Source organism: Vicia villosa, linkage group LG1 (genome assembly GCF_029867415.1).
Source record: "Vicia villosa cultivar HV-30 ecotype Madison, WI linkage group LG1, Vvil1.0, whole genome shotgun sequence".
NCBI lineage: Eukaryota > Viridiplantae > Streptophyta > Magnoliopsida > Fabales > Fabaceae > Vicia > Vicia villosa.
This window is the reverse complement of record NC_081180.1, coordinates 39707936-39780024: the sequence shown is the minus strand read 5'-3', so window position 1 is coordinate 39780024 and position 72089 is coordinate 39707936. Positions and strand designations below refer to the sequence as shown.

The window sequence follows — 72089 nt, the reverse complement described above, 5'->3', positions numbered from 1 at the left end:
TCAATAGGATTGAACTCCATATTTTTCCTGGACTGAATTTGATTTAGTGTGGAGAAATTATGACGCGAGAAAGCGTTTGGTTTTAAAGACCGGCCAAAATCCTCAATATCTCTAGGAGTCGCTGGTTGGCTAGATTGAGATGCATCAGGTATGCTTTTCACAATATGTTCCTTCACACATGAAGCACTTGCAGTCCCGTCAGCAGCATCAACAACTTCAAGCAACATCTGTTTCCCAGAGCGGTCGTTAGCATCACTCTCGGAATCTTCAATATGTGGCTTTTGTGGCCTTGTTGCAGTTTCAAAGATACTATTTGGTTGGGGATGGGATGGAGCCTTCAAAGCATTAGGCTGTTGCATGCCAGAAACATTTGTCCATACATTGTGTAAACCTTTTGACTGGGTACCATGTAGAGATGGATTAAATGTTACAGAAGGGTGCGGAGCTGTGCCAGAGTCCAATGCTGAAATTTGCATGGCAGGATCTCCAGGATGGATTTGATTTATACCACTCAGCACGGGAAGATCCTGAGCAGATGACACTGCAGATTGACTAGTTTGAGCTCTTTCACAATATTCATCTATCTGATTAGCTGAAGCTATTTGGGCAACATGGCTTGCACTGTCACATTGATTATTAGCTACTTGTCCTCCAAGACTAACCATATTCTGATTTTGTGCATGAATCCTGGAGAAAGGAAAGCCAGATGTGAAAAACTGCTGAGTATTACTCAGAGGAATATACTGTGAAGCTTTATCAAAAACTTGCCTTGGGGAACCAGCAATGTTATTTCTAATTTCATGAGATGACTCTCGAGAAGGAATAGTCTGAGCATCAGCCAACCAAGTACCCTTATCTATCATCTCAGCTGCAACATGTGATGTAGCATGAGAAGACGCCGCAGGAAGCCTTTGAGTAGGAGGAGCCAATTGTAAACCAAAGCCCTGAGATGAAGAGCTTTGATTTCGTTGAGGATGTACAATAGACCCGTTAGAAGATTCTGTATCCATCACCCTGGAAGATAAATGGCAGTTAGAAGTGCTCGTATTTGTTGCAAAGCCATGCTCCCTTGACTGATCCACTTTATGAAGAAGCTCAAGAATATTATGACTACAATAATTTTAACAAACCAAGGCAAACAGTTGAGCTAATGTCACCGTGCACATTATGAAGAGAAAAATAACCGGAAAAGGAAAGAGATAGGTAAACCAAGTTGCAGCCCCATTTAGAATATAATTTAGCAAATGAAAACGTAAAACGAGCAGTTACAGTTATTTCCACTTAAATGAATAATCGAAGAAACAATAATTTAGAAGGGACTATCACATGATGAAATAGTAGATTTGTTTGCAAGCATAAAACAGAAGCAAGAAGAAGATTTACAATTCAATTACCTGGGTGAAGCAGTCTTGTTTGAGGCATAATTACCAACATTTCTATCAAATGGCATCAACGTTTTCGGTACATGACTAGACAGTTCAGCTTTTGAAGCATTATCAACAAAGCTTTTTTTGTCACCCTGAAAAATAAGTTCCCACCTCTGTCAAATATTAAGGAATTTATTCTGATTCTCTGCAACTGGAAAAGAAAAGAACACTATAAGCAATTACTGTAGTGGTTCATATATAACAAGAGTTTACCTTCTCTGTTTCAGTATAATTCCCATCAGAATGACCATATTTTGACTGCCCTGGGTAGCTCTGGTCCCGGCCTTTAAGGCCTCCAAAGGGTTGATGGGTAATAGGCTGTGAATTTACATGTTTGTTTCCATAAGATTCTGTCTCAACACCAACATCCCCCATTGGGTGATACTGAAATTTACGAGTTACAGGAGGCCTTCTATTTCCCTGACCAGGTAACTTTGGGCTGTGCATATCACTTCCGTCAAAACTGGGATTTTCTCTCACACCACTAACTCGATGATGGGTGGGATTAGACTCCATACCATCAGCAGATTTATCCTTTTTATTGGAGTTGTCAATTTCATATGCTTCTCCTTCTGACTTCTCACTCTGTAATGACTCCAAAACTAAAGGATTCTTCTCCATTTGATGCCTATATTTCCCTGCGCCTTCATTTCTTCCATAGCTCCCCACAGAATCTGCATTCCTCCATGTGTCAACATTAGAATGTTGATGGTTGCTTGGTCGGCTCACCCATGTAGCACCAGAATTTGGGATGGCAGACATACCATTCATATCAGAATCTTCCTCACAAACCTGCATATTCCCTGCAGACTTTACATGTTCCAGTGCAACAGATGAATTATTATCAGAATCAGGCTCCCACATTGTAGGAGCCTGGCCCATATCTCGATGGGGCTGAAACACATTTTCATTTTCACGAATTTTAGGAGTAGGATTATTATCGGGTGGGGCTGATTTGACATAATTCCATCCATTAGATCTATTCAATGGCTCACTGATTTGAATATTTTCATTTATTTCTAAACCTGAGGAATTAGCAGCATTTCCATAAATATGACTTCCTTCTGCCCCTGGTTTATGCTGAGGGCTGCAATCTAGCCATTTACCTCTTTCTAAAGTTTGGGGAATTGGTCTTTGAGAAGAATCTGCATGTAACCTGTTATGCTGTTCCTGTGCAGTATCAGCACCTGGCTGATGAAATCCAGGAAGACCAGAATAGTTTACAGTAGAATTGGGCCTGCTAAGATCATCTTGACGAATTATAGGCCTTGAGTTTATATTGGGGGCTGACTGCAAATTATTATCAGGCCAAACTGATTGTTGTTTGCTGCTATCAATGGGCGAAGGTCCTTCGTTTGGTAATGAACGTTCAGTATTCCGGGAACTTAGACCACTCCATTCCTCTTGTATACCCACTTCACTGCTAGAAGTTTCAGCTACAGCAGACTGCATCAGTGCACTCCAACTCCCACTCTGAAGAGATGGAAATCCACTAAAACCATCTGAACCATCCAGCATATTGAAAGCAGAATTCCTACCAAATCCATCCCAAGGGTTGTCATCAGAACCAAACAAAATTTTTTCTTCTGTTGGATCTAGTGTAGCCACATTATGTGGAGGAGCCGGTACTAACAACTTGTCCTGTGAAGTCTCAGAAGATCCAGCCAGTTCTTGCCTCGCATGAAAGTCTTCCATTTGTACATCTCTTTGCTCAGAATTCACTTGCTGCAAGTTCTCCATATTTAGTCCACTATTAATACCAGGAGCAACTGAACCAAACATATTTTTTCCTTGAATATCTTGTCTAGAAACTGAAGTTCCATCATTTAGGTTAGTTTGATCTGACATTGCAGCATAGTGGTGAGCTGGAAATGCATTAACGCTAGTTGATATGGATGGTAATGATTGTTTGTCGCCTTGAACGTGAGAATACTGGTTTTGGATAGAAACCTGAGACATTGCAGACTTGTCTGCTTGAACATGAGAGTACAGATTAGGGGCGCCTCTTGAGCCAGAAATTGGAAGCCCGTAAAGAGACTGATCTCCCTGATTAGGAATCAAGCCCATCAGGCGCAGTTGTTCTGGGGATAACACAAAACCATTCGCGGATCCTTGCATAACAGCAGATGCACCTCGCTGGAGCCAATTTGCATTAGCTGCCATAACTTCAGGCTGCCACATGAGGTTAGATGCTTCATTGATGGGAATGCCGTTAATAAGAGATGCAGAATGGCTTGCAACTGTCTGTTTTGAAATGGAGGAAGCTGGAATCATGGAATGTTGCCTCGCTTCTAGTTGATGAAATTGTTGCTGCCTTTGAAGTTCTTGCATCTGGTTGAGCATTGCTTGTTGTTGTAAAAGCTGCATGTCATTTATCCCTGACTGCTGTCTAGGAAAAGACTGAAGCATGCTTGATTGTCGACTGCTTATTTGCTGTTGACCTCCAAAAAAATCATAATTGACAGGAGACTCTGTAGCATCAGTCCTAGTCAAGCTTTTCTTATAGTGGTCAAGACCAGCCCCTTGCTGTGACTCAAGCACTGTTACTCCTCTAGATAGACTTGATATGCCATGCAAATCAGCTCCTGTATCCATTCCCAAAATGTTTGCTTCATTTTGCCTAGACTGGAAAACCTGATGTCCCTGCATATAGCCATTAACAGATGTTTGCTGGTTTGGGGTTTGATTTCTGCCAATATCAGGCCTCTGATTTGATTGTGCCAAGTTCAAACCATGTCGCAGATGCAGGGCACTTGTGTGTTGCTCAGAATCTTTGGACATGTAAAAGGAAGTACGATTAATAATTAAAAAAAATAAAAATAGGTAGATATATCAATCAAATATATAAATTATATATAAACTTCCACCTGATTGTTGTAGATTAAAATTCTTCAAATTGGAAAGAAAAGGTCCACCAGTTGGTCTCTGGCTGCCAGCCCACAAATTGTTGCTTAGCCCAGGCCAGTTCCCGTCAACTGCCTGTGAGTGATACTGACCCTGGGACAAGTTTTCTTGACCAAAAAAATTATGGACCCTGTCTCCTACCTCGTTTCCAGGCATAGGTGACCCAGCTTGCAATTTTTCAGCATACAGCTATTTATAAGAAGCCGTAATGAATCAAGGAAGATCAAGAAAAAGTTTCTCCAATTATTATGTCCAAAAACACTCCTCTGAGCAACTATCATTTACTCCTGGAAATTGTTTAAGAAAAAAAAATAGTCTGCTGGTAAAAGTCCATTTGGTTATGTTAAATTGTTAATAAACTAGTTGCCAAAACATGGGATAGGCTAAAAATAAATTGACGTCTCATGCCATGCAAGATACCATACACAACCATTGATCAAACACACCATGTATAATATGTGCACCTATGTTGTTAATCTTGGATAGCATTGCGTAGCACAGACCCCCTAAAATGCTATAGTGAGTTAGTTGCCATAGCAAATATTTAAAACCAGTGTTTAAAGTAAACATAAATCCTCAAAAATAGACTAATACACAATAAAAAAGATCATCATACTTAAAAGTTAAAGAACCTAAAATATAGGGTAGTAAAATTTAAGCATGATAAAACATAGCTAAACTAAAAGTAGGAAGAACAAAACAATTATTCGTGAGCAGGAACACAATATTACTCTTCAAAGGGTTCGGACTGAAATTTATACCCTAAAAAAGACAACGGTGTATAAAAAAGAATCAGGAATGCATCCCCGTGATTCCAAAAGCATGCACAATAGCAGCTATGATGGCAATTTGGGGCGCAATTTGCGGCCGCTACAACCGCTATTGTTGAAAGCGGCTCGGGGGCCAACAGTATCGCGCCAAATCTTACCACCGCTACACTAATTTGCTATAGCATGCTATTGACAACATAAATGTGCACAACAGTGAAATGCTAAGAGCCCACAGACAATAAGTTTTTCAAGATGCAAAATGAACATTTTATTATAAGCACAGTGTTGCCTAGCTAAAAGAAGCCCTAAAGCTTCTCTTTTTTTCTTGCAGACCAAATTTAAACTTTGGGCATAACTGCTTCACTGATAAAAAAAAGCACTCAAGTGAAATGTATCAATTATCTGTGGTGTAAGATAAAGCTAGAGTTTCTTCGCGTTATATATTCAACATTAAGGTTTTAAGTGTTCCTTCTTAAACATGGAAAAATGGGAGAAATGTAAGAGGAAAATAACGAATGAAGTTTGCGGTTTTATACTCGGGAATAACTCAAGTGTCACAAAGTTGAATCAAAGATATTGTTACACGCTCAACGCAAAAGCTGTAAATTTTCAGACACATTTTACATTCACACATCCAGGATTTTCTTTCTTACCTATACTTGACCTAACTTCCTCCTACGCCTAGCTCAGTACTGAAACTACAGAAGGTTCAAATAGAAGAGTATCTTCGCCATAAGCATCAACTTATAAAAAGAAGTTTGACATTGACGACCAAGTTTCACCATCATTAACTCACAAATATAAACTATGCTTTACTTCCCCTTCTAAGTTAAATGTAATTGAAATACAGGTATCAGATGCACATTAGGCATCAAAATGGGGAATACATAGAGGTTCCGGAAACTATTAAATCTACTACATCAATGAGTGTTATTCTAGTAATGGCATTCAACATATTTTCTATGCCAACCTCACACTCCTTTGTTTTAATTACCACCATAATTAATCATCCTCGGGACATTTGAAAAACGCATCACATTTATGGCAACTGACAGTAACTCCACAAAATTGTAAGCAAACTCCAATTTATTACAAAACCATAGCAAATAAACATCCCAAAGAGCAAACTTATCCAAAAAAACTACAATCTCAATCCGTCCCCTTTTAGGTTGTGTGGACACATTCACTTCAACTACAACTGTAAAAAGAGTTTCACCACAAGAATCCACCACCTCTGTTCATGACTTCCAGCTCTAGACTCATATTGCATTCACTGGGATAGAATTTTAACCAACCCATCTTCATTATCTAACATAATACTAACAGAGAAGTCCACAAGCATAAATAAATTATTCAAGTGACTCTATTTTCCAGTAGAAGAAACCCTTCTCCTTCATTTTTCATAGACTACAAGGTAGACCTACACAAGACTAAGCGCTCCTATTGGCATGCAAAGAATTCAGTCTCCTTCCCAATGCAGGAGAAACCAAAACCATGAAGAAACACATGGAATCAAACACTAGAAGCTATGCAATAGTAAAACGTTACCGAGATTGAAAATCCAACAAGAAATGTGCACAATTTACCTAAGCTGAAAAGTTTTCAGCTCCTAAAGTAATGAAAGAAAGCAACAAACACAAAACTCAATTACTATTTCTTTTCCCCTACTTTCTCATCAACTAAGCTCATCTCAAACCGAAAATCACTCCAAAATCTCAAAATCACCTCCAGAACACAAAAGATCGGAAACACCGAACAATTCAAGCTCAAAATCAGCATTCGTATGGATTCAGGGATACAAAATAACCACAGGAGTTCCAGAAATTGTGCCCAATATGGAAAGCCATAGACGCAAGCAGATTTATTTATTTTTCATTTCCTAGAGAGAGAACACTAGGGTTTTTAGAGATAGAAATGGAGTTGGAGAACTCACAGTGACATTGAGGAGGTTCCGTTGAAGCTGAAAATTGATCTTGCGAAAGTGTTGAAGATCAAAGCGTTAGGGTTCGAAGCGGTGGAAGATGGAAAAAACGAGTTTCTTAGCTCACACAGATAAAGTGATCGAAATAGTGCAAATTTTTCAACGAACAGAGGAACAACACCGAGGTTCGGTCCAAAGGTGAGGTTCGGAGACCGAAGCTGATTGCTTCGGGTCCGAGGCTGGGCCGGTTTTTCTTCCCTCGCGAAATGCGAAGCCTTTTTTTCGGTAGAAAGCCCAAGAAAATGGCATGTGAAGACGTAAAGGATAAATAAATGGATTGACCAATTGAAATTGTACACGTGGCACGGTGATGGCATGAAGACTTTTGGGAGGTGATTTGAGGAATTGTCTTGCTGGGCAGAAAAGCCCAATGACTTTTCAAAAACTACTTTATTTAAACAAAACAAGTGATTAAAATTTATTTTTGTTTGTGCATTTTCATCTTAGTAAAAAATTAATAATATTCCTAAAATTTGGAACTTAACTTTAGACGCACCCAAAAATCAATTACAACTAATTCTCAAACTCAAGCTAAAGAACAAAGCTAAAAAAATCTGGCAGTTAATGTTCATATTTTTGTAATGAAGTTAATGTACGTATTTAATATAGAGGTTAAGTTTCGGACCAGTTTAATTTATATAAGGCGTCAGATTTTTTCTCTTCCTTCTTCATTTCAGAAAGTTTACTCAAAACCCAAAATGTAACTCGTGAGTAAACTCCATTGTCGTCATTTTTCAAGCTTTCTCTCTACTTCAACTACATTGAATTCTAGCCTAGGACATCACTCATCCTCCACTCCACTTCATTCATTCGATGTTTCTCATTTTTCAAGTTTTCTCACAATTTGGTAAATTTTTCATTTTTGTCCTTTTTAGGGTTGATGATGAATGCATTGCCTAAATAAGTTGTTTATGGTTCATTAGGTTGTAGTTAAAAGCATAATGGATTGATTTCTGGTGCATGCATATATATTTTTTCATGTCGCCCTATGAGGCGATCAAAATGTTGGATCTCTAAATTGGATCTTTACTGACTTATGAGGCGATCAAAATGATGGATTCTTAATTGGATCCTTGTCACCCTATGAGACGACCAAAATGTTATATCCCTAAGTGGGATCCTTGCCTCCCTACGAGAGGATCAAAATGTTGGATCCCAAAGTGGAATCCTTGTCGCCTTACGGGGCGAACAAAATGTTGGATCCCTAAGTGGAATCCTTGTCACCTTGTAAGGCAGTCAAAATATTGGATCCCTAAGTGGGATCCTTGCCGCCCTATGAGGCGATCAAAATGTTAGATCCCTAAGTGAGATCCTTGTCGTCCTATGAGGTGATTGATGATTAAACTAGCAAGTGTACTAGTATAGTCAGAGTAATAAAATAATCCATCTCCACATGGACTGCAAATTTAAACAAGGTAATAACACGCGATTTAAAATAAATAAAGGGGGGTTTGATTATGATTTGGTACGAATATAAGATGAGAAAAACTTTCAGAGTAAAATTTGATAAGGAAAAGCAATTAGATATTTTTATCAAATTCCCTAATCGCACCAGTTGATGAATGTGTATCAAATGAATAACAATTATGCAATAATTATACAGGAAATTAACAAAAATGTTGCACCCAAATCTTTGGTAATTCAAAGTTAAACTAGACATTTCTAAGTTCGTTAATTTTGGAGCCACGACTTATAATTACCTATTCCTAGTTAATTTCTAAGTTGAACAATTAATTGCCATTATTCTGATCGGTAGATTTATGATCAATAATCCATACTCATCTAAAATTACTTTGCGCGCTCGTCAACACTCAAAGAACAATGAACACAAGAATAGTTAAATAATAATTATAACATAAAATGTCAAAAATTCATATGATCCAACAGAGTATAATTTGTAGGGAGAAAATAAAGCATGGAGAAAAAGAGGAACACAAGAACAGCACAAGAACATAACATGGAAAATCCAAACTAGAAAAAATACCACAGTCGTTGTCAAATGACAACCAGCGAATAACACTGTGTGAAAATTGTTATAGCACATAATATAATACACTCAACTACCCCAGACCCCAATACATCCGCACCCTCTAAAACAAATATTTAACTATATCTCACAACACTTTAATACCATAGTATAAGAGAACAAAGAAAGTCAATACAAGCTTAAAGTGCTTTTGACTAGTGCATCTTGTAACGAAGAACTTGTATCATATATATAGCATTGGACTCCCTATTCATTCACAAAACTAATCGATGTGAGACTTCTTCAACATATATATTTTCAACCAACCCCAAAAATCTCCTCCTTGATTGAAAATAATACATAAGCTTTAATTGTCTTCACCGACAATCATACTCCAGCATAAAGAGTATAGTCACTTGAAACTAGATCACTCCAAGCATTTTCACATTGTCTTCACCAACAATCGTAATTTTAAAAACTATCATGCTCTCTCATGAAGAATATATTTCACTTGAAGATAAACCACTTCAAAAATTTTACATTGTCATCACCGACAATCATATACTTTATCATGAAGAATAAATTTCACTTGAAGCTAAACCACTCAAAGAATTTCACATGTCAAAAACTAGGTTGAAAACTTATGGTGCTACCTTCTTGTTGGTAGAAAGCTCTTCAACCACCGACATAATCTTGCACCTTGTGTAATCTTGATTGTATCAACACATCATTGACTTGAATTTTCCACAAGTCAAAAAAAAATCTTCCATCAATTTTCTCTAGCCCAAACTGCACAGCAGAATTTGTGACTGCAACTCAACAACTCTTTCACAATACTGCCTTTCTTTTTTGATGTGGAAAATCAGACAAAGCTACAATCACAAAGCATACCATTAACTTATATCCCCAGATCGAACCAAAAAGCTCTGATACCAAATGTTGAAAAAAACATAAAGCATAGAGAAAGTAAAAGAATACAATAACAATACAAGAATAGAACGTGGAAACTCCAAAATCGGAGAAAAAACCATGGTTGTTGTCAAATGACAACCAAAGAATAACACTGTGAAAATTGTTACAACATATAATATACCTTTAACTATCCCAGACCTCCAGTACACCCACATCCACCAAAACAAATATTTAACTATATCTCACAATATTCCAATAGAAGAGTATAAGAGAACAAAGAAAGTCAAATACAAACTTAAAGTGTTTTTTACTGGTGCATATTGTAACGAAGAACTTGTATCCTATATATAATATTGGATTCCCTCTTCATTCATAAAACTAAGCGATGTGAGACTTCTTTAACATGTATATTTTCAACCAACCCTAACACAATTTTGTTCATCTTTAAATACCTAATCTAAAATAACGTAGATACTCATAGTGAAATTAACCATTACCATGAGTTGATAATAAATATTCATCAAAATCAATGGAAAATACGCTCTCTAGTGGCTCCAATGGTCTCCAAATTTGCTCAAAGAAGCTCTTGGCTGTCACTTTCTAAAATTCGTAACCCTAAAAAAATGTTGAAGTTCTTTTCTCAGGGGACATATGTCAAACATGATGTTCTGACAACTGGTTCGACAAGTTAAAATACATTATGTGCATGAAAAAGTTGTTCGCGGTCAAGTACGAATTTTACATGTTCCCCCATGTTATTAAATTGCTGACACATTATGTACATATCTCTATATTTAGAATAACAATTATTATGATATATTAGGAGAAAATGGGTGATACACTAATAATTTAATTTAATTTTACACTGTCAATCAATATGACCATGCATCCCACCACATCACACTTATATTTTAATTTTCTTTTAATGACATGACATATTGTTAATTTTCTATTGGTTAAGAATAGTTGCATATCTATTAAATTCATGGATTAGTCATGATTGAACATGAAATTATAATGAAATTTTTTATCTATCATATAAGAAAATTAATGGCTCTAAAAAAAACCATTCTACCCTTGCTTCTACTACAATGAGCCACGTCTACAAACTCATATTTTGAACCATCTTTCTCTTTCCATATGCACGCTTTTATTCTGACCCATCTTTCTCTTTATCTTTTTCAAAGATGCCAACCTCCAATCTTCTTCCTTCTTTCTCTTTTTCTTCTGCCTTCTACATCTTCTTCTGCTTTCAACTTTGAATCGCTTGATTTTGCGCTGATGATTTCTTGCTACTGGTTTTTTTGATGAGGAAGAACACGGTGATGTGTTGTTTAAGAGAGCTGACTTGCATCTCACGAGGAGACTTGACTCGTCGCATTTGTGAGTCGGCATCCACCGTTTGGGTTCTGAATAATCCACGACTGTTGATACAATAATGGTAGGTTTGAAAGTTATAAAAGTTTAACTTTAGGGTTTTCTTTCTTTTTGGTATTTGAATCAAGGGTTATTCCTAGGTTTTTGCGGAAAGTCTGTCCGAGGAAGAAATAGATGGTTTGAAAGAGTGGGTTCTGCACTATGTCGGTGTTGGTTCACGGCAGGCGACGATTACTATTCCGAAATAGATTCAGTTTCAACTTTCTCTTTATTTTCTTCTAATGTTGTTTATATGTCCTTTGGATTGATAACTCAAACATCGAGTAATGGTTAGTTTGGAGTGACTTTGTAATTTCTAATTTTAACCTATATTTGATTTTTGTAGATGAACACATTATTGGATATGTACTGCTATTAAGAATTTATAAGATACTCAAATAGAACTCACTATTTTGAACCCTGTTAATGTTGTAACTGATTCTCTCCGTTTGCAACTTCAATTTGTGTATGTAGTTTTATGATTCTTGTTGCTGCTACTTTACAACATAAAATAGTTTTATAGCGCGGTTTTGAATGTTGTGTTGAAGTAGATTTATCAACTCAAGAAAGACAGTGTTGTCAAGTATAGCCGTATGAATAATAATGTTAACCCCTTTAAATTGGTGATGAGACCAATTTGGCGTATTTCTCACTCATAACATATTGCAGTCTCTTTCTGGTAATTTCTCAATTTGGTTACATATGGATTGTAAATTAACAATGAATTGTTAATTTGAATCTAATCTGACCGTTATTGGAATAAAATTGTTTGCCATTTGATTTGATGTAATTTTGTGATGTTTATTTCGAACTGATAATCTACGAGCTACTTGAGAATCTATCACTTATCTTTACATATTTGTTTTCTCAGGTGTATTTGAATCATTCATGGGTGCAGGTTTACAGCGGCCTCTTTAGGAACATGTCCACCGTACGATCTTGAGACTCCACCGTAAATTAAATTGGTATGTTGAGATCGGTAATATTTCTGTTTAATTCTGTCGAGATCAATACTTGAATGAAATAAAGGATAATGAAATCAAGAATTTAATATTTTGAAGTTATTAATATAAGTTAATGTTTGTATTGGCTTCATGAAATAAATTTGCTTATAGTTTCAAAAATCCTTCAAATCATTGTGCTGGTCTGTTCTGATGTTTAGTGGTTTTCACTTTCCAGGTTCAATCTTTCTTTGCTGTTGTGAAGGTATTATTCCATCTACTTGGCGATCCTAGAACTCACGACGATACTTTAACTCGTATGAACATTATTGGACGTCACCCAATTCTGTTAGAGATATGATGCTCATAGTGCCGACGCTGTTCTCCTGTTGGCGGCGAAGTGAACGATACCGAACTTTGTTGGTGGTTCAGATGTTAATCGTTGCGGTTATGTTCTGATTATGCAGGATCGGTTTATTTGCAGCTGGGTGGTTTTATTTTGAACTGCAGTACCAGTTTATTTATGCATAGTTTTTGTGTGGATGCAGGGCTCGGTAACAGGTTCGATCCATGGCAAGTGTAGGTGGTGGCCTGATTGGTTTAAAGTTACAACAGATCCGATTTTTGTTGAGTTAGAGTGCAGAGCTGCGGTTATACGGGAACCAGTTTTGAATTGTTTTTTTTTTGCTACGAGTTGACATTCAATGTTTCTGCAGCTTCTGATTTTGCAGCAAGTGCATCTTGCTAGTCTTCAAACAAAATTGGAGACTCTATGATGTCTGTTGTGTATTTGTCTTCTTTTGGTATGTCCTATTTTATGGGAAGCCAATGTATCTTTCTTTTTAAAAAATGGAAAATGGATACAAATTTTTTTTTTTTTAAATTTGTGTTTTATCTAAATATTTAAATATATATCTTTCTTTTTAAATATATATATGAGACGTATCAAATGAGAACTTTGACTATAATGAAAACTGAGAACTTTTAATAATAACCATTAAATTTGAATTAATGACTCGGATTTATCTTATATTTTAAAGAGATAAATACGTTTTTAGTCCCTATAAATATGTGACCCTGCATTTTTAGTCCCTATAAAATTTTTCTTTAATGAATAGTCCTTATAAAATTATTATGCACCTAGTTTCAGTCCTTACTGTCAAACCAATGTGTATTTTAGAATGATTATTTTGCAAACATGTTCATAATGTTTTAAAAAGTTTCTGAAAAAAAAAACTCAAAATTTAATTTCTAAGTTGAGATTTTTATTACTTTTATTATTATTTTTTGAAATTTGAAAAATTCATATTTAATTTTTCTCGTTTTAAAAAATTCTAAAACTTGGTAAATAAATATTTTACAGTATTCTAAACATATATAAAAAAAATTATTCAAAAATTTAAAATTAAAGGGTAATTAAACAGTTTTTAAAATTTTAGAAAATAGCAGGGACTGAAATTGCATGCATAAAAATTTTAGAAGGACAATTTATTGAAGAAAAATTTTATAGGAACTAAAAATGCAGGGTCGCATATTTATAGGGACTAAAAACGTATTTAACCCTATTTTAAATACATATTACATAAATATTTTGGTCACTTAAACATTAATTAAATATTATAAAATATAAGGTAAATCTGAGCTATTAATTCAAATCTAATAATTATTATTAAAAGTTCTCAGTTCTCATTATGAGAAATGAGAACAATTAATCACAACCATTAAATTTAGATTTGTTGATTTTAATGGACATGATTTGTTTCTCTTTCTATGATTCTTATTATTTATTTTAAATCAACATAGAAAGAGAAACATATTCTGTCCATTAAAATCAACAAATGGTTGTGATTCATTGTTCTCATTTCTCATAATAACCAAGTGTTCTCAATTGAGTCGTCCTCTATATATATATATATATATATATATATATATATATATATATATATATATATATATATATATATATATATATATATATATATATATATATATATATATATATATATATATATATATATATATATATATATATATATATATATATATATATATATATATATATATATATATATATAATTTTAAAAATTATTGTAGGAGGAGTTCTTATTTCATTTATATATGCCAAAAAGAGTTGTTTTTTTATACATATATTACCATCAGCATTTGTCACATACATTTTGCTTCACGTTTTTAATTTAATTAGCATAAGTCAATAAATCCCATCGTTTTGCATGTGTTTACATGAATTTACAAAAGAGAAGAACCATTTGGTTTATAATACATGTTATGCTACATGCGTATAGGTATCAATATATTGTTACATTAGCTTCCCATAAAATAGGACATACCAGATAGGTACAAAACAAGACAATAGATTAATAAATACATTTAGAAATTTGTCCTCAGATAGGTACAATTAACTTTCTTCCAACATGTTAACGAATAAACTTGCAAAAGTAAATTATGTATTGATGACCAAAAAATCATTACAATGACAATGACTTTCATCTCTTAAGTAACACCACCAATTCAAACTGACAAAACTAAGTTAAAGAACATCACAAAGTTAAACATGAGTAACTATATCCACACAAAAAAACATCATAGCAGTTACACTAAAATTCACTCGTCCATTTCATCATCATCAATCTCCTCAATTTTCATTTTCTTAATAACCGCCTGAACAGCATCACTTTTTGGCCCATTTGGTATCTGAATCAAAATGTCTGACTTCACCCCAGTTTTAGCATTAACAATGCCTCCATTCTTTTCTACACGGTATGCCAAATCACTTCCCTTAGGCCCAGCATCTATGTAAACCGTTGTGTTCTCATCAATTTCTTCTTTTATAAGCATTCTAGAGAGTTCTGTCACCACCTTCTTTTCTAACCACCTCCTAATTGGTCTAGCACCATACACCTTCACAAGTCACAACAGCAAAAATAACTAGTTAGTACACCATTTTTTCTGCAGTATTCTGTAACTAAGTATAGAAATGAATATAACACTTACAGGATCATAGCTCTTGGCAAGAATTAAATCTAGTGCTGCATCGGTCACTGCCATTGCAATTCCTTTCTCAGCAAGACGACTAGCTACGTCCTTCATTTGCAATCTTGCAACCTTCCTCAATTGTTCATGTGAAAGAGGATCAAATACAACAACTTCGTCAAGTCGATTCAACAACTCTGGCCTAAAATGCCGTCTTACTTCCTGCATTACTCGGTCGTGAGCAGCTTGCATGGTGCACTTTCCTGAAAGTCCACTTAGAAGATGCTCAGCACCAAGATTTGAAGTCATGATAATGACTGTGTTTCTAAAATCCACAGTTCTGCCATGTCCATCAGTTAGCCTTCCATCATCCAAGACTTGGAGAAGAGTGTTGAATACAGATGTGTGTGCTTTCTCAACTTCATCAAAAAGTATCACACTAAATGGCCTTCTCCTTACAGCTTCAGTTAATTGACCACCTTCTTCGAATCCAACATACCTGAAAATTCAATTCAACAAATGAGCAATGAAATGCACATTGGATACCAAGTCTGCAATTTTATTCATAATAGACTAAATAGTTGTACGTTTAAACTCTATTTAGGCTTTTAGTCTGAATAAAATTCAGTACAGATCCAACAGCTTACCCTGGTGGTGCACCAATCAATCTTGATACGGAGTGTTTTTCCATGTATTCCGACATGTCAATTCTTACTAGCTGATTTTCATCATCAAAGAGTTGCTCTGCCAGAGCTTTTGCAAGTTCAGTTTTACCAACACCAGTTGGACCAAGGAATAGGAAGGAACCAGTTGGTTGTTGAGGTCTTCCTAAACCAGCTCTTGATCTCAATACAGCCTCAGCAACAGCATTAACTGCTTGGTCTTGACCCACAACTCTAGTGTGCAATCTGTCACCAAGTCCAACCAACCTTTCTTTGTCATTTTGACCTAGCCTAGTTACTGGAATACCGGTCCATCGGCTAACAACCTCGGCTATTTGGTCAGGTCCAACTGTTTCTGTCAACATCAGGTTCTCATTGGTGTTACTATCAGTGCTGCCTTCAAGGTTTTTAATTGCAGTCTCCACCTCTTCAATTGCACCATATCGTAGGTCTGCAGCCCTGGCTAGATCATACCGCCTCTCCGCCTCCTGTAGTGCAAATAGGAGCTCTTCACGTTTCTGCTTCAGCCTTCGAATCTCATCAATCCTCTCTTTTTCATTGCTATACTTCATCTTCAGAGGTTGAAGTTTGTCTCTTAAATCATCAAGTTCTCTCCGCACCTACAAATAACATCAACATTTAGAATCATTAAAGTATTACAAATACACAAAAGAAAATGAAAACTGTCCTGTAAAAAAAAATACAAAATTTGCAACATTGTCCAACACTAAGGTGTATTTAGTTAATTGAATCAAATTTGATTAACTAAGTTATTTATCAATCATTGAATAAACATATGTTCATTGTCTGATATATCATTTGACGCTACATGGCAAATTTGAATTTGGAAGTCCTAGTTAAGATCAAAACTCAGCATCTATACTTACATCTACAAGACGGGCTTTGCTAGCTTTGTCCTCCTCTCTCTCTAGAGCATGAAGCTCTACTTCTAGCTGCATTCTCTTCCTTTCAAGATTGTCAATTTCTTCTGGCTGACTATCAAGTTGAACTCTCACATTTGCACATGCCTCATCAACTAAATCAATTGCCTTGTCAGGAAGATGACGCCCTTAACAAATACAAAATACAAACATATACCATGTTAGCAAAGCCACGACCAAAATCGTGCCCATCCAATAAGTAATCAACATAAAAAATAAAAATAAAAACATTAAGAAAGTGCAACAGTGTACCAGTTATGTACCGACTAGACAACTGAGCTGCAACAACAATAGCACGGTCTTGAATTCTAACACCATGATGGCCCTCATATCTCTCTTTCAGCCCACGAAGGATGCTAATAGTATCAGGAACACTAGGTTCAGCAACATAAACCTGTTGAAACCTCCTTTCAAATGCTGCATCCTTTTCAACATACTTCCTGTATTCATCAAGTGTTGTAGCACCAATGCATCTGAGTTGGCCACGAGCAAGCATAGGTTTAAAAAGATTAGCAGCATCCATCGTTGATCCTTCCGTTCGACCAGCACCAAGAACAAGATGAATTTCATCAATGAATAGAATAACTTTCCCTTCAGCTTCTTCCACCTCCTTCAAAACAGACTTCAACCTCTCTTCAAATTCTCCCCTATACTTTGTGCCAGCAACTAATGCACCCATATCCAAAGCAATTAACCTAACATCAGCAAGATTACTAGGAATATCTCCTTTAACAATCCTCCGAGCCAACCCTTCAACAACAGCAGTTTTTCCAACACCCGGCTCTCCTATAAGAACAGGATTGTTCTTAGTCCTTCTCGACAAAATCCTAACAACCCTTCTTATCTCTTCATCGCGTCCAATAACAGGATCAAGCTTCCCTGCTTGTTCAACCAAATCTCTCCCATAAATTTTCAAAGCATGAAAATTAGTATCATCAGAAGCACTTTTAACTTTCTTCCCCTCTCTACCACGAAGCTTGTCAACCTCTATTCTAACCCTAGTAGCAGCAACACCAGCTTCTCTAAACAAATCTCCAATCTGAGAATCCTCAAGAATTGCCAATATCAACTGATCAACAGCTAAATGAGTGTCACCCAGTAACTTCTGTAGATCTTGTGCTCTCCTCAAGACTTTAACAAGAGAACTGCTTCCAGGTACTTGTTCCGGTGGAGGAGATTGTGAAGGAAGTTTCGTCAATGCTCGTTTTAAAACTCTTTGAACAGCACGTGCAGATTCTTGACCACAAAGATTTGAAACTGATTGGAAAAATATACCAGTGGGATCAGAAACTAGCACGGAAGCAAGGTGTACAGGAGTGAGTTGAGCATGTCCGGAACTTGATGCTAGTTCATGAGCAGCAACAAGTGTTTCATTTGTCTTGTGAGTAAACTTCTCTGGATCCATTTATCTACATTGCAAAAATAAAAATAAATATACGGACAATCTCATCCAAGAACCCTAGTTTTTGAAAAATCAAGACTCTGTTTTTCTTCATGACTCGTGATAAAGCTATGTTATAACACGTCGAGAACAACAAATAGACATATGAAAAGAGAGCGTGTTATTGGAAAAATCGGAAACGTTACGAGAGTTGAACATACCTTTGATTGCAAAAGACGAAGTAAAGTTCTGCTTTCTTCGAAAGCAAGGTAGAGTGAAGGATGATTTTTTGGAATGAAGTGGAAAAGAAAAGAGAATGTAGAATTGGGAATGGTTGTAGTTTGAGTTTGACTCAGTGAGAATGGTAATAACTGATCGACGACGGTGATGAGGAGCTGAGAAGAAGGTGGAGTATTTTGTTAGGGAAGAGGAGACGCCGTCTTGTTTTTCTGGGAAAAGCGAAAGAAAATACTAGGATTTTATTTTCTATTGTCGTCTTTTCGCTTCCTATTATTAATAATAACTAGTAACAAACCCGTGCGTTCGCACGGGTTCTGATATGGGACACGCATTTATTTCAGAAGTATATTTTTAATAATTTAATGTATAATTAATAAAAAAACATTGATCATTAAACTTCATTTTTCCTTTAATAACCAATATTTTGATCAATAATTTCATGTTTCCGTGTATATCTATTATTTTTGTTTAAGTATTTTTATAAAAAACATCTGGATCAATAGTAAATTTTTGTATATAAAAATATTTAGATTAATAATAGATTTTTGGTCATATACTATTTTTTAATAAAAAATATTTAGATCATAAATACCTTTTTTTATATAAAAAAATTTAGATCAATAATAAATTTTTTTACGTATACAAATATTATTTTTGTTTAGGCATCGTTTACAAAAATATATGGATCAATAGTAAATTTTCGTATATAAAAATATTTAGATCATTAATAGATTTTTTCCCGTATACCATTTTTGATCAAAAATATTTAGATCATAAATACCATTTTTTTGTATATAAAAATATTTAGATCAATAATAAATTTCTTTCCGTATACAAAATTTATTTTTGTTTAGGTATCCTATCAGCACCCGTGTGTTCACACGCGTGCTGGCGTGGTACGTACTCTTTTGCTTTCAAAATGTAATCAAAATGAAATTAAGAATAATAAAGTTGTTTTATCAAAATAATATGTTATTTGTAAAAGAAAGACATATTTTTAAAATAAAAACAAAATTATTTTTATCAAAATTGTTTAACATCAATAAAATATATTTCAATTTTTCATATATTATCTTAAAAAGTTTTGTATCTTAAATTAAAAATATTTTTAAAAAATATAAATACATAAATAATTTAAAGACAACATATTTTTCTCGTATTTAATTTAATATATTATATTTTATTTTATTTTCTTTAATTATACAAAAATAATAATAACCCGTGCATTTGTAGCAATTTTAATATGGTTATCTGTGCATTCACATAGTACTGGTGTGGTACTCGTGCGTTCGCACGGATACTGTTATGATATACACATTGTTATCAGAAATATTTAATATTAATTAAATTTTAATAAAAAATCTAAAAAAAGAAATAAAATATAAGAGAAATTCAAACTGCTATACAAGATGACATGACTGATTCAACAAAAACAATGCAGCATTATACATAATGAGATGAGATTATAGGAATAATATTACTACATGCAATCAAGCAAAAGATCCATAGAGTGGCAGCTCCAAACAAAAGAACGAAATAATTACAAGGTTCGGTATACAGTATGCGACAGTATTTCTTAGGTGAATTTGGAGTCAGTTTGAATAAACTTCTACACCAACATTTATTTATCAGAAGAAAAAAATTATAATTGTAATTTATAACTGAGTTTTTAACTACTCCATCTCTTTTTTTTTTCAAGAAGCTCTCTCATTCAACTTATCTATACACACTTATAGATATAATGTTATAAAAAAATCCATTAATTGAATAACAATTAACCATAAACTTATTTTAATAAACTCTAGAGATAGAATAAAATGTATATGTTTATTTTAATAAACTTATTTGAATAACAATTTTAACCATAAACTTATTTTAATAACAATTTGAACCATAAACTTATTTTAATAGACTCTATAAACACTTGAGACATGGACATGTTACACTAAAAAGTAGAAAGTACATATCATAACCTTTCGCAACAAAATCAAAGAGATAGACTCTCACGTATAGCTAGGTTTGTTTTAACGCGTCATAATGCATTTAACAAAGTTCTAAGCCTTTATTTTCCATATCAACCATTAGACCATCTATACAATGGTTTCAACACTCAACACCCACTTTTTCAACTCCCAACACTCCACATCATTTTCTCTTTCTTCCACCTAATAACTCAACACCCATTCAACTTTTACCCTCTCCAATGGTTTTTCCCTCAACACCCTACCCCACCACTTTTTATTTTCATATTCTTATTTAAATTTTATTTTTATTTTTATGATTACATAAAATTACAATTATCGATTAAAATTAAATTAAAATAATAAATACTTAATAATTTATTTTTTAATTGTTTGTAATAAAAACAAAATTTATTTAAATAATTGGATACGATACAAAAGACACTTAACTTCAAAAAAAACACTAATAGAAAGATAATAATAGAGAAAGATAGTGAAAAACTTGGTTTTTTTTTCTGTGTCCAAATCAAATGAACCAACTCTCTATTTATAGAGAAAAAAATTCATGAATTTTGGTAAAAAAAAAAAAAATTAATTTGCAGCGAAATAATTGAGTTCAAAGTATTAAATGGATAAAAATCTGGCCAGCCAATCAAGACCAGCCACGTCAGCCCCTGCGTCAGTGTACATAGTGTTGAGTTTTCTCAACATCTCTCTCCTCCAACACACACTCAACACTACTCTAAACACACCATTGCACATGATTTTGCCATGTTGAGTTTAATTAAACACACCATTGCACATGGTCTTATGTACTATGTGTTTTATACTTTCTAACTTTCACCATTACTTCACACTATCCAAAAACTATTCCCATTAATAACAATTTATTAAATCCTAGACAACCAACCACTATCTAACGGAAGAAAAAAAAACACAGGCGACGATGCTTTCAATGGCAGATCACAGAAAAAATGCAGTTTGCCTTCAAAACATTATTTCTAAGCACACATCTAAATCCTTCTTCGGGAGCTGTAATTGCTGAAAAATATTGAAATCAAAGACAATGGAATTTAGCTAGTTGATTAAAAGGAAGCGATAGTCAATTAAAAAAATATATAATAAAAAGAAACCTGACTCTAGTACCTTAGACTGCTCTTCAATATTGTCTTTTTCATCGAGAGATTGTGATTGATCTTGTTTCACTATAATAGTAAACATTGACTATGCTACAGTTGTTTAACTTAAAAGTATGTGCAATTGATACTCACATGCACCATTTTATAAAATTCCATATGCTAAGTAAATTATAATGAATAGGAAGAAACATACCTTACTCTTAAGAAGTACATAAGAACATAACCAATAGACTCTAAGTGAGTATTGCAACTTGCATATCGTGCAGTCCATGTTAAATTTTTCTTCTCTCTGTATAAGTTTATCAAAGGTGAAGCCATTAGGCCATAATAACATTGCTAGTTAAGCTGGCAAAGCAAAAGTAACAATGAGAATGAAACAATTAAAAAAGTTTGGAAAGAAATTATATGAGATGACACAGATTACAAGTTGGAAGATTTTCCATTGATAAACTACAATGTACATTTAATTTACTAAAATGAAAAGATAGATAAATCATTTAACAAAATACACATAAAGGATGGCATAGGAAAATAGGCAATGGATATCCCAGTTACATAAGTGTTTGATAATTATGAGACATGAAATTATCAATATAACTTAGCCATCAAAGAGGTTCGTGAATGCAAAAAATAAAAATTCCAGAATCACAGATGCAAAGCATTTTAGTCATGTTAGTGAAAGTTGATATGCAGTTAGGGTAATAAACAGAAACTATTAAACCTCCCTCCCAAGAAAACTGATATTGATTTGATCCTGAAAATCTATTGGTCCAAATTTACATGTACATGCATGTGATTGGGATAGAGGGTGTGATTTTAATTTTCAAGACTAATGTGATGGTTGTATTAGCTTCTTACAGGCATGAGCATAACAACAATCTAGCAGGCTCTAAAGAATTATATCCCAAAAGAAAAATATTGGTAACAATGTTACCCAAGTTAAAGGAGTCCAACCATGAAAAAAGCCATGACGTCTCATAGTTTCCCCATCGGGAGATTTCAAGGTACTGGTACGCAAGCATATACTTCCAACAATAGACATTTCTACAGTCATTAGGTATGATGAGTGTTTCTTAACCTCTGATAGAAGAAATCCATTGGATAAATAAAAATATTAATCAATTCAGAAAACTTAGGTTTGAACAGAAAATTGAAAGTTCTGGTAACGTTAGAAGCCCATTGGCACAGGGAATAAGCTAGTCATCTAACAATATCGGCCCATATTTGCCAATTTACTTACAAAAGAAAAGATCTTGAAAAGCATGATAAGCAACTGATCTAACCATATTCCTGCAGCTTTAAATTTATAACTCCAACGGGTGTCATAATCATTTTTCTAAATATCCTTGAATGTTACAGCTACACAAAAAATGACATGCTGTAAAACGTGGTTATGCAACCAAAGTAAATTGAGCAAACCATAGTCATTCTAAAGTTTCCTGCCCATTCTCCTAATTAAATATTATAAGCTTTGGGGTGTTCAATTTAAAAATCATCAAATGTCATAATATATTTCAGGAAACTTTAAGTTTCATTATATGATCAAGACATATAAATTTTCAGTACACAGGAAGGAACATACCTAGAAACTGGTTTGCTTCATCAAATTGGAAACCTTTGTCATCCGGGAGGCAGTGATATGTAAATGAGTTCTTGTAAAAGTTTTGACAAGAAGGGACGGTCTGCACAAAGAGAATAGTGGTTAATACGAATTCAGCTACGCTGCATTGCTATAACACCATTATAGCCACTCTATGTAACGACTCCTAAATATAACGGATAAAAGGATAGCCGCTATAGCAAAGACTAAAAACCAGTGTACAAAATAAACATAAATACTCAAAAATAGACTGATACACAAAATTAAAGCGAACATCATACTTAATAGTTAAAGAAGCTAAAGTATAGAGTAATCAAGCTTCAGCAGGGAAGAAAATTAAAACAGAACTGAACTAAAAAGTAGAAAGAAGAGCAAAGTGTTTATTTGTGAGCAAGAACATAACGTTACTCTTCGAAGGGTTTGGATTGAAATTTATACTCTTAAAAAAAGAGATCAGTTAAAAAAACTGAAGAATTTTTCACCATAATTCAATTAGTGGATGCAATAGCAGCTGCGATAGCATATGGGGCCGCAATTAGCAGCCGTTACAACCGCTATTGTTGACAGCAATGCTGCAACATGGCGAAATTTGAATACCACCCAAATCTAAACAATGTTGCAGCTATCGTGAGTCGTGATGTTGCAATGCTGTAACGTGGCAAAATTTGAATACCACCTAAACCTAAACAATATTGCAGGTATCATGATGTTGCAATGCTGCAATGTGTCAAAATTTGAATACCACCCAAATCTAAACAATATTGTGGCTATTTCGACGTTGCAATGCACAGCTGCAACGTGCACCTAAACCTAATACACAAACCCAGTCTCACCACCACATTAAAACAATCAACACAACAACCCTAATGCACAAACCCAGTCTCACCACCACATTAAAACAATCAACACACTCATGATTTTAATACAAAAACATCAACAAAAAGAATCATCATCATCAAGAAAAGCCAATCATTGAATAAACAGAATCAGAATCATCAATCCAATCATTGAAAGAAACATCAAAACAAAAAGAATAAAACTGATTCTTACATTGAGAATCTGTGAAATCCCCTGAGTTTTAAGAAGCTTAGAGCGCGAAGCATTATCATGGCTCCCCAAGTAAAGAAACTCTGGCAAGATCACAGAAGGAAAAGCACTAACTTGAATCGAACTTTTCTCCGATCCAACAGGAACCCTATGCCCACAAATCGAACACACTCCACCTTCTTCATATTTGTGATAGTGTCCACATACACCACAAGGGTTTTCCCTCTCTCTCTTCCTCATTATCAACACAATCAAGCAATTTCCCTCACACCGAAATCGAAAAACACGGCCTTTCACACAAAACCTAAAAATAAGATCTTTATCCAATTTAACAAAAACCCAGATGAAAAAATCACGATTGAACTCTTGCTGAATTTCCACTGAATCTAACCGTGCAACCCAACTTGACGACCTACAATAACACGTTGAATAAAAAAGCCTTTTAAATCGGCACAATTTGTAGGCGATGTTCCATCTCTCTTGAACACAACTTTCCCATTATCAACAACAAAAACTGAATAATCCTTAGATAAATGAACACTCTTACCCGGAAGCACCTTGCTGCACGTGACATCCCCACAAAGCCAGACCAAAACCCCCTACACCAGACAGAAGCAACACATCAGATGGTTCTATATATTTTTAACAGCGGGAAGAAGACGAATATTATCTTATAGATTAGTGCTCGTATGCAAGTGCAAAGAAGGATCATAAAATCAGGAAAACAATTATGATTTGCGAAATCTTCAAACTGAAAAACAAAAGAATCATAGAGTCGGGAAAACAATTGATTCAAGCAAAACACCAAAGCCACACATGATGCTGAATCAGATATATAACCTGCACAATAATTTTCTCTCCATTGTTCTGCTTAACTGCATGCATAAAGTTGTCTAGAAGCTCCGCATATTCCTAAACCACGATGAACAAACACAATGTTAGCAATATAGAAATTTCACACCCAATGTACAAAATCCAGTGAGTGTTAGGGATGATCAAAACCTTCCCAGTTGCTCGGTTATGTCTAAGGCCAATGTAAAACTCATCATTCAGCAACTTCTCATTGTTTGTGCCAATTTCGATCGTTATCACATGAAAAGAGAAAGTGAAGTAATGTTAGAACAAACATGAATATGAATAAGAAGTCTCAAGAAGATTCATAATTCATCATTAGGGTTTATGTGAAGGAATCAGAATTTTTAAGGGGAATGATTCAAATCATGTTTAAAGGCCTCATACAGTTTCACAGAACAATCATCGGCCTAATCTTTACTACAAATCACAAATAAACTTTGGTTCACAGTAAAGAGAAACAGAATAAGTTAACATCTAAGTTAAATTTTTTCACTGCAGAAAATCAACAATAACATCACAGTTACGGTTCAGTACCAATGGATTACGATTCAAAATCCTAAAATTTCATCATCATCGTCATCCTCATCTATACAAAATTTCCAAAAACAATGAGAAGAAAAAAAAGAACGCAGTTCATATTCAGTAAACCTGATACAACACTAACACTCATGAAACCCTATTTCATCATCATCTTCCTCATTTTTTACACAAACCCTTCAGAAAATATTGAAAGAAGAAGAGAGATTATATAACTCAAAATACCAAAAAACAAAGAAAGATCTCACCGATTTACTGTGACTTTCAGCGTCACCAACACATCATTAATTTTCACGATCGTAACCCTCAGCAACAACCATTAACGGTTCAGAATCAACATCACGGTATAATCAGCAAACGTGTTCAGCGTCACCATCAACATCATATTCATCATCGTGAACTCAGAAACAAACCCTCAACGAACAACAAACCCATCGACCAACAACCGAATTCAATAACAAAACTGCATGCACATAAATCAGAAGAACAACAATATCAGAGAAAGAGTTAGGAAATTGGTTTATTTTTCGGAAGGAAAATGAAGAGAGACAGGGTTTGTATTGATTGGAGCAAAACCATAGTTGCAAGCAATCTGAAAAGTTGAGCCTGCAAATTTGATAGGGAAAGGTTTTCATTGAGTGAAAAGGTGAATAGGGTTTTGCGAAAAAAGAGAAGGAGAAAGATGGGGAAAATAGAAAAGAGAGGTGAAATTGGAAAGAGAAAGCAACCTGATGCAAAGAGAGTGTACACGTGTATAGTCTAAATGAAGAGAAATTGAGAAAAGGGCATTTTTGGTATTTCCAGAACAATTAACTTTCTTATATGATAGATATTATTAACAAAGGGTTAGGAATAGGTTGAATCGAGTTAAGCTTTGGACCCATTTGTTTTAGCTTTTTAAAAAATCATTTTTGTATGTTACAAAGTTTTGTTTGTAAAACAATTTTATAAAGAAAATTTTTATAAAAGTTTTAAATGAAAATTTGGCTTGAATAGTTATTCTTAAAATGTGATTTTAGATATTTTATTTAATTATGAGAAAAAAATTTGGATATCAAAATTTCAAAAAATCACTTAATTTTGAAGCTATTTCAAATAGATTTTCAGGAAAAATCATTTTTGAAATACAACTTTTTTAAAAAATTATGATTTTGACTAAGTTTCAGTTTTTAATAATCATATTTATGTTATAGGAGGTCAAATATAGTGTTTCATTTTAGAAAAAACAAATATAAAAAAAACTTATAATATTTTGAAAAACGACTTTGAAAAATCTATTTTTAAAAATACAAAGAAAAAATCCATTTTTTTAAAGCTGAAACAAACAGTCTATTAAAAATTTTAAAATTTTATTTTAATCCGTAGCCTATCATAAACTTATTTTAAAATTTGTCGTGTTTATTTTCATAAAACAATAGGTGTGTGGGTTCTCTCGTTTTTAAAGTGTTTAATCTTCCCTTTTCTAAATAAAGTGGGATTTCTTCCTCATACTTATTCTCAACACTTCCCCTGAAATGTGAGTCTATATAATGCTCCTCCTCATGTGAAAGCTCCCTCTTCCAACAAAAATAAAATAAAATACAAAAACAAAAGTAAAAATAAAATACAAAAATAATAAAATTATTGATATTTATTTAAATATGTCGGCTTGATAAATTTAAAAAGTTTTTTCTATTGCATGTGACATATCCTATTTAACTAAATAGGTTTATAAAAAAACCGAAATCTTTTCTATTTTAAAAAAGTATGGTCTAGTCTAAACCTATGTAGGTTAGACCGTAGGTCTCTATCAGTGTTAATTAGTGTGACATATTTTCATCCCTAATTACTAGTTACAACAACAATAGTGTCAAAAATAATTATGACTGTTTCTTTTTTAATTGAATTTTATAAATAAACAAACAAAATCATTTTTTAGGTCAATTTATAGGGTTGGATTTTAACTTTTAAAAGTAAATGAGCTAGCACGTTTTTAAAATTGTTTTATTTCAATATTTTTTAATGTTATTTATAAAAGAAATCTACATTTTCAATTTTTTTATTTCTAGAAAAAAATAAAATATAAGAAATCTACATCTTCTTTGGTCTATTTGATACACCTACTCCCCCAACAACTTTACACTTTCCTTCAATTTGTACGCTCGGTTTCTTAATAGATTTGTTCTTTGCAACCCTTTTTTTTTCTTTACATCATAATTTTCATCATTTCCACTTTTTCCCTTCTTACTGATTTTAACAATCGCAATGTTGTGTCTATCCTCATATGTGATTTCAATTGGTTCGTCCTTTACAAGATGAATCACAACATCATCATTATTGGATGGAACAATGGCAATAGTGCTCGATGTCGCAGCAATTTTATTGGTTTGAGTTTTCTTGGCAAATTCTTTTCCTTTTTTATTGTTGCAGCCCTATTTTCGCAACTAATCCATCAATTACCTTCATCGTCTCTTTGTTGCGGATCATCAAAATGCATAACATGAAGTAAGAATGTGATGTATAGAATTCAAGATTATAAAAACAAAAATTCATATGACCATTAGTCAATAATGTTCGACTTTTAAATTTTAAATCATTAAATTTTATACCAATGTGATCTTTAAAACAATATGTATGAATCCCCAATGACTTGAATGAAAACCCTAATCCATTTTATTTGGGATTTTGTCAACTACTTAAGATAAATTGGTTTAATCTCACGAGCATTGAAAGAAAAAACCTAATCCATTCTATTTGGGATTCTGTCAACTAATTATGCATAATAGATTCATCATAAGTTCATAACAAACAAAAATGAAAAGATTTGTAGAAATCGTGTCACATAAAAAAGATTGTCCAAACATTTATATATCAAGAATTACTTAAATTTATCGATTATCTTCAACTTCATAAAACAAAAAATAAGAAGACATTTCGGTTTCTTAAACCAACTACAGTGTCGAAAACAATTATAACTGTTTCTTTTTTAATTGAATTTTCTAAATAAACAAACAAAATCAGTTTTTAGGTCAATTTATAGGGTTGGATTTTAACTTTTAAAAGTGAATGAGCTAGCATGTTCCAAAAATTGTTTTATTTCAATATTTTTTTAATGTTATTTATAAAAGAAATCTAAATTTTCAATTTTTTAATTTCTAGAAAAAAATAAAATATAAAGAAATCTACATCTTCTTTGGTCCATTTGATACACCTACTCCCCTAACAACTTTACGCTTTCCTTCAATTGGTACACGCTCGGTTTCTCAATAGATTTGTTCTTTGCAACCCTTTTTTCTTTACATCACCATTTTAATCATTTCCATTTTTCTCCTTCTTGCTCATTTTAACAATCTCAATGTTGTGTCTATCCTCATCCATGATGTCAACTGGTTCGTCCTTTACAGGATGAATCACAACATCGTCATTATTGAATAGAACAATGGCAATATTGCTCGATGTCGTAGGAATTTAATTGGTTTGAGTTTTCTTGGCATGTTCTTTTCCTTTTCTTATTGTTACAGCTCTTTTATCATTGAAACAAACTTTCTTTGCAGTTTTCTTCGCCTTTGTAGCAACGTTCCCAAAATTGTTTTATTTCAATATTTTTTTTAATGTTATTTATAAAAGAAATCTACATTTTCAATTTTTTTACTTCTAGAAAAAATAAAATAAAATTTTATAAAATTATACCACGCACACATACACCCACTCACGTACGCACGCGTGCACACTCAAAGAGAAATTTTCTAACGTTATAATTGTATTGAATTTTAAGAAGGGACAACTCAGTACGGAAGGAAAACCATGCTAGCAAGGGCAAATTGTCTTACGAAGCCATAAGTTGCCTAAAATGGATAATGAGATCGCTTGGTTCTTAGTAGTTGTCTGTCGGTTGGCTTTAGCCTATCTGAACTCGCTTCCATTACCTAGTTTCCCAATGATCATGAGAGATGATGTGTCCTCTGAATACATAGTTATCCTTATTGTACTTCTTTAGTAAGTACAATTGGCATCCACCATAGAGTCGTGGTAAAATTGATCGGGTCAACTATCCAACAATTAGCTTGATGTTTACCTCTTCAATACCCTTCAAATATGGTGAACATGTGAGCAATAACTTTGGTCGGCAGCAACTTCGGCAAAGACCAAGATGTCATGGTGGAGATGTGCACTGTTACGGAAAATTTACGTCACCAGAATCATCCTTTAGAGGAAAACGTCATTAACCTCCAACAGACCGGTAGGAGACTGATCCCACTAACGAGACAAAGGTTTTGGACCCTCGACCTCTCTCTGACGAGATTTAGGGAGCCCCGTACCAGTAAATTTCAAGACTTCATCACTTGCAAATTCGATGGAATAAGTGACCCTTAGAAGCAGGGTCAGGTTGATGTGCATAAGGTATATCCTTATGCACGGTGCATAAGTCTCGTACAAGTAATATTTAAATTGTTCTGAGTAACATTTTAGTTAGAAACGAATAATAATATCATAATCCATGAATAATATATGCATTATTTGTACATATTTATTAATTACGAGTAATTATTAATTGTGAGTAATGAGTACACTATTCTGAGTAATATTTACACCATTCTGAGTAATATCGAATTTTAACTATTTTGAGTAATATATTCATTGTTCCGAGTAATATTTATACTATTTTGAGTAATTTGTATATTATTTTGAGTAATAAATATAATATTTTGAGTAGTATAAACAATATTTGAGTATTTATGCACTGTGCATAAGGATATACCTTGTGCACATCAACACATCCCCTCAGAAGCATGTTGCCTCTATTAACATACAAATGACGATCATTAGAGTCTTTAGTTCCTTGAAATGCAAGCTCCTCTAATGCATGATAAAATAAAGTACAATGGCATTGACTTGAATTATTAATTGTAATACCGCTTTAATTTAGCGACGTTCCATGTCCTCAATACCTGTTCTCTTTCGAGGGATTCTATGAGATACACCCCTCTCCCGATGCCAACTCCTACGCGGTAGAAGCCTCCCCAATTAGTAGCTAGTTTCCCATCTCAGGCATTCTTCTTTCTAATGTCTGCCCTCCTTAGTATAAAATCCCTTGTTTAGAACTCTCGAGACTGGATACGACGATTGTATCCTGAATCCCTTATTTTCTTAATGATTCTGCTGGTTAAGGCATATGTCATCCTATTTTCTTTTAAAATATTGGTTTCCTCTCTAATAGCTTTTCCATTTCTTTCTGCCGACAATGGGTTTCCTGTTCTCTAGCTCGGCTCTTCATTCTTTATCATAATAACAACTTCTATTCCATACGTTCAACAAAAGGAGTATCTCTTATGGTGGAATGTGGTGTAGTACGGTAAGCCCATAAAACATGGGGTAGTTCATCGGACCAATTGCCTTTGGCTTTCTCCAACCTCCTCTTCAAGCCTCTTACTACTATTCAATTAGCATCCTCGACTTCGCTCTTTATTTGGGGAGGTTCTATTGATGCGAAATGTTGTTTGATTCTCAATTCTTACAGGAGGCTTTTTAGTTTTCTATCTATAAATTGTGTTCTATTATCTGTAACAATTACTTTGGGCACTACGAACCTGGCTAATATATTCTTAAAGAATTTTATGATGTTTTCTGCGATGCTATTAGTTACATCTAGCAAGAGCATATCACATTAATTTTTCTTTCAGCCTCATGTATTAGAAGTTTGTATTCTTTAGCTTTTTCTTTTCTTTCCTATTTCCATTATTGTTTATATTTTGTTTTGTTTTTTTTGTTGTTTTGTTTCTATACAATTATGAATTATGATGTTGTTTTGTTTTCTTACCTCATGTATTTCTATACTTAGTTTTACATCAATGAAAGTTAAAAATTGAAAAAGAAAACCACACGCTTATGCTTTGTTACAAATTGATAATATTTGCCATTTGTGATTGATAATTTCAGGCAGTAATTTAATCATATTATAAGTAGTTGTATCCAAATAACATTTTGTTAAGAGTCTCACATCGGATAATATATGGCCTGAACATGTCCTTATAAGTGGAGGCAATCCTTGTAGGATTGAGTTAGGCCTAATCACACTTCTTAACACATTTTGAACGTGTCAAAGAATAATTAAGTCAAAGAATACTACAAGGTCTATTTTTATATGGCAATTTTGATAAATACTGTGCAATTGATAAACATTATGAAATTCATCATATCTATATTTCAAATTCCACACAATGGGAAATTACTTCATTTAGTGTATATATGGCATCTTTATTTTTAAAAATTACCTTGTATACTTTATTTTGAGCTGTTTTACTTTATTTTTATATAGCAATTTTGAGTTGTTTTACATGAATATGGCATCTTCTAAAACACCATCATCACAACCACAATCACAAGAAGCATCTTCAGCTCAAAGTTTAGTTCAAAATAATGTTAAAGGAAATCCTGATATAGCTTGGGCACATTGTACTAGAAGTCCTGATGGAAAATCTCTTAGTTGTATGTATTGTCACAAATCTTTTGGTGGAGGTGGAATTCATAGGGTAAAGCAACACTTGGCTGGAATAGTAGAAAATGTTGAAATTTGTAAGAAAGTGTCTGCTGAAATTCGTTTTTAGATGAATCAATATTTCAATGAGCGGAGCAAGAAAAGAAAAGCTTTAGATGTGGCTGAAAGTGATTCATTTACTACGGAGGGAGGTGAATTGCAAATTGGTGCATCTAAAAAGAATAACGCTCGCATTGATACTTATTTTTTACCAAGGACAAATTCGGGAGCTCAACCTACTTTAAAAAGTGTGATGCAAAGTAAAGAAGTGGTAGAAAAGTGTGATCTTGCTATTGCCAAGTGGTTTATTGATGCATCTATTCCTTTCAATGCTGCAAATTCACCGTATTTTCAACATGCGGTTGATGCTCTTTGTTGTATGGGTGCTGGATATAAATTTTCTACCATGAATTCTCTTCGTGATAATTTGTTAAATAAGTGGGTTGATGACGTGAAGATACAGATAGAGCAATATCGTTCTATTTGGAAGGATACAGGTTGTACTCTTATTGCAGATGGGTGGACTGATCGTTGTAGGAGAACTCTTATCAACTTTTTAGTTTATTGCCCCAAAGGAACTGTTTTCATAAATTATGTTGATGCCTCTGGTGCTTCTAAAATTGCAGACACGTTGTTTAAGCTTTTCAAGGAAGTAATGTTGTATGTTGGCCAAGAAAATGTTGTTCAAACCATTACACATAATGTTGCGAATTATGTTGTTGCTGGAAAGTTGTTGGAAAAGGAGTTTCCTAAGTTGTTTTAGTCTCCTTGTGCAGCATACTGTATTAATTTGATGTTGCAAGACATGGGGAAATTAGAGGAAGTAAGTGAGACAGTGTCACATGCTTCAAAAATTACCAAATACATATATAATCATTGTTTTGCATTGTATTTTATGAGACAACTTACAGGTGGAAGAGAAATACTCTGTCCTGCTCCAACCCGCTTTGCTACTAATTTCATTGCATTGCAAAGTATTCTGTCTCATAAAGATGCACTAAGAGCCATGGTAACATCCAAAGAGTGGACAACCACAAGTTATTCCAAAGATGTCAAGGTAAAATAATTTGTGGAACAAGTCTTAGACTCAAGATTTTGGTCTACATGTGATGACATAGTGAAAATTACATAACCTCTTGTACGTGTGTTGCGTATTGTTGATAGTGAAGATAAACTGACTATGGGATATCTCTATCGAGCTATGTATAAAGCAAGAGAGGAGATTGAGAAGGGGTTTAGAATAAATAAGCTGAAAGTATAGCCTTATTTGAAGATTTTGGATAACCGTTGGGATGCACAACTTCGGAAAAATCTCCATGCTGCTGGTTATTGGTTAAATCCATCTTGTAGGTTTGGTCCGGAATATGAAAAAAACAAGTCCACCACCCAAGGCCTTTTGGTGTCATTGAAAAGTATGCTTATGATAGTAAGGACTTGCGATCTAAATTAACTGCTGAGATGACTTCATTCAAAAATTGTGAAGGTAGTTTTGGAAGGACAACAACCGTAGAAAACCGAGATGAAGTTTTGCCAGGTAAAACTATATGATAAACTTTAAGCATTTTAGTACAATGTCAATATATATTTTAAAACGTTTTCTAATTTTTTCACATGCATTTTTCTAGATCAATGGTGGGACACTTATGGAACCGAAGTGCCCAATTTGCATAAGCTGGCTATTCGGATTTTGAGTCAAACTTGTAGTGAACCTGGTTGTGAACGAAATTGGAGTGTGTTTGAACACATTCATTCAAAATAGAGAAATAGGTTGGAGCATCAAAAGCTTAACGATATCGTTTATGTTCATTACAATTTACGACTACAAAATAGGTATTGCACTTATTATGCTTTATATGCTATTGTTTCGATACTTGATGACATGAATATTAGTTCTATGGTTAAGAATATATGATATGGTTTTATAGTTAAGAAATATGCTATTGTTTGGTTTGTTTGGTTTATAAACAAGACTATTTTGTTTTTGTCTTGATGACATGAGAATATTGGTTCTATAACCAAGAATATATGATATTGTTTGGTTTATTAAGAATATTCTATGGTTCTATATTTAATAATATGTGATATTTTTTGGTTTGTTAAGAATGTATATTATTTGTTAAGTTTATTTGGTTCTATGTTTGACATTACCGACCGTTAATGATTTATAGGACCAAGAAGAAACAAAATTATGATCCTATCAATTTTGAAACACTTGGTGATCATTCTAATTGGGTGTTGGAGGATTCACCACCATTCTTGACCATTGAGAAGGTGGAAACACTACGCAAAGATCTTGATAGTATGACAATCCAACCTCTTTCAAATGATATTGGTATGGTATTAGTTTTTGTGATTACAATTATGTTATTTTAATTTATTAAAATATGTCAATTTTTAAACTCTTTAAATTGATGTTGTTATAGATGAATTAAATTTGGATTAGCTTGACGTTAAGGGAGATGCACAACTTAATTCTGGGGAAAACAACCAAAGTAATGATATCATTGATGGGAAAGATGTTGCAAATGCGATTGATTTTGCCGCGAATGACCTTGATATTGAAGGAGATCCCAACATTGAAATAATTTTACCTCTTTGGAACTAAATTTAATAGATATTGGAGTATTTTTGTTCTAAAGTACTCAATTAGATTATGTTGCAATTATTTGTAATTTGTACTACTTTGTTATGTGTAATACTTATATTTAAAATTGAATTGAATTTGTGATTTTTACGTGTTGAGCAAACTATATTTGTGCTTTTTAAGAGCCTTAAACTAATATGAATTATGAGTATTTTCAGCACCTAATGAACAACTTGTGAATTTGTAATTTTTAAGAGCCTTATTTATAGATTATGCTGTTAATGGATCAACTTTTAAGTGCTAGTTATATTTTTTTTAGAAATTGAATGATCTGGTTCGACCGGTTTTATATCTATATAGCTTTATTATAATGACAGGTTTAATCTGGTTGTATCCGGTTTAATCCAGTTTGGTCATGTGGTTTGACCAGTGATCCAATGGTTCGACCGATGAACCAGTAACCCAGTACCTCGCCGGTTTGATGACCGGTTCGGTTTTTAAAACATTAGTCTAGATAGTTATTTATTGTTATTCAATTTGATAAAATAAATTTTTAATTTTATTAAAATTAAAAAATAAATTAATCAATATTATTAGTGATAATAAAAAATAGAAGTGATTAAATATGTCTTAAATACAAAAAAAAAAAAAAAAAAAAACTCAAACCCATCATATTTATACAAATGTAAATTTAACAATACAATTAAAAATAGTCTTAAAAATTGATTTACTATTGAATTGAAACAAAAAATATAGGGTTAAATATATAAACCCCCTGTAATATTAGCGAGATTCGGTTTAGGCCCCTGTAAAATTTTTTTTTTAAAAGCCCCCTCGTAATTTTCAAATTCCGTCAAATAAGCCCTCGATTGCCACATTCCATCAAAGATTCTTTCATTTTGCCTACGTGACAGTCCACCGTGGCATTATTAAATTTTTAATTAATTTTTTACATCTACGTGGAATTTTTTTAAAATTTTTAATTACATATTAATTTTTTCTTACAATTAATATTTTTTAATAATTACTATTATTATTTTATTTTTTCTTACAATTAATATTTTTTAATAATTACTATTATTATTTTAAAGTATCAAAATTTTTTGTTGGATCCAAAGCCCAATTAGACCTCCACAGCAGCCCAACACCTATATACACTTTCATTTTATCTTAAACTTTTGATGTGGGACTGTTTCATTTGAAAACCATCATGTTCTATTGTGACACAGATTTTCTGCAATTTGCACGTCAAAAAGCAGATTTCATATGTTTAGAGAAACATCCACTACGTATAGGCTACAACTATTTATATGTATCTACAATCAAAAGGGACTATAGAAACTAAGATGGGAACTTGTATTGCCATGGAGCCATTTCTCACAGATGTTGCAGCAAATATAGAACTCATTAATGCCATCATTATCACCCAAGCCCCACACATGGCTTCTCCATGATCTAATTATGAACATGCTAGTTCATGGTTCAACCACTTCAATCCAAAGAAATGGTATGTGGGATATCAACATATAGGATTCAACGCTTTTGTGCTAAAATGATCCTTGCCTTGTTCTTTCATTTAGCTGATTTTACCTGTGCTCATGTTAGTAAAAGAAGTCTTCCTCTGTTATGAAATTTTTTCCATTTTCCTTCTCAAAAAGTTTTTTTTTAGGCTGTGCAATTCATTTTAAAGCACTTCATTTTCTTCCTAGAGGTAAGCTTGATATTACTGTGTTGGGGTTTCATTTCATCCATGCCAACTTTTGTTTGCTATTGTTCCCTTAAAGTTTAAAGCACTCTATAATTAACCGAAGCATCTCTACCATAAAAGAAATAAAATTCATTTCAGTTTGTTGTTGCAAGTTTACAAAGATAAAGGAGGAATGGTGAACATGAAGCATGGAGGTGGTGGTGTTGTGTAGTCCAAGTTTTTGGTAGATAATCACTATCTCTCTTTTTCTCTAGAGGTGCCATGCAAATCATGAATATAAAAGTGAGCCATAATATTTTTAATTAAAGAAACAAGACATGATGTGTTGCATGAGATATAGAAATAGTTAAACATGATGTGTTGCATGAGATATAGAAAATAGTTAAACAATAAACTGAGTGTTGGCAGGTTGCTACGAGTATTGGAGAGTGGATTTGCAGTGAATGTTTGGCTGGTGGTGTTTTTCTTTTCTTGCAGTAAGATTTGACATGGAAGAATGTATGTGAATGTGTTAATGTGTTGTTGCTGTGTTCAGAATCTTGTCTTTCTTATGTTCATTAGCCAGAGTCCCACATCGATTTATTGCAAACAATTTTCAGTGTATATAATGCAAAAACACACATACTTTAATGACTTGAAATTAGATGAGAATAATGGGCTGCATTGTAACTATCATTGGATCATATGAGTTAATAAAGGCCCAAATAATATTTTAATAACAATAATTTAAGAAAATGTAAAAAAAAAAATTAAAATAAATTTTCTGAAAAAATATTAATAACAATAATTTAAGAAAATGTAAAAAATTAATATAAAAAAGAAAAATTCAATAAATTCCATGGCTCTTACAAATTAAATCAAAAATAAAATATAAATCTAGTTGGACTGCCACGTCATTGATTTTTTGTTTTACAAAAAAAACTTTGCCAGTTAATAAAATATATAAACAAAATTAAATAATCAAAATAATTTTAACAAAAGACAATAGCTGCTTTTCAATATATCCATACAACTTACACATTATTAATTTTCTACTACATTTTTTTTTTTTAGTAAAAAATCTTCTTATTTTAAAAAAAATATAAGTTATCCTATCATCATACTAAATTATAATCCTAAAAGTTTTCCCACCAAAATTTTTCGCCAATATCCGTGCGTCCGCACGGGTAAATTTGTAGATACAAATTTAAAAGTAAGTTATTTAATTATATAATAAACAACAATATTAATAATTTATTGTATTAAATAATAATTAAAAAAATCCAAGAGATAGACAAAGAAAAAAAAAAGATGTTAGACATTTAAAATTAAAAATTTTGTCTCTCAAATAAAAATAATTATTAATTAAAGTAAAGTAGATATTGTGTTAATAATAATCCCGTAAGATTAATATTTTATTATCGTATTTGTATGCTAATTTTTTATCCATCAACTATCTAAAAATTTATGAATAAAGGAATAGTTAAAATGAAAATAATAATCAACATTAATCGTAGAATCATCATAGAATATAATAAAGCTAGATGAGTATTTTGGCAAGTTGGACACTTGTCAAACTCTCAGCTATTCTATTATATTGATATGTTACTAAAAAGGAAAGTTTAAATTAATAAAATTCTATTATATTTTTAAATTAATTAAACTTTATTTGAAGCACGTAAAATTTTGATTGCTTATACCTTTGGAAATATCAAAGTTCGACTTCCTTTCTTCTTCACTTAAAAAATAAACGATCCTTTACTCTTCCACCAGATTTCAAAGAGAATATTCGGTCACTTCAGATTCCAACCTTGGTTCCTCAACAAATCAGTTATTTCTCTTTTCCAATACTCTCTTCAATGTTTTCGGATGCATCTAATTCCTCTTTCTTTCTTTTCTTCCTCACACTCTCTTCTTCCTCTTACTTCCTAATTTCACTGTTCCCTCCCAAACCAAAGTGTATCTTTTTCACTAAGAGAGAAGAAGACGTGAATTTTTCATTGTTCCCTCCCAAATCGATTTTGAAGTGATTGTTTCACAAAGAAAAGAAAGCGTTCGCTCCAAATCTGATTCTTGATTGGGTAACTCTAACTCTTTCTGCCTCATTCCAAATCTAACCCTAAGGATTTCTGCTTCATCCCAAGTCTAACTCTGAGGATTAGTTTGTTAGTTGGGTGGTGGCAGCAATGATAACAACAATAATGGTGAAAGCAATAGCAAGATTGTTGTTTCGAATGAAGGTCTGAGCAAGCCTAAGAGACAAATGAAGATGTCGTTTCAGCTTGAAACCCTTGAGAAAGCTTATGCATGTGAGTTCCTCTCTGTTTTTCAATTTCAGAAATTAGGTTTTGGTTTTTTTGTGTTTTAATTCTTGAATTTTGAAGATTTTGATATTTTAGTTTGGTTGATCAATTGCCACCAGATGCATTTGGAGCACCTATAGGTATAAATGATAATGCCTCTTATCTTTAATGATTGTGTTACTGAATATTGCAGTTTTTTTACTCCATTTGTTATTGAAGGAAATTGCTTGAAAGTTGCTTGAAAGTTGAAACAATAGTATAATGGTATAAGTTTGTGATCTGTGCATACTACACCATGTTTTGCTACTGACAATAGTAGAAAAGCCTCCCATGGAAATTTGATGCTCCAATTTAAATTACCCTTCTCTAATGAAGAACAAGAGGTGATAAGAATGTCTGACTGGTCAGATTTGGCTTCGAGTGTTACATCTGCGGCTGATATCCAGGTATTAAATTTGGCTTTAATTCACATGAATTCTTCATCACCTCCCCTCTCTCAAGATAATATCAATTTGACTTGGGCTATCAGTACAATTATTATATCATAATTTGACTTCCTGTTTACGTGGCTTTCTCTAGGTGTTGCTTGGATGATACATACATTAAAAGTATTTGACCTGCTGGTTTGACAATGCAAATCAATGATTTACCTAAACAAGCTTCATGCTATTGACAATTCTATATTGAAATAGGAACAAGTTATTTTTCAGCAGTTATAATTTTTTTTCTATTTCACTCATTCATTTGTGTTCAATGCATTAATCCCTTAATTGTTCAAAATATCATCAAACGATTTTTCAGGACTATCATTTCATACTACAAATGAACATTTCCAGATGTTGTTCTTGCCATCCGGAACACTTGCAGAAGGTACAAGTGTTTGAATATAACTATATTCCTCCGTGTAGGTTATGTAATATTGTTTTTCGAATTTTATTTCTGCTGATGTTGATTGTTTATTGTTAAATTACGATATACATAATTGTTTATTATTAGTATTAACTTTTTGTCATATTGATTTATTTGTTTTCATATGCTCTTTCTGGAATAAAGAAAGAACTAGAAGCATGAATTTTGCCTGCCAGTGTTGTTGCGGTGATGGATGAAGTGTACTTTAACTATATAAGTGCTGTAAGCTTATAGTATTTTTTATGTTTGTAAGGTTCCAATTAAAGAATTAAATTTATAAGTATGTTTTTTTACTTAATTATATATATAGCAGCCCAACTTTTGAACTTCATACTTAAAGGTGCATTAAATCCAGCCCATTATAATGTTACTTCTGAAAAGATTAAATCTACATCTATATCAAACAATGGGAGGAGGCAACTAACTCATTGTTACCTCCTTATTTTGTTTTCTATAATGACGAAAATAAGCTAATACCATCATAATTAAAAATTAGTTTAAGCATGTGATTTATATATTTTACAGAATTTGGTGTAGAATGATGTCAGGGACTATATTACAGACATGTTCTTTTGGTAAAGGTTTACAGAAGGAACTTGAACAAAGAGGTAAGATATTAATAAGTATATTTATTTTTGTTCAAAAATTCTATTCTACTTATTTTTTAAACATGCACACTATAATTCTATTGTAATAATTGCAGATTTCCCTTGCCGAAAATATGATAAGTAATTGGGGTTGGGGCCAACAAGTAAGTGAAACAAACATATTGAAAACATAGAACATAAATGAAAAGCAAATGTGATCTTCATCAGGTATTGATTCGAAGAAAATGCAGAAGAGCAAAAGAGCGAAGTTTGTATTGCATCACTGATGTCTGTAAGAGTAAAATCATATTGCATGCAATAGTTAGAAGAAAAACTAAACTCCATGTCTAGAGAGACTGCAGGTACTGGTATATTCTGGTATGTTTTGCAGATTGAATTGAAGCTGCGATGTGCTATTTTCATAGTTGATGTGAATATATGGGGATTGAATTGAAGCTGCACTGTGCTATTTTCACAAGTGATTGAATATATGTGTCATTTTGTCACAATCGTCTTTCAAACTGTAAATTGGAAAGATCTATTGTACCCTATGTATTATTACTAATGGAACCTTAGTCTTTAAATACCAAGCTAAACCAAACGACAAATATGTGAATTATGATGAAGATATTAGGAAATACTTTCAAGTTAATAAGATATAACATATATGTGTATAGATTTTGTAAAGTGTGTTTCGACGCTTGAAGGCTTTAAATTATGCATCAAATTCTAGAGATACGCTTGGAGTTATGTAGATTTAGCTGACTGTTATATATTTCTAGGTATTATCTCCTGACATGAGCTTAGCTACTGTGCAATTAGACGATTGAAGCAATCAAGTCATTCTGTCATCCCTACCCTTTTGAACCTCAGGAATATCTTCACAACATCTTGGTTGAATTGTATAAGGTATAAGGATTCTCTTTTTGTTTGTTATTGTTTTTTCTAGCCATAGTTGTTTGCTTTTCGATTAGCACTGAGCCGATTCAGAAGCATTGAGATCAATTATATGAACCATGGTTTCATCACTTTTATGAAACTTTGGTGCAAACGTGTTGCTGCTCAAGGCGGAATATCCGCGCTAAGCGTGGCTACGCCACTCACCCAAGAAGCATTGCAGAAAGGGTATAAATTTGAGTTGCAAACAGAGTGTGCCTTCAGTGCTTTTATGTGTAGTCCATAGAGAGTTTGTTTGCAGATTGATAGATAGTCGTGGAGTTTAGCTTCATTATATATACTTTTCATATAACTTTTGCTTCTCATTTCTCAGGGCATTTCTGATTGCACATGCCATTGGCGACATAATTACTGGTGATATAGTAGAATCTGAAGTGACATATCTTTGTTTTAGTTCTTTCAATCTAATCATGAAATTTATTATTTTTTTTGCTAGCAGCATGTCGATCCCTGTGTTTACATGTTGATGATGGAAACTTTTCCGAGAGGGAGTTTGTTGATCTTCTTCCTCTCAGTTGGGACTCATGTTTTAAGTTGTTTCAAGAAGTTCAAGAATTTGGTTCAAATGTAACATTTACTGGTATGCAACTTACTTTCTTGATGGAAAGGTAAATTCATTTAGACTGATTGGGAAATATGTAATGCCGAGGATGAGAAGGGAATTATCCTCCGCCGTTAGGTGATTAAGATTCATGCAAAAGAACTGAGGGATTGTGGCTGGAAACTATAACTGTTCAAACTTTAGTTTGTAGTAAGAAAATTAAGATATGTCCTCCTAACTATATTTCTCCGGTAGGAGAAACTTTTCACACCTCCTGAATTAACTTTGGATGTAGTACACATTTAAAATAAACACAACTATTACAGTATTCATATGTACACTTCATGTCGTATCCAAAAGAACACTTGCCAGCTATGTGAAGTAGTTCTTTTAAATATGTGGTGGTGGGAAAATATCTATCTAGAGCCATTAAAGGTTTTGATTCAATATTATTCAATATTATTGTTACAAAAGACTGCGGAGTATCACAAGGAACAACGCTGTTAACATTATATATGCTATACTAATTTCTGTTTCATGTTTGTTTAAAAGAGTTTAATCTTGGAATATTTTTAATAATATCTCAAAAGTAAATTTATTTAAATATACTAAATAACATAAATTTAATTATTTGATTAAATATATTTTTGACTTACTAGAGTTTTAATCTCCCTCTTTAACTTTATTCAGGAAATTAATTTTTTTTAATGAAAATAGTTTTGACCCCATCTCACATTTTGGTATTAAAATTTGTTGAATTTATTATTTTTTAATGACATATAACATATATATATATATATATTTTATCTTTAAAATTTTTTAAAATTTTTTTTATCTTATCACATATATGTTTTAGCTGTAAGTATTTATAAAATATATTTTTTATTATACGTATTTTTAAACCCGTGCCTCGCACGGGTATATACACTAGTTATAAGATAAATTAATTTCTCCACAAAAAACATTACATAGAATTATAAACTAAACCTCTTTAATATATTAAAATTAAATAATAATTTCACATTTTTGTCGCATTATGCGATGCTATATGTGAATTAATTCTTTCAACTGTGTCATTCATTTGGTAGTTAAATTAAGAACTATGATATGATTGTGCAAGTCAATGTTAACAATGGTGTTGTACCCCATATTATACCTGCTTTATATGCCTTCTACTTAGAAGATTTTATTTGGATGATGTAATTTAATAAACTATAATGTTTGACTAATGAAATCCTATAAAATATGTAAGGAACTCAAATAGCTAAAACTCATTATCAGTTAAATGGGGCAAAAGGGATGTTTTTTTTTTTATATAAAAAAAACCATATTCATTAAGAGCACAAGCAGTATTAAACAGTACATCAATATGCATTACAAAAGTAAAAACACCATCAAAATAATACAGATCAAAGATCATCACAGGTAAACCTAAGATAACCAGACACGCAAAAGAGAGCTCCAAAACCAACCTATAACGACTACAACAGATAAAAAAGAATACACAGTCCATTCCAACAAAAAGCAATAGATAAGCTGACAACATAACAGTAGCACTGACCCTGAAAAATAACGCCAATCTGCTGCACCGAATGGGGAAGTCACCAGATGCCCACCGCGACCACCGGACGACTCCACCACAATGAGGCCAAACCAAGACAGAAACTGACCCACAAAACCAAGAGAATGCACACAAGCTATATTTAAAGAAATCTGCAAAATAAAACCATGCACCAGAAACACAAGACTATAGCTGGAAGGAATGATAATAACGTTATATTTCTCGATGCCAACAACGAAACAGTAAGCAAAGAAAAATGTTTGCGTCACTAATCAGTTCTAACCTGAGATAAATAAGCCACATATCAGTTCTAACATGAGATAAATGCAGCTTTGGCCTAGAAGTTGTGACTAATAGCCCTTTTGGCCAATATCCCACAAAATTTGATTCTTGGGAAAAGATTTCACATCAAACATTGTACATTAGTTGTGCCAATATTATTTTTTATATATTTGTTTAAAGTAACATAAAATTACAACAAAATACCTATACATATATAAAAGGCTGTTCTACTATACTTGTTGACTTTGATAGGCACAAGCCTGATGAAAAGTCATGGTTGGGCATCCTGTTTGTTTTTATCAGTCAAGACTAACATGACTGATGACATTATCGACACACCAAGCAAGGCATCAGTAGAGACAATGTTTCTGCATATTGTTTTTGGTACCTAAAAATAGAACAAATAGAAAACATTAAATGTTTGGCAAATATATAGCTTTTGCTATCTGACAAACCAAAATAACAATGGTTATAAAACTGCATTAATGAATAAATATGAGAGAAATAATGCTTAAATAATAAGTTCTTATAGCAAACTCTTAAAAAAAACATAGCTTTTGAAAAATGGAAAAAATCACAACTAAACTCAAGATATTGCCTTGTAACTAAAGTAGTTTAGTTCATATAGCATGGTTATAGACTTGTAACTAATAAAAGCTAGTATGTTGTCAATATGTTTTTTAACTATGCTGATTGTTAAACTAGAGAAAAATAAAACATGTGATTGATTCCTTTTGCTACCTTCTAATGTTTACTTTATATATAGTCGCAATATTCGTTGTCGAGTAATTCAAACCATATGAATAATGACCAAATAACACTTAACTGTGCAAATTTAAATAGTATTTTTCTAAATTTGATTTATAGAACTTAAAATTTGAACTGTTCTATTTCAACAAAACAATATGTTAACTCAGTGAGTTCTTTGACTGATAAATTTGGTTAATTAAAAAGTACATAGTTTTACTTCAAGTTAATATGAGTTTATCTTATTGTTCAACTCAACAAAGTTTATGATTTTATTCTCATTATTTTGCAAAATCAATTAATACATGGCTTCTATGTTTTATATAATTATGATTATCATTCTCACTTTCTAAAATAAACCACATGCTGCAGCTAGTAGTTGGTCTTTAACTCATATTAAGCACTAACTACAAAGTTTTAAGCTCACCAAAAAACTCAAAATTGGTTGAAATACATACTTGAGTTTTGTCAAATTCATACCCTTCATCCAATGGTTGAGTTTCCAACCATATCAACACTTCTGTTTCCAATCATATCAACACCTTAGTTTCCTCAACAAAGTTCACCACTTCAGTTTCCAATGTGCCATCATCAACGTCGACATCGTCAAAGGATACTCTATCTTCAAAATATGGATTTTTTTTCATCCTTTTCACCTATGAATCAATCGGTTAGAGCACACTTGTTAAAGCTAAGGCAAACAACCCCAAACATCTAATTTAAAATCTTAAATTGAAAACCTTATAACCTGTTTTGTTAGAAACAAAAAAGAAGTATTTTTTATACAACAGAACTTGAATCAAATGTCTACTTCAAAACAGGAAAGTGAAAACCTTATAACCTGTTTACTTTGAAATGAAAAAGAAAACGTTTTTATTGATTTTACGGTGTACATAAACAAAACTGAAAAAATAACGCAAACGATATAAGAGATATAAGTGTAAAACGGAAGACAAACATACCTTGTGAATGTCGTACAAGTTGTTGTGGAAGCGTTCAATGATATGGAAAAAAAGAGATATGCAATGGGTTAAAACAGCGATAGGAAAATGATTTTGAGATCTAGATGTTTCCCTGACAATGCTATAACAAATGTTTTGGAGGAAGGGAATCATATCAGGAAAATGTTTTTCCTTTGACTACTGCCTATTTTTCACAATACATGAGGATTACTATCCAATACCCGAGGTATTTAACATCTCAAACCTCAACAGAGATCAGGTAACAACATTCTAAAACCTGATACACACACCTTTTCAGCTGCGGTTCTCCAGAAGCAGCAACAAATCAACAATCCCTTGATACAAATATGCTTCACGACTCCAACTATACTCGGCCAGCTACAACCTCGCAACCTTGTCCCTTAATACATAACAGAATGGTAAATTCAGCCTCATGACATCACTTGTACCATCCTGACAAAAAGATCAAACCGAAAGTACATCGAATTAGCTCTCTATGATAAGAAGCAGGCTATGGGATTCAGCCCCACCACTGAGTTGTATTGTGCTTCAATGTATTTGATTTAATTGTTATCCAGCTCCATAAATACAATTTCACGTCCTGTTGTCCATATATTGTGCTTAAAAAATAGACTGCAACAGATAAATCACACTATCAAAAATAGGCCGATGAACGAATTGGAAGAAAAGTGATTGAGAATCGATGAAATTGATCCTATTTATATAGGTAAAAGCAACAAAATTTGAAATAAATTATCTAGAAAATATGAGTGACAATTACATTGTAATGTATGAATTGGGAGAAGAAATAACATTTATGATGAGATGATTAGGGATGGGGAGAAGAGAAATTAGATTGGGAAGAGAGAAATAGCATTGACGATGAAATGATAATTAGGGATTGGGAGAAGAGAAATTAGAAATCAAGGGTTAGAATTCAAGGGTTTGTGTTGAAGGGCGTTGTGTTGTCATTCTGAAACCCAATCAGTTTGCTTTCAATTTTTGTTTTGATAGCTAAAAATATTGAACAATGAAAATTGAACTTTTTATTTCTTATTCCCAATTTATATTATTAATTGTTCTGTTGAATCTAAAAGGTTGGCTCATGGCCCAATTGAATCATCATTAAATTTAATAAAGGGGACAACTTCATTATCCATCACAAAAAGTTGGGTAATATACATTCAACCAATCACAACATTTCATTTAATTTTAACATATTTAATTAATTATAAAATAGTATCTTTATTTGTTGTTTTCAAGATATTTTACATTGAATGTAGCTCTACCTGTCATACCCCAAAATTTACCTCTCACACCTCTCTCATAACAAGGTCTAAGATCAAACTCCAAAACCTTGCTCACTCAGATGATCCAGATAACCCACAGTCAACTGATTCAAACCTAAAGGTCAACTACAATCAAAGCATGATCCAAACCATGATCATTGGGCAAACATCAAGTGTAGGGATGCATAACCATCATTTGATCAAAGATTGATCATGATTCCATTAATAGAAACTCAGAGATGAACAAATGCAAAAAAGTTCAAATTAGGGTTTCTTAGGAGAAAGTCAACCCAACTTTGACTGGGCATAACTTTCACATGGAACATCAAAAATTCCTCACTCAAAGCCTATTTTGAAGGAAATTGGATTGTCTACAACTTTGTGTCTCACAAGCCAAGGCTAGAAATGCTTCATTTAGAAGATACAAAGCAAAAGATTATAGGTCATTTTCAGGCATCCTTCAAAAACAGTTTTTTCCCAAAGGGAATATGATCAAGATAAAAGCCTCAAATGAAAAATATGTTCCAAAGTGGCTTGTAGAGGACCTCTTGAGGTTTCTAAAAAGTATTAGATCTCCCTCATAGTTTAAAAATTGAGTGAGATATGCTTGATCAAAGTTAGGTGATTTTGAAGGACCAAATGTGAAAAAGGAGGGTTCAAATTGAGGAATTTTGCAAATGGGCCTATGTTTTTTTATGCAAACTTGGTCCACAAGCCATTAGCATGCCCAAAGTCATTTACCACGAAAATTAGCATTATATTTGAATTAATATGATTTTTATTTCATTTTAATGATTCAATTAAGATTAAAAATCAAATATTTTGTTAAAAATTATATTTGGTTGATTTCCAATCAGCATTAATACCAAAATATAATCTATTTTCGTGACAAAATGGTATGGAAAAGATTGACACAATATTTGGACCAAAATAGTAGCTTGGGATTCAAGAAACAAATCAAATTTCCTAACTATGGCAAGATTTGGTTTAAGAGATTCTAGGGCTTCTTTTTTAACCTAATTCTACTCTACTATAAGTAGAGAACCTAAAACAAAGGATAAGGGGGTTGGAAAAAGCCGGATCAGAAGCAAGGGGTAAGAGCAAAAATCTTCAAGAAACTCAAAGTCGATTTTTGCAAATTAAGAGGAATCAAGGAGATTCAAAGGTCCTAAAAGCTTCCTTGGTTGATTCTGAACGTGTTTGGATAGGTGCACTACTTCAACACCCCCAGAAATACCTCGTATTTGCCCAGGTAAGTCGTTCTGAAAACCCTTTCGATTTGAACAATATATGCATCCTCATTAAAATCTATTTGCATATTCTTGTTTGTCTCAATGTATTGGTCGTTTCTGGATTGTTTTGTTGAATTTGCGTGCCTTAATCGTGTTCTACCATTAATGTTCGTTTGAAGGTTTTTAGGGTTTCAATTGGGGGTTCACGTTAGAGATAAAATTAGGATCAATTGGGGGTACAGTTAGGTTCGTATGGACCAAACGAAAGTAAGGAGAGGGTCGCGAAACATTTATGCTCGTACAGGTGCTATTCGCTATTTTCTTGGTAAGTTTGCTACGAATGGAATCGTAGCAAATTCGTAGCTAATTTTGCAGGGATTTTCAGGTGGGGTTGAGGACGATGATGAGGTGTCTGCGTATCACTGGGCATTTTGAATTCACGCGCGCGTTTTACCTATATTCGTTATATTTTGCATATAGTGTGATGGAGGCGTTTTTATAACGCAAAGCATGTTTAGCTGGGTTGGTTGCCAAGCGCGTATGGGAGGGTGAGGTCGCAGGTTCGAGCCTCCCCTCCAACATATTATTTTTTCTGAGAGTTACTTCTGGATCTGGTGCGCCTTAGCCTCACATCTTCACCATACACCCTCACGATCTAACCTTTAATCCTCCACTAAGCCAAGATCCAACACCCAGGATCTGATCCCCTATAATATGAACCCTCATGAATATCATATTGAATCATAATCTCAATAAAACCTAATTTCTTTTAATTATTTGTTTATTTTAAATTAAAATACTTATTTTAATATGTATTAATTATGTTATAATTATTTTTTAAATAAAAATAAATACATGATAATTATATTAAAATTTTTAATTTGTTATTCGCGCCGATTAAATCGATTGATCGTTGTGGTTAACAATGATTTTAATTAAAATACTGTTAAATCAAAATAAAATCAAACTATATTCGATTAAATGGCTGCAATCATCTTATTGATTGTGGTGATTAATCCTGCCCCGTTCTATAATTAATCTGTTATTATTTGTGACCGTATTAACCGGTTATGAGAGGTAACAGTATAAAATAAAATTCATAAAATAATAAAATACAATAAGTCATTATTAGTGATAATCGAATCAATCGGTTTGAATTGGTAATGGTGCAAAACCCCTAATCTTTTAACTATGGTGATCAAACCTATTGATCATTGCGGTTAATTGTGCCAAATCAGGGTTGTACGCCCACTCTTAAAACACTTCCCACACTTTTCAAAACTTTTCAGTATCAAATTACACATTATCATAGGCTATTTCAAAAGCCTTTGAGGCAAACTACCAACCCTATCAAATTTCTAATTCTAAGGGCGTACAACCCTTCCCCGAACTACGTAGACTCTGATCCTCCCTAAAGAGGTACGTAGGCACTTGGCAACAAGGCGAGTCCCCTTCCCTAAAATCTCAATTTTCCCCTACTCAATATTTTAGCCATAAACCTTCACCTTAGATTCAAAGCCAATAGGAAAGGGTTGAGGGTGCCTAACACCTTCCCTCGACCTGAATATAGTATCTTACCCTGATCTCTATACTGCGTAGGGTTTCCTATTCGCCCTTCAGAATAGGTGGCGACTCTCTAAGTTAATTTTTAGGCAGGTTGCTACACTACCCAACTTTTTGAGTTGGGTAGATAAGAATTTACCTTTAATAAATATAAAGGACACAAATTAGGAACAATAAATAAATATAAATTGTATTGAAATACTAACGAAAATTTTAAATAAAATAAAAAATAATTAAAAAATAAATTATAACAAATATAGTAAGATTACCTAAAATAGAAAATTTTAAAATAGTAAAGTGTCAAAAATGGTGACACTTGGCAAACTTGCCCAAAATCTCATTTTGCTTTATTCTATTGTATGATGAATGTTAAAAGATGAAATGTTAGAAGATGAATTGAAGTATATATTGTCAGGTGTAGAATTTTCATTTTTTTTTTGTGTCTTTTTTTACCGATATAGTTATATTTATATTGTATTTTTGTTTGATTTTGAGATATTAAAATCCAATTTCTATTAACTCTCTCCCTTTAAAAAAAATAGAATTTCTATTAATTTTGGGATAAATATGTTAATGTGACATGGTTATGTAGGTAGGTAAAGTTGATATTGGTAGGTTGTGAATGGAATATATCAGCAAGATTCAATTCTTCCAAAATTATTCTTTAATTATATTTATATGTTAGTGTAAATAACATGTTAATAATTTGTAAATCTTATATTTTGTTACAAAATAATTTTCATAAAAATTTAATTTAATTATATTTTTTAAATTTAAAATAGGTGTAAATAATCTATTAAATATCAACTTTATACAATTTTATAATTACTAAAAATTTATAGCACTAAAGTGTGCATGACAACATATAAATACTTTATTATACTTATACATTAATTTTATATAAATAAACAATTAAAGTTAAATTATTCAAAACCGTGCACAACACAGGTAGACGGCTAGTTATTTGTTAACTTCATTTCTTTGTTCGCTAATTTACCATTCAAATTACTTTTTATAAATGAAATATTAAAAAAATCATTTGCTCCAACAATTCAAATATGAGATAAATATTTGACTGTCACAAATCAGTAAATACATTTATATTTTATTTTATATTTTTAAAATAAAAATAAGAAAGTAATTATATAATATACTAATTTGAATTTAATTAGTATACAATTCATACATATTGCAAATATTTATAACATAAAAGTTAATAAAAGTTTGGATTTTTAACATAATAAAAATAAATATGAGAAAAATTATAATGGATTAAAAATAATTTCTTTTACACTTGACTTTTTTTTTCAAATTGTTCTCTTTAAACTACTAATGCATTAAAAAATAATTATAATACGTTGAATATAGTATTTTAACTATATTTTCAATTAGTTAAATTTATTTTTTATCTTCTAAATAAAAATAAGAATAACTATAATATAAGTAAGACTTAATTATAGTATTTGTCACTCTATTTTATCTTAGTAATTAGTTTCGCTATTTTAAATTTAAATAGTTTTAGTCCATTTATCACATTTATATTTAAATTTTACGATATATTCAGTTTTTATTTTTAAAGTTTTATAAAGTTCCTGTATGATAATTTGCCATAACTCACAAATGACACGACAGTTAAAAATCGAAACATTATCAAATTTTAAAATAAAAATATGAAAAGAGAACCAAAGTTATTGAAATTTAAAATTTAAAATTTAACTTTGTGAACCATCTAAAATAGAGGACCAAACCCTATTTAAACCTATAATTAGTTATACCTTTAAAAAAAATTCATACATATAATAAATGTATTTTACTAAAGAATTATTAAAATAAATATTTTTTTACAAGTTAAAAATTCATTAAAAATTAGAAACAAAAAACATAAACCCTGCACAAAAAATAAAATAAAATATAATTAAAATAAATATTTCAACATAAATTTTATAATCTTTGAACGAATATCATATCATGTATGCTTAATATTAAGTTTGGTCCCGTATATTTATACTAAGGTTCATTTTAGTATCTTAACTTTCAGCAAATCGCGTGACTCTAATTTAAATTTTTATTTTATGTAAACAATTGGTTATACTTAATATTTTATATAAAAACATATAATTTATACTCAAGAAATATTTATTTTTCTCTAATCAATTAGTAAAACTTAATATTTTACGTATTTTTTAAATTAAAACAAAAAACAAGAGTGATTATAATATATAATTTTCATTATTATAAAAACAGGACACATGGTTGGAGTTTTTTTTGGAAAAAAATAGTGGTTAGGTGATGAATTAGCTGATAATTTATAACTAATAATTTATGGCTGATGACTGATAGTTTATATTTAATGACTGATGAATATGACTTATAGTTGATAAGTTAATTGAAGTGTTTGATAAAATTAATAGTTCAACTAGTTGATGAATTAAAATGATATAAAATATATTTAACATATAAATATTTTATTTTAAATTAAAATAAATCATAAAGGATAGTAGTGGATTTTAGTTAAAATGATAAGGGTAAAAGTGGAAGAAAATCTGGCAAACTATAAGCTATAAGTTAAAACGATATTTTAAATAGTATATGAAAAATAAGATATACGTTGGTAAAATAAACTATAATTTTTTGATGAAAAAACTATTATCAAACAGATTTTTTATTATTATATGAGTTTATAAGCTATAAACTCAAAAAATGTCTTGCCAAAAGGAGTCTGAATATTTCTGACTAAAAATCAGTTAAAATTAGTGTTTTAAAAATTTATCAATAATTAATATAAAAATATTGAATAAATATTTACTACAAAAATTTAATCCTAACAATTTGATATATATAGCCAAATCACAATCATAATCAATATAAGCATCTTATTTAATTATTTTAAAATTGTATAGATATTTAATAAACAATATTTCAACTACTATTTATGTTAAAACTATATTGATTAATTCATTTCTACATTAAATTTATTTAATGAATAAAATATATTATATATACGTCTTATTAATATTTAATAAAAATATTTATAGTAAACCGTGGGAAAGCACGGGTGTTTAGCTACTTTAAATGGTATACATATTGCACACATGCATAAATAATTAACTTTATCAATATATTGTTTGACAAACCTTCATCTATAGACTTTTAAAAAGGAAGTTACATACATAGTCCTCTCGTTATTTATTTTTTATTATATATTTTTATATCAATTTTAATAAAAATGGATTCTTATTTATTAACTTTGTTTTCTTCATTTTATTGTTTTTTCAATATCTTTCATAAATTAATCATCAAAAATATCGTTAAAAAGCATGCTTTTAAAAAGATATGCAAATCTGAAGCATGCTTTTAAAAAGATTTCATCCCTCAGAATCAATGATGCCATTGAAACTGATCCTGAGAATATTGCCAATCATCTCATCAATCACTTTACTAATATGTTCTCAAAATCCAATCTTGTCATAGATATTGGGCTCATTGAGGAAGTCATACCTCAACTGGTCAGGGAAAGCATCAACAATATGCTCACCAATACTCCTACCAATGAAGAAATAAAAAATGTTGTTTTCAACCTCAACAAGGACAGTTCTCCTAGTCCTGATGGTTTTGGAGGATTCTTTTTTTAAGAATTCTTGCCCATAATTAACATAGATGTCTGTAAGGCAGTGGTTGACTTCTTCACAAACAATTACCTTCTACCTAACTTCAATTCTAACACAGTGGCGCTTCTTCCCAAAACTACCAATGCTGATGAGCTAAACCGGTTTAGACCTATTGCTATGGCAAATTTTAAGTTCAAAATAATTTCCAAAGTGCTTGTTGACAGACTAACTCGAGTCCTTCCAAACATCATCTCCCCTAAGCAAAGAGGATTCATACAAGGCAGGCAAATTAGTGATTGCATTTGTATAACTTATGAAGCAATAAACATGCTACATCAAAAAGCTTCTCATGGTAACCTGGCCATAAAGATTGATATGAGGAAAGCTTTCGATACTTTGGACTGGGATTTCCTAATCAAAGTCCTCAAGGAATTTGGCTTTTGTAACAAATTTTGTCAATGAATTCAAACTATTATCTCCTCTGCAAAGTTATCTATTTCTCTCAATGGAAATTCGATACGTTTCTTCTCTTGCTTAAGGGGAGTGAGACAGGGTGATCCTCTCTCTCCTCTGCTCTGTTGCCTTGCTGAGGAGGTTTTAAGTAGAGGCCTCACTTCTCTAGTGGACAATAAAATGCTCTCAGCCCTAAAAGGAAACAAAGACATGAACATCCATACTAATTCCCTATATGCTGATAATATTATGCTTTTTTGTTTTGATTTAGACTCAAATATACAGGTCCTCGCCCAATTTTTTGCTAGGTATGTAGATACCTCGGGGCAGATTATTAACCCTCAAAAGTCAACCATTTTTGGAGGATCTTTTGCTAGTAACAGGCTGCAGCAGATTGCTTCTTCTATAGGTTTCAAAATCGGAACTCTTCCTTTCACTTATCTTGGAATCCCAATCTTCAAAGGCAAACCAAAAGAATTCATCTTCAGCCCATTATAAACAAGATTAAAGTCAAATTAGCCTCTTGGAAAGCAAACATGCTATCTTTTGCTGGCAGAGTACAACTTATCAAAAGTGTTCTTTATAGTATGCTCATTTACTCTTTCAATATTTACTCTTGGCCTAAATCATTGTTGAAAGAGCTGGAAATGATCTTCAGGAATTTTGCTTGGAGTGGTAACTTAAATTATGTATCTTGGAAAACAATTTATACTCCTACTGATTGTGGTGGATTAGGCATCAAATCCCTCTCCAACATAAATGAGGCATCCATGCTGAAGTTATGTCATGACATGTTCAACTCTGATAATCAATGGACAGTCTTTCTTAGAAGCACAGTCATTAGAGGCAACTATTGCATCAAATATCACATATATTCCTCAATCTGGTCAGGTATCAAATCTTATTTTCCAACTTTAATGTCCAACTCTTCCTGGCTGATAGGCAATGGAAATAAAATTAGTTTATAGACTCATGACTGGTCTGAGGTAGGAAACCTCATGAATCACTTTAACCTACCTTAGTCTTTGGCTTATAATCTCCAAGCAAAAGCGGTAGATTTCATCCTCAATTACCAATGGAATTTTCCAGCACAGTTACTTGATATGTTTCCAAATATTAAAGATATTTCTAACAACAGTGTCATTCCCATTGAGCCAAAAGAGGACAAATTATTATGGAATCACACAACTACAGGTGTTTTATCTCTACAAGATGCTTACTCTTTCATTAGCAAATCTTATCAACATCACCTTTGGTCCAAGTTCATCTGGAATCCTGCAATTCCTCCTTCCAACTCAACTCTGATGTGGAGGATTATTCATAGGAAGATGCCAACAGATGAAAATCTTGCTATTAGAGGTTGTCATCTGCCTTCTATGTGCTCATTATGTAACAAGAATCCTGAATCCTCTAGGCATCTTTTCTTTGACTGCCAATTTTCTTTAAAATTATGGAACTGACTGCAAAATACAGTAAAACAACCCATTGATCTTACCTCAGCAATAACCACTCTCAATATCAGCAAAAAAGGTTGGAATCCTCAGTGTGCTTTGATCATCACTGCAGCAGTGATGGTTGTTTTTAAGGCAATATGGTACTGCAGAAATCAGATTAGATTCAAAGGTAAACAAGTCTCTCAAAATGCCATCATCTCCTCCATTATTGCTTCTGTTGCCCTGACAGGAAATTCCACCAAGCTTGCTACTGGATCTTCCATCTATGAGTTCACGATTCTAAAAGCCTTTAGTGTTCAAACTAATCACCCCAAAGCTCCTCAAATCATAGAAGTTATCTGGTGCCCTCCCTTTGGTCAATGGCTGAAATGCAACACGGATGGATCGGCATTAGGTAGCCCTGGTTTATCTGCTTGTGCTGGTATTTATAGGAATAACATAGGAGATTGTGTAGGATGCTTTGCTTCTCATCTTGGTACTCAGAATTCTTTCTTTGTTGAGCTTATGGCTATCATTTTGGCCATTTAAACAAGCCAAAAATAACAATTGGAATTACATTTGGATTTAAACAGATTCCAAAATTGCTGTCGCAACCTTCTCCAAACCTTTGCAAGTCCCTTGGCAATTAAGAAACAGGTGGTCCAACTGCATTGCAATTTCTAGGATCATGCACTTTTGGATCTCCCACACATATAGAGAAGGAAACCGTTGTACCGACACTCTAGCTAACATTGGCCTCTCGCTTGAAGGATTTCTTTGGTGGTATTCTCCACCTATTGCTATTAGAAAAGAAATAGTTCTTAACAAATTGGGAATGCCCAATTTTAGATTTTCTCACTAATTTTGTTCTATCTTTTTTGGCTTCTTTGTGGTTTTGGCCTTACCCATCTTTTTCTTTTTCATTTTAATATATGAGAGTTATATAAAAAAATTATTTTAATTTAATTTTTTTATATGCAGCTAGTAAAGAAATATTAGAATATTATAAATTGAACAAGATATTCAACACAAAGAGATCTCCAAAGAGATTTTCTTAATGGGACCAAGCCACTCATAATTTTTTTTCCAAATTCTTGCCGCTACCACACAACCCCCTAAAATATGCGGTAAAGATTTCTCCTCCAACAAACACAAGACACAATATAAATCTCTACTATCACTAAAATTCCCCTCTTATGCAATTGATCTTTGGTTGCATTTCTATTGTGAATAAGATGCCATCTTGGAAAAAAAATAGACAGAGCTTTTACCTTCCACAGATGATTGGTTGCACTAGCAATTACCAGATTAAGTGGAGGTCCAGAAAATTTGACTTTGAACCTATCGTAACAAGATTTAACGGTGAAGATCCCATCCGAATTCTTACTCCACCTAAACGAATCCATAACGTTCTTCCTCATAAACTAATAAATAGTGAGAAATAATTGAAACTAATTTTAAGCCATGAATGTGAAACCCTAGATAATAATTAATTTTAAATACTGAAAAATAATGGAACATCTAAAAGAAAAATAATAACATTCAATTATTGCTTGCAGAAAAATAATGGAACATCTAAAAGAAAATTTTATTTGGAAATTGAGAAGAAGAAAATTAAATCAAAAATGAAAAAACTAAAATTTTATGACAAATAAGAATGAAAATAAAATTTTATAAATATGAATAATATCAGACAAAAGCATAAGTACAAATTTTCACATTCAAATTGTAGGATATGTACAATTTATATATGCATCTTTATATGTGCATCCAAATTGCAAGAACGGTACATTTGCACTCTCATTTGACAATTTCATACCTATAAATTACAAAACTCTACCAAAATAACAATTACAATTAATATTTTAGAATTTGTAAATAAAATAAATTTGAATAAATGTAAAACATCTATAGTTTTGAAAGCTGTCTCTCCCCCCGAATTCAAAGCTGCCTCACAGTATTTGCCTCACAGTAACATTCTCTGCAAATCATGGAGATAGCCACTACTTTAGTTTTGAAAAAAGCTAATATTTATTGAAAACATGATAATGGTAAGAGAATATCCCAACATACACCAAAAGATATATGCCTGTGTTTGTGCTTAGTTAAGCATGAGTAACTATCTATAAAAGTGTTGGTGCAAAATCATGAAAAAAATCTACTAAATAAAAAAACAAAAGCAAAAGTAAAAGGTGAATTGGAATTTGGTTCATCTTACTTTGCCTAATCAACCAAATCCATGTCCCTGAATTCACTTTTTTTGCTTTGCCTAACTCTCTAAACTCTTGTCTCTTTTTCACAATCATATCCTCCCCCTAAAAACACAACATTTCTCTATAAGATCTTACCAATACAATCTTCCTCTCTCACAATATATATATATATATATATACATATATATATATATATATATATATATATATATATATCACTCTTAATTACTGTCTTTTATTTCTATTTTTCTTTTTTATATTAATAGCCATATCATTTTACCTACATTAATTAACACTGTATTTTATTACCAATAATCACCGCTTCTTCCACTAATTTATTTTTATCTTTTTAGGTTAAATATATAAATCCCCTGCAATGTTAGCGAATTCAGGTTTTAGCCCCTGATTGTCCTAGATTCTAATTTTAAGTGACTTCGCAGTATAGTTGAATTTTTATTTTAATTTTGATTTAATTTTTTTTAGCCACGTGGAATTTATTAATTTTTAAAATTTTTTTATTGTTTCTTATATTAATTTTTTTACGTTTTGTTTTTAATTAATATTTTTCATTTTGTTTTTAAATTTAGAAATTATTTAAATAAAAATTTGAAATTAAACATATTGGACCTGTGGCCCATTTACTCTTAGCCTATTTTCAAGTTATTAATCCCTATGTTGTTTTGCTTTATATACACTTAAGTTTCTTGCTCCAAAAACGATGTGGGACTATATCTGTTTCAGCTTGTTCCAGCTTGTTCAAGAAACCTGCCTGAGACTGCAAACTATCAAATGTTATCATTGTTTTTGAAAGACCACAAATGCCTAAACATATGGAAGACATAAAACAATAAACAAATAATATTTATTGGAAATCAAATAGAACATGCAAATTTAAGACTTGTCATTCAACCAAACAAGTCTTCATGGAACCACTAAACAAGTCTCCAACTAACTTGTTAAGAATTTGTGGCTCTCTTTAAACAACCACATGACATGGTAGAGAATTATGTTTCATAGAGACCATAATTTGATGCACTCAATAATCTTGTAAATTTTTTATGCAGCTTAGGAGCCAAACATGTTATCTGTCATACCATATTTCCTCTCTCTAATAAAAAAATAAAACATCCCAATGTTAAATAAATAATACATACATTGTAAGCTATAGTGGTTATTATATCAATACATTTGAGAAATATCAATACATATGATATGATGGTTATTATATAAATACATTTTTCCTGCTTGCAGCATTATTATGATACATTTGAAACACTATCCATATATTTGAAACAATCTAAATAGAATATGTTATTTTGCACTTCGTGGTGACTGGTGCAATTGGTTTCTATGCATGTTTCTGGAACTGTTGCATGCTATACTTATTGTTGTTGCATGCTTTAACTAGTTGATGATGATACATTAACATGCAATAGTTGTTGTTGTTGTTGCATGCTATAGTTGTCCTGAAACACTGAAGATATAGTTTGATCTGAAACAGTGAAGAAAAATATATATATCCAACCTTGCACATGAACTTGCAAGCTATAGTGGTAGTCTGACTGGAAAAACATTTAATCAAGTTGTTTCATCTATATAGGAGTCCCACATCGTTTGGTAGTAAAAAAATATTAGTCTTTATAAGTCAATCACTCATATGGGCATTTGAATTGAAAATAGGATGACAGTAAATGGGTCAAAAGCCCAATATGTTTGACAATAAATTTTTGTTTAAATAACATCTTAATTTAAAAACAAAACGAAAATTATAAATAAATAATTCACGTGGATTAAAAAACCAAAATATTCACTTGGATTAAAAAATTGATTAAAAAATAAACAAATACCACGTGGACCGCCACATATGTGATTAAAGAGAATCTTTGTTGCAACGTGGCAGGCAGGGGGCATATTGAAAGAATCTGAATATTACAAGGTTTGTTTTAAATTTTTTTTTACGAGGGGCTAAAATCTAAACTCGCTAACATTACAGTGGGATTTGTATATTTAACCCTATCTTTTTTTAATATTTACAACCATCGTTTTTTCCACTAACTCTCAATCATGGTAGTAAAAATAGGATTGATCCGGTGAGTCCAGCCAGTTAACCTGGAAACCACACCTTTGTCAGGTCAAAAACACTTCTAAAACTGGATATTAACAAAACTTGTAAATATTTTTTAAAACGTAAATAAACAGTAAAAACCTGTATAAATCAGTGGTTTTACGATTCTCCAGATTCTTTGTTTCTAATCTCGAAAAAAAATTAAAAATAACCATGTTTTAAAAAAAAAACAAAAAAACCATAATTTGGAAAAATTTACACAAGTGTCTAGGTTTGGTCGGGCACCCAAGTGCATGAGCCACTTGAGACGGTGCCTACCTTTGAATTTTAGGTGTATGCGCCATCTGAGATGGCGCCAATGTTGTCCCTAAATTAGGGTTGCCATCTCAGATGGCGCCTTAGTGTAATTGATTTTTTTTTTGTTTTTTAACAAATATTGATTGAATGATTGTAAAAAAAAAGTCGAAAACAAACAATTTCATTAATTTAAAATGACAGATACATTGGAAAGCAACAGAAACAACAATTGATAAAGGGAAAATTAAAATACGATTAGTGTCTCTCTTCACCGTAACGCACGTCAGTTCCGCATCTAGAAGCTTGCCAAACACGTGGAACATGTGTAATGCCGCGAGCCCACCCCTTCCCCTTTGTGGTTCTTGTCGTGTCTGTGTGGATGGCCCTGGAATTGTATCGTCAATAAGGTCGGTGTCAAGGAAATTATCAAGGCCACCATAATGTCTGAGAAGTCGACTATCGTAAATTCGGTTACCCATTCCCTCATAGCTTTGAAATGGTGGTGGGGGAGGAGGTGGAGTTATGATTTCTGGTTGGTAGCACTCAGCGGCACTTGCATTGCCTTGATAAAAGGAAAATGTTTCGGTTGGTGTTGCGTAGCCATATGGGCTACAGTGATGAGAGGCTTGTGATATTAATGGGTCGCAGCGGTCACATTCATCTTGTGGACCCAAGTCAAGACTTAGTTGGATTCTTGAGGAACCAACCTCGTTGTGTTGGCTGAATGATCTAGAGGAGCCTGCCTCTTGGTACTGGGTGGGTCGTCTACGGTTTTGGCGAGGTGGTTGACTGTGTGGTTGAAATAGTGATTGGGACTGGGTTTGATATGGCTTGTGTTCTTGGTATTGGTCTTGCTGTTGGTAAAGTGGTTGGGACTGAGTTTGGAATGAGTTGTACTATTGGTAGTTGTGTTGTTGGAGTTGTACTGGTATTGGGTTTGTTCTGGGTACTATTGTTGTTATTGTTGGTGTTGTTGTTGTGGGTATTGTTGTTGTTGAGATTGTTGTTGTCGTGGGTATTGTTGTTGTGGGATGATGTAGTTTTATTGGCGGGGGTCTATTAAGTAGTAAAGGTCTGCCACAAAAAATTTTCAATTAATTTTTAAGTGTGGTGTAAAAAATATTTATTATATATATATATAAAATTGTTTTTATTATTAAATTAATTTGAGATAATATTTAAAAAACTATTCTTAAATTAATTTTGGAGCAACAAAGTATTAATATTATTAAATTTCAATGTAACATTAGGAGAAAAATATAATAATTTTTTAAGCGATGCACAAAAATACTTTTTAAAGTTATACTATTGTTATTAAATTAATTTGAAATAATTTATCAAAAGTAATATGAAAGTAGTTTGGAACAAATATATAAATATATAGTATTATTAAATTAATTTAATGTAATATTAAGAATAAAAGTTATAAAAATGTTCTTTAAAAATACAACATGTCATGTTAAAAAAAAGAAGTTAAAAGGTTAGACTTGTAAATTTAGTGGTAATTTGATTTCTCATGTTTATAGGAGATATAAACAAAATGGTATTTATTTTCTTATTTATCATTAATCTATTAATTTTTAGGAAATTTCTTTACCAAGTCCTAACCTTCTTAGTCACTTCTGGCGAATTTACCAAAATATCCTTTGTTTCTGAAATATATTTTTGAAAACGTACTTTTATTAAAAAAAAGGTGTTTTCGGAAATGCACTTCCGAAAATACGAAAAAAATGTGTTTTCGGAGATGCGTTTCCGAAAACACCCCTTTTTTGAGTTTTCGGAGATGCATTTTGATAAGTGCCAAAATGTTGTTATTTTGAGTATATAATTGTGGCACTTATCGATTCTATTCATTCCGTTTTTGTAATAAAATCCCCACTTTTGTGTATATATTCACATTATTTAGTTTTCATATATTTTATATACCGTTTAATAGTTTTTCCTTTGTTTTTATAGGTATTCATGCTTATTAGAGCCTCGAGGAATAAAGTGTCGAAGGCACGGCTCCGATTGCGCGATTTTGGATCAAATAAGCAAGTTTTGTGCAGAGAGCGCCGCTGAGCGGCGTGTAAGCGCGCTTTCCAGGGGCGAACCAAATTTCCCTGGCCGCTAAGCGGCGGGTCTGGCCGCTAAGCGGAGGCCTGTTTACTGTTCTTGATATTTTTGTAATACGTGTAGTCCGCTAAGCGAGATTTGGCCGCTAAGCGGCCGTAGCAGAAAATGTGTTTATATTTCTTCATTTGAACCATTTTAGGGTTATGGTTTTGGGAAAGTTTTAGTTCCAACTCCATCATTTTCATTCTTAGAGTAGGATTAGCTTAGAAAACAACACTGGGTCATGCACTTGGAAGATCGGAGGTGGATTTCTCATCAACCGGAGCTGACAACCCGCGAGATGTTTGGTTTATCTCTTCTATTCTCTGTGTATTTCTTTTGTGTTGGGTTTGTTTGTATAGTTACTCGAATCTTATGTATATTTACCGATTATAATGTTATATTTAACTTGCTTTACAAATCTGTGTTGATATTGTTCTGGATTTTTGCTCTGTGCTGAAGATTTGAGTTGCTTTAGAGATAAACTGCTTGAATCTTTATCTAGGATGATAATCTGTTGGTTCTGAACTCTAGAGATAGATTTAGAGCTAGCATTCACTGTGAGTATCTGTACTTAATGCTTTCGTGTTTGAGCGGCGCGCGAGAGATCGCCGACGCGAGAATACGGATGTTCTCGCGACTTCGCGTTAGAGATAACCTTAGTTGTGAGATGATCTCGTTTGTGCTCCAGAGATGGACGCTTATGTGAGAGATACGTGATGACATAGATGAGTATTGTAGGTTGAGTATAACGAGTTGGTAAGTGTATGTTTGTGAAGAGTGAATATATTTACATTCCTGATAAGTTATTTCTCTTCTAAGAATGTGTTTATTCTTTTCTTGTCTATATCTTTGTTTACTTTTGTCCATTCAAACCAAAGTTTGAAACCGTAGAAACTGTTGAATGGCATCTCTCCATCTCTGTGGACGATAATTCCCGGATCAATATTTCCAAATCTTGTTTGTTGCTTGCCCTATACTGCAATTCAACAAAATGGCGCCGTTGCCGGGGATGGTTGTGATTGCATCGCAATAGTTTTTGTGGTTTTGAGCTTTGTATATAACGTATATATTGTATATGTTTACTTGTATATTTCCACTTGTACATGTTTACTTGTTTATGTTCACCAATTTAGCTTACTTGTTTATAATTACATATAATTATACTTTTGTATATAACATATATATTTTTATAGTTTCACTTGTATATGTTTACTTGTTTACATTCACCAATTTTTCTCTTTTTGTATAATAATACATGTATATATTCATACTTGTATATATGTGTTTGTTTGTGTACATATTTTTATACTTGTGTTTTCTTTATGTTTGTGAAATTGTTGTATATATTGTACTCGTAACGTTTGTTGAGTGGTTGGTTAGGAAACTTTCTTTAGGCTTGTGCGGTGAGACGTCACCATGGCATGACGGAAGGAAGCTACTTTCCAAACACCGAAACAATAAAGGCGTCGAGCTAACGACGTAAAACAAGCGCTTGTTGGGAGACACCCCAACGGTTGTAAATATTGTTTATATTTATATTTATTAGGTATTTAGGTGAAGTGGAGGAAAATTGGAACAGCTGTTCTGTTCTGATTTTTCTGGTTTTTTCTGTCATCGCTAAGCGAGCCTAGCTCCGCTAAGCGATGACAGTAAAATTCTGTTTTCCTGCTCTGTACCAGTGGGGTTCCCATTCCACTTGGTTCACTCATTTTTCCCACTATCACCAAGGCTATTTAGTAGTATATACTAGTTTTATTTTTCTAATTCTTTTATTGGTTGTTTGTACTCAAATTTTGTTCGGTGATTCGAAGATTTTTGAGGTGATTTTCCGAAGCTTGAGTGTTTCAACTTGCGAATGTATGGTAGGATGTTGTTTTTGAAGTTGTATCATTCAAGGTACTCATTTATCGCTTTCTATAGCATAGCATGTTTAGGAAACTTTTCATTTGTACAATTACCATACCATTCATTCTTTTGCATTACTTGCTTATCGATTGAATCACTTTAGTTCCCAAACCATAAATGTGAGGAAGCTTTTCATTGTTTACATATGTTGGAGGCCACAATCTTTGTTTTAACTGGATTTTATTATGCTTAATCTTTTGTTTATGTTGATTTTATGAAAGCATGAAAAGGATCAAGGCATTTTGTTTCATTTTGAGCACAACTACCAAAACCAAATAGTCAATTCACCTTGTGAGTGTGTGATCATTTGTTAACCCTTTTGAGCCTTTTTGTCAATATCCATGTTGTTTTTGCTAAATGCTTATCTTAGAGTGTTTAGTTCTCATTTTTGCATGGATGATTGATTCTTTGTTTTCTTGAACCCTCAACCATGATTTTTGGTATGAATTTTTACCTTGCCTTAGAAAGTAGGGAGTATTCATATGATGGTGTGGTTGAATTCAAGTTGGGGAGAAAAATGATTATGTACTTATTTGGTTGTTTCTATGAGGTTGAAAAGAAAGAATAAGAAAAAAATGAAAAGAAAAGAAAAGAAAAAGAAAAGAAAAAAAAAGTGAAAAAGTTTTGAAAAAAGAAAAAGAAAAGAGAAGCGAATAATTGTGCTAATAAGTATTATGATTGGTTTGAGAAACTTGTGATTATGGAAGAATTTTAATCGAGGTTTTGTTGTTTGAATCTTTGGTGGATTGATCACTCCCTTAGGTTTAGGCAAGTTTTTGTTTCGATTAGCCTTAGGACATATCCCTTGTTTGTTAACCAAGCCACATTACAACCTTGAAAAGTCCTTGTGATTCTTGCTTTTGTATCTTCAATGTGATTTTTGGATGAATGCATAATTTAATCTTTTGTTTGCAAGATTGTTGGATGAGTGTTAAAAGTCCCTCACCTTTGTGTGTTCTTCATTCATTGATGAAATTTTGCTAGGTGTGATTCATGAGATAGCATGTATTGTGTTAGAATGTTTTGTATGCTTTTTGTACTTAAGATTAGTTTCATTTACATGTTGTCGTTGTAGTATAGTGGTAAGTATTTACTTTGTTTATACATTTTTGTATTGAGCCATACATTTGTTTTTGGTTTTCAAAACTTGTTGATTCACGATTCTTTGGTTTATTACTTTTGATTCTTTGATTTATTTGACATTGTTTGAGGACAAACAAAGTTTTAAGTTGGGGAGAGTTTGATAAGTGCCAAAATGTTGTTATTTTGAGTATATAATTGTGGCACTTATCGATTCTATTCATTCCGTTTTTGTAATAAAATCCCCACTTTTGTGTATATATTCACATTATTTAGTTTTCATATATTTTATATACCGTTTAATAGTTTTTCCTTTGTTTTTATAGGTATTCATGCTTATTGGAGCCTCGAGGAATAAAGTGTCGAAGGCACGGCTCCGATTGCGCGATTTTGGATCAAATAAGCAAGTTTTGTGCAGAGAGCGCCGCTGAGCGGCGTGTAAGCGCGCTTTCCAGGGGCGAACCAAATTTCCCTGGCCGCTAAGCGGCGGGTCTGGCCGCTAAGCGGAGGCCTGTTTACTGTTCTTGATATTTTTGTAATACGTGTAGTCCGCTAAGCGAGATTTGGCCGCTAAGCGGCCGTAGCAGAAAATGTGTTTATATTTCTTCATTTGAACCATTTTAGGGTTATGGTTTTGGGAAAGTTTTAGTTCCAACTCCATCATTTTCATTCTTAGAGTAGGATTAGCTTAGAAAACAACACTGGGTCATGCACTTGGAAGATCGGAGGTGGATTTCTCATCAACCGGAGCTGACAACCCGCGAGATGTTTGGTTTATCTCTTCTATTCTCTGTGTATTTCTTTTGTGTTGGGTTTGTTTGTATAGTTACTCGAATCTTATGTATATTTACCGATTATAATGTTATATTTAACTTGCTTTACAAATCTGTGTTGATATTGTTCTGGATTTTTGCTCTGTGCTGAAGATTTGAGTTGCTTTAGAGATAAACTGCTTGAATCTTTATCTAGGATGATAATCTGTTGGTTCTGAACTCTAGAGATAGATTTAGAGCTAGCATTCACTGTGAGTATCTGTACTTAATGCTTTCGTGTTTGAGCGGCGCGCGAGAGATCGCCGACGCGAGAATACGGATGTTCTCGCGACTTCGCGTTAGAGATAACCTTAGTTGTGAGATGATCTCGTTTGTGCTCCAGAGATGGACGCTTATGTGAGAGATACGTGATGACATAGATGAGTATTTTAGGTTGAGTATAACGAGTTGGTAAGTGTATGTTTGTGAAGAGTGAATATATTTACATTCCTGATAAGTTATTTCTCTTCTAAGAATGTGTTTATTCTTTTCTTGTCTATATCTTTGTTTACTTTTGTCCATTCAAACCAAAGTTTGAAACCGTAGAAACTGTTGAATGGCATCTCTCCATCTCTGTGGACGATAATTCCCGGATCAATATTTCCAAATCTTGTTTGTTGCTTGCCCTATACTGCAATTCAACACATTTCCGAAAACACCCCCTTTTTGGGAGAGGGGAGTCTTCGGAGATGCATATCCGAAATATTCCAAGACCAAAATATATAAATATATAATAATTAAAACACTAATTTTTTTAATTATTATAATAATTTTTATAAATATATAATAATTATTATAATTATTATATAAATATATAAATTAAAACACTCATTTTTTAATTTTTTTTGTAAATATATAATAATTATTATAAATATATAAATAAAAAATTATAACTCATTTTGTAAGTGAAATTATTTTAATTTTTTTAATTAAAATTATTTTAAATTTTAAAATATGAATCAGAATATAAATATATAATAATTATTATTCATAACTCATAAATTATATCAAAATATATAATTATTATTATTCATTACTAAATTATATCAAATTTATGATATGTGAATTAATTAATATCCTAAAATTAATTTTTGGGATTTTTAATTTTTTTGTGTTTTTTGGAGATGTATCTCCGAATTAATCAAAATCCCAATTTTTGGAATTTTTTCGGAAATGCACTTCCGAAGTCTGGAAAAATTTAGGAAAAAAAAATATTTCGGAAATGCATTTCCGAAGCGGGGTAAAGTGGGATTTTCGCTGGGGTGACCCCCATAGGAAGTAGGTAAAGAAAAAACCTAATTTTTATTTATCATGATAAAAAAAAGTTGGTACAACTTGACATTTACATTCATCTCATCCAGCCGCTTGCGTCTTTATCATTTCTGACTTTAAAATTAATTTACTTTTTTTATGATAAAAATAAATATATTTATTTACTCTAATTTTCATTTTAGTAATTCTTTTCGTAAAATATAATATAAAGTCCATTTTCTATTCTACCATAATTATATGTCATCATAACATTTATTAATATACTCATGCATAATATTTACTACCTCATACAACAAAATCACATCAAATATTAATAAAATAATATTATGTGACTAAACGCTGCAAATACCAAACATTTTTGCTAAACCAAATATAAGCTAGATTTTGAGCTCTGACAATTTTTTTAAAAGAAAAATAAATTGAAGTGATAACTAAATATGGCATAAGCTATGTCAAGAATATAAAATTTGCATATACAAAATACAAACTGAAATAGACAGAATCTAAGAAATTAAGAACACTCGACAGAACAATCATCTATGCCTCAAAAACTAATTAAATTACAACATACAAAAACAACACAACAACATCATGTTAATTATATCTAAGTAAGAGGAGTGCTAGCAACACTCTCTTTTGAACACTCTCTCAAACACTCACTTTCTTATTGGTTGAAACATGTGTGAGCCCCTCATTTTGAAAATAGGTCCCACATAAAGTAGTAGGACCCACACATGTTTCAACCAATAAAAAAATGAGTGTTTGAGAGAGTGTTCAAAAGAGAGTGTTCTTAGCATTTCTAATCTAAGTAATAATCAACATAACACCACCACACACTTTCATTGACATAGAACAGAACAAATCAGTAGGATCCAATGCAAACCCCTGAAACGATTAGCTGTTCTTCACCTCGACCACTACCAAATCTGATACCATAAATTCTGAATACACTACACTACATTGATACAGGCCATTCAATATGAGAATACTGGTGACTCGTTAAATAAAGGATCCCAACGCACCATTACACCGAGAAATTCCAACATGAAACATCGAGCGAATATATACGCCTTAGGAGATCAGTTAGGATGTCACTACTTTTTCATCAGCCTGTCAAGAGGTTCACCAGATTCAACAAAATTCATTTCTAATTTAATCTTCACAAGAGTTTGAGCTTAAAGAAAGACTTGAACCTTTACATAAGTTAAACAATAGCAAAATGCTATAAACTAAAATAATTTCAAATGCAATCATTCAACTTGAACATGAATTAAAACTAAGCTCTTGAACTTAAATAAAAAATTTGGATTCACAACTATATAAAACTTAAATAGACAATTGAGACATATTTGCTTGTTCAAAATTTAACAAAATGCACAAAAACATAAATGAAGCAAGAAGAATGATGAGTTCATATTTAAGTAATGAGATTACCAGCAAAAACAATATCTGCTTTGAATTTGTCTAAAGTGGTGAAATCTTCAACTTCAACTTCAAGTCCTAACGTTGTACTACTAATTACCACTCTGCAAGAATTTTCTAATGCTAGTAGAGCCTGACCAAGATTTTTAGCAACTTCATTGTCATTAGGGAGTTCGTATTTCAAGGCCCGGTAACTCTTAAAAATAGAGGGGATGATAATTATCAATGTAAGTTTAAGAGTGCGCCTAAGAGGGGGGGGGGGGGTGAATTAGGTTTTCGAAGATTTATCCGGTTTTTAGAATACTTGTACTTATTTTTTGGTTAAGTGTTTGAAGGCTTTTGAATGGTTCTTTTCTTTTCTTGATAATAGTGATGAAAGCGGTAAATTGCGGAAAAGTAAAGAACACAACGATATATACTGGTTCCCCTCACAATCCGAGAGTACTCCAGTCCCCTTTCAAACACGAAAGAGATTTTTACTATTGTTAGATCTTTGTACAAGCCTATACCAAGACTCCTCCTACAATCTTCTAACCAAACCACCAAGAACAATCCTCTTGGATTTCAATAAGTCCTTAAGAGAACACCCTCCCTAAGGATACCTCTTGTTTCCAAAACTATGGACAACAAGGTTACAACTACCAAGAACAATCCTCTTGGATTTACTAACTTGATTATGAGAACAATCCTCTCACTAATCAACAACCCTTGCTTCCAAAAATCCTGGATAGCAAGTCAATAATAACAAAATATATTTGAGTAGAAATGTTGATGAACATATACCAATCAATAAGATTGATCTTCTCTTTCAAGCAAGACAATTTACAATGATATAATAGTGCTCAAGTGTTTATGTATGAATGAGAAACTTTTCTAACAATGTGTAGAAAAAGTTTCAATGAAAGTTCAAGTATGAAACACTTGTATGCAAATATATGATGAAAATATATGATCAAAAAGTGTGATAAATTGTAATGAAAGAGGTGAGATTTAAATCTGAAGTTTATGGTATTTATATAGGTATTTACACCCTTTAGAAAGAGTATAAAATGATCAACCAATGCAATGTTTAAGGTTTGAAAATATATTTTCGTTTGAGTGAAAACATGCAATGGAAAAACACACTGGTTCAGTAGGAACCGGTTCCTGCCTGGGACAACCCAGTTCCTGCTGAACGTTACAGCAGAATATTTGAATTTTGAACGTGGGAACCGGTTCCTGCATAGGGACAACCCGGTTCCCCATAGTAAACCACAGAAAGCTGAAAACTGAGAATGCTGGGAACCGGTTCCCTCATAGGGACAACCCGGTTCCTAAAACCTTTATTTAGGATTTTGACTTTGAAAAAGGTTTCAACAAGAGTTTACTTTGGAGTGAAACTTATGCCATGCATATATAAGTTTGAGTATGTATGAATGAAAGTTTATATGATTTTTGAGCACTAAGAAATATCAAAGTAAAAGGAATTTAGCTTGTACCATTATGACATGAAGATCAATCAATCAAAGCTAATCTCCATGAAAGTTGCAATCTTGATCCATAGCTAATTTGATCTTTTTTTTCTCATCCTTTATTGATGCATGCTCATGATAGTTGTCTTCATCAAAACATAGTATTGTAGAAGCTTGCCTTCACATTCTCCCCCTTTTTGATGATGACAACCTTTGAAATCTGAAGTGTAGTGCTCTTATGTGAATGCTCCCCCTAAATTTGATAACTCCCCCTTGATCAAAGCTCTCTCTTGATTTATAGAGAATTTTACTTCTTTGTGGCTGCAAATGTTAGAGACAAGCAAGCATACACATATACACAAATATCTTCTCCCCCTTTGTCATTATCAAAAAGGATGGGAAAAAGATAAATTATTATAAGATATGAACACAAATAATTATTTACCTATGAGTTTTACCTCATGAGTGACTTCATAAAGCATTCATCTTTGATGAATATTATTTTGAAGCCTTTGTCACAAAGTTGGCTTTTGCTTAGAAGATTTTGCTTTTAGTCTTTCAACATAAAGTAAGTCTTCAATTGATATGAAATTTAGTACTCCAACTTTGTCAATGCCAAGAATTCTTCCTTTAAGGTATTCTCCATATGTGAAATCACCCTTGGACTTTATAACTAGATTTGAAAGTTAGTTTATTTCTCCCATCAAATGCTTAGAACCACCACTTGATAAAAAACACCATAGAGTTTAAGTGGTCCTCAAGCAAACCTACAAAACAAATTAAGTTTTATTTGGTACCCAAGTGGCTTTGGGTCCATCATAGTTAGTTCCTTTCTTCACCCATACATAATGTCCACTAGGAACACTAAAGTTCCTTACATAACAAGCATTGGGTGTGTGACCAATAATACCACAATAAAAACAAGTAGGTTCAAAGTTACTTCTATATCTAGGAACATATGGTTTCTTTTTAGGAAACCTTTTAGGATGATGATGAACCTTTTGTGCTTTATCCAATTTGTTGATTTGTTCACTTGCCTTCACAAAGATAGTTTTACTAGTACTTGGTTTAGACTTTGCATATCCAAGACCACTTTTATCATTAAGGAATCTTTGTTGCCTAAGGACACCTTCCAACCCAATTTGTCCTTTTTCATACCTTTCAAGGACTCTCTTTATTTGAACAATTTGAAAAGAAAGTGATTCACAATTCTTGCATGCAAAACTATCTTCTTGAACACTAATCATTTTTTCTTTGTCATCTTTTTCTTCTATTATCTTAATCTTCTCTTCTAAAGATGATATTGTTTTCTTTTGAGATGAGATAGTTTTATAGAGAATTTTGCACTCATTTAACAATTCATTTATTGCATCTTGAACATCATTATCAAAAAGAGAAAATTCATTACTAACCTCATTGTCTTCATCATCGGAATGGTGTGTTGCTACCAATGCAAGATTCACATGTTCTTCATCTGAAGATGAACTTATTTCATTGTCATCCCATGCTACATATGCTTTCTTTGATTTTTTATCTTTATTTTTCTTGAAGTATTTGTCCTTCTTTACAAGTTTAGGGCATTCACTTTTGACATGTCCTCTTTCTCCACATTCGAAGCATTTAATCTTCCTTGTTGGTGCTTCCTCTTTAATGATCTCCTTTTTCTTTTCTTTTCTTAGAAATTTTTCAAACTTTTTGATAAACTCATTATCTTCTTCACTAGTGAATTCATCCTCTTGATTGCTATCATGATGCTTGACTCTTGTCTTCAAGGCAATATCTTTTGAATCTTTCATTTGAATTTCATGCGTTTCAAGTCTTCCGAGTTCTGTTTCATATTCTTGAAGTTTACCGAACAAGGTTGCGGAAGTCATCTTTGATAGATTCTTTTTCTCGGATATCGCCGTTACTTTTGGTTGCCATTCTCTTGTTAAAGATCTAAGCACCTTTAGATTTAGTTCTTCGGTAGTGAGAGTCTTACCAAGTGCCTTCAAGTGATTTGTCAAATGAACGAATCGTTTTTGCAATTCGAGAATAGTTTCTCTGGGCTTCATTCTAAACAGTTCGTATTCTTGACTTAAAGTATTCAATCTTGATCTTTTAACTTCAGCGGTACCTTCATGAGTTTCTACAAGAGTATCCCAAATTTCCTTTGATGTTGTACATGTTGATATTCGGAAGAATTCATTCATACTAAGAGCACCATGAAGAAGACTGATCGCCTTTTTGTCAGCAAGAACTTTCCTTCTATCATCATCGTTCCATGAAACTTTAAGCTTTGTTGATTCAACACCATCGACGATAGTTGTAGGAACAAAGGGACCATTTTGGACTGCTTCCCATACTTCTTCTCCTTTTGCTTCTAAATGAGCCTTCATTTGGATTTTCCAAAAGTCAAAGTATTCACCACAAAATAATGGAGGCTTGTTGTTACTACCACCATCTCTAAAAACTGGATTCTGATTTGCGGAAGCCATTCTGGATCTTTAGGAACAAGTTACCTATAACTTGCTCTGATGCCAAATGTAAGTTTAAGAGTGCGCCTAAGAGGGGGGGGGTGAATTAGGTTTTCGAAGATTTATCCGGTTTTTT

The 72089-nt window shown here is 32.5% G+C and overlaps 4 protein-coding genes and 1 long non-coding RNA gene across 12 annotated transcripts in view; 1 reads left to right on the top strand and 4 right to left on the bottom strand.

The window, feature by feature from the left end:
* The window catches only part of LOC131634897 (uncharacterized), an 11967-nt gene extending 4690 nt beyond the window's left edge, over positions 1-7277 (bottom strand). The window contains exons 1-7 of one of the 5 annotated variants that reach the window (XM_058905530.1): positions 7035-7277; positions 4778-4837; positions 4295-4618; positions 1641-4198; positions 1395-1519; positions 769-1110; positions 1-687 (exon numbers count right to left, since the gene is read on the bottom strand). The exon at positions 1-687 is cut by the window's left edge and continues 624 nt beyond it. In XM_058905530.1, the coding sequence (XP_058761513.1) occupies positions 1-687; positions 769-1110; positions 1395-1519; positions 1641-4198; positions 4295-4487 (3905 nt within the window). In that variant the 5' untranslated portion in view covers positions 4488-4618; positions 4778-4837; positions 7035-7277. The other 4 variants (XM_058905537.1, XM_058905522.1, XM_058905548.1 and 1 more) reach the window with 4 other exon arrangements.
* A 7531-nt stretch (positions 7278-14808) lies between these two features.
* LOC131604634 (chaperone protein ClpB1-like) lies at positions 14809-18740 on the bottom strand. The gene is made up of 6 exons (XM_058877067.1): positions 18514-18740; positions 17164-18320; positions 16858-17039; positions 15956-16590; positions 15330-15807; positions 14809-15236 (listed from the first exon to the last, which is right to left on the bottom strand). Exons 2-6 carry the CDS (start codon positions 18314-18316, stop codon positions 14940-14942), a joined length of 2745 nt encoding a protein of 914 aa, XP_058733050.1. The 5' UTR covers positions 18317-18320; positions 18514-18740; the 3' UTR covers positions 14809-14939.
* A 2376-nt stretch (positions 18741-21116) lies between these two features.
* On the bottom strand, positions 21117-26378 carry LOC131604615 (protein-tyrosine-phosphatase IBR5-like). Of its 4 annotated transcripts, none has more exons than XM_058877056.1 (9): positions 26248-26378; positions 25282-26134; positions 25120-25191; positions 24827-24878; positions 24671-24691; positions 24283-24583; positions 23215-23314; positions 21640-21921; positions 21117-21534 (listed from the first exon to the last, which is right to left on the bottom strand). In XM_058877056.1, the coding sequence occupies exons 6-8, from the start codon at positions 24517-24519 to the stop codon at positions 21905-21907; spliced, it is 354 nt and encodes a 117-aa protein (XP_058733039.1). In that variant the 5' UTR covers positions 24520-24583; positions 24671-24691; positions 24827-24878; positions 25120-25191; positions 25282-26134; positions 26248-26378; the 3' UTR covers positions 21117-21534; positions 21640-21904. The 4 variants fall into 4 exon arrangements, with proteins under 4 accessions (XP_058733039.1, XP_058733035.1, XP_058733031.1 ...); XM_058877052.1 differs by having other exon boundaries at positions 21640-21698; positions 21826-21921; positions 25282-26377; XM_058877048.1 differs by having other exon boundaries at positions 25282-26377.
* A 16105-nt stretch (positions 26379-42483) lies between these two features.
* LOC131604608 (uncharacterized) lies at positions 42484-46323 on the bottom strand. Its single transcript, XR_009284639.1, has 4 exons — positions 46087-46323; positions 45306-45938; positions 44824-44999; positions 42484-43984 (listed from the first exon to the last, which is right to left on the bottom strand). It is a non-coding gene; the product is annotated as an uncharacterized LOC131604608 (long non-coding RNA).
* Positions 46324-54236: 7913 nt separating this feature from the next.
* LOC131618104 (uncharacterized) lies at positions 54237-55432 on the top strand. The gene is made up of 3 exons (XM_058889400.1): positions 54237-54341; positions 54473-54809; positions 54924-55432. Exons 1-3 carry the CDS (start codon positions 54237-54239, stop codon positions 55430-55432), a joined length of 951 nt encoding a protein of 316 aa, XP_058745383.1.
* The last annotated feature ends 16657 nt before the right edge of the window (positions 55433-72089 follow it).

Bases quoted from the DNA above. Each gene is read 5' to 3' on its own strand.
- LOC131604615 (XM_058877056.1), bottom strand. From the start codon at position 24,519: ATGAGGAAGAGAGAGAGGGAAAACCCTTGTGGTGTATGTGGACACTAT. The intron at 23,315-24,282 runs GTAAGAATCAGT...CTCTTTGTGCAG, and splicing joins GGATTTCACAGATTCTCAAT to ACCGTCCCTTCTTGTCAAAA.
- LOC131618104 (XM_058889400.1), top strand. From the start codon at position 54,237: ATGACATGTTCAACTCTGATAATCAATGGACAGTCTTTCTTAGAAGCA. The intron at 54,342-54,472 runs GTATCAAATCTT...AACCTACCTTAG, and splicing joins ATATTCCTCAATCTGGTCAG to TCTTTGGCTTATAATCTCCA. The intron at 54,810-54,923 runs GTTGTCATCTGC...TGCAAAATACAG, and splicing joins TGAAAATCTTGCTATTAGAG to TAAAACAACCCATTGATCTT.
- LOC131604634 (XM_058877067.1), bottom strand. From the start codon at position 18,316: ATGGATCCAGAGAAGTTTACTCACAAGACAAATGAAACACTTGTTGCT. The intron at 15,808-15,955 runs GTAAGCTGTTGG...TTGAATTTTCAG, and splicing joins TTGATTGGTGCACCACCAGG to GTATGTTGGATTCGAAGAAG. The intron at 15,237-15,329 runs GTAAGTGTTATA...TGACTTGTGAAG, and splicing joins TTGCCAAGAGCTATGATCCT to GTGTATGGTGCTAGACCAAT.